This window comes from Colobus angolensis, unplaced genomic scaffold, assembly GCF_000951035.1.
Source record: "Colobus angolensis palliatus isolate OR3802 unplaced genomic scaffold, Cang.pa_1.0 Scaffold405, whole genome shotgun sequence".
Classification (NCBI taxonomy): domain Eukaryota; kingdom Metazoa; phylum Chordata; class Mammalia; order Primates; family Cercopithecidae; genus Colobus; species Colobus angolensis.
Genome location: NW_012117433.1, coordinates 314,623 through 386,711, shown reverse-complemented (window position 1 = coordinate 386,711; position 72,089 = coordinate 314,623). Strand labels below are relative to the sequence as shown.

Genomic DNA, 72,089 nt, shown 5'->3' with positions numbered 1-72,089 from the left:
GAGCTCAGGAAGGGGAAGGGAGGAATTCCTGCTGGCAGGAACCATGCTGGCAGGAACCACATCCCTACCTAACCCTGCAGGAAAGTAGCCACAGTTCAAGGAGGTCTCCCATATAGATCTACAGAGTGCAAAATAGCATCTTTCGTCACAGAGTGACTGAGTTTTAACAAAGCAATAAAGCTAAGCCTCTTTGGCCCATCTGCCAGAATGAGGACATTGCGTTGTTAAGAAATCACTTAAAATAATATTTGTTGAAATCGTACTTTACCTGTAATCAAGAGCGACATTTGACACCTTAGTGCAGCTTCTCAAATGTTACTTATTATGACTCAGAAGGGTAACACTAAACAAAAACAACACAACAAATAAATACAACAAGAAGCGAATCACACGTCCCTTTGGTTTCAGAATCTACAATGACTGCTTGAACATTTGCCTAGTTTAGGAATATGTCTTTGTCTCAGGATTTTAGGGGTGCAGAAAGGAATAAGAGTATATGAAACTAGCTTTTCCAGTAGCCTGGAAACAGAAGGATTTTCTTGCTTGGTGGAGAATATTGAACCCTGCCCTTCTGTGTGTCCAGGCCAATGTCTGTCGAGAGCTTGACTCTCTGTGCTGGAACTAACCTTGTCCATCTTCCCATAGTGCAGTATTGTCTTCCTCGAAATAAAGGAAATTATCTCCAACTTCTTGAAACATGCATAATTTTAAATTGATTTTCTTTATAAAAATGATAATATCAGCGTATTTTCAAAACTGTTTGTTAGAGGTATAGAGTTGTGCAGCTTAGATTCAGCTGTTGTATCAGACCTCTGTGCTCCACTCCTCCCATGGAGTGGACCTGTGACATCAGGACACACAGAGGTGGGGACTGGAGTATCTCAGAGTTTCCCCAGGGGCTCCAAAGGGCTGGAAGTGTGGGTCCCACCTCCTTGCATGAGGGGCAGAAGAAATGTATTGAAAACCAGCGATGGACAGATGATGCATCAGGCTCTGAAGTTTCATTTCTAGATTCCATCATCCACATCAACTTGTCATCTATTACTTTTACTCACTGTAGGCTTTTAATGAGATGTAGAGAAAAATACAAGCTGAAAAGAGTCAACAACATTTTACTTCAAAAGATTAAAGACATAATTACCAGTGGTCGGTAGTACGTCTACGAGGAGCAGCTGAAGGCGTCGCTTATCTCGGGCTTTTGAGACGCGTGCCATTATCAAGCCTAACCATGCAAACCAGAGATGCAGAGCTGACTTAAAAAGCTGCTGTTTTATCCTAAGAAAATCCCTTAATACAGTATCTGTTTTCTATAGTAGTTTGGCTAAGCTTCTGACATTACCACGACTTGCTTGCCCATGTTTCTAAACCATACTGACTCAAGGAAAAGGAGTCTTTGGATAGAGATAACATGCGATTGAAAATCTGATGACATTTTGCATAGTCAGAAAGACTTTTCCTGCTTAGAAAATGTTTTCTGTATAACACAGATGTGTTTTTCAAAGCCTTGGAATTTCCTCTTTAGAAAATATGTTGAGTCAACCGAATTTTTGAAGAAAATAATTATATCCTGAGTTTAGCTCTGCTGAAAGAGCATGCAAGAGTTGCAATCATGTCCTTTGTACATGTGTTTTAAAGTTTTCTCAGAGTTTATCATGTGAGGATGAAATGAAGGAGCTGGGGTCTCAGGGTTAATGTAGACTTTGATTTGCAAAAGAATGAGAAAGTGTATACAGGTAAAAATAAAATACATATGTGCCAACATGTACACTATCACTAATCCTCAGAATTTAAAAACCTCTACTTTTTATATTCAAAATCTTTATTGGTTCTTATTTGGAATATGTTTATCATTAAAAGATTCCTAGTAAAATAAAGATTGGGAGTGGGTAAATGTGGGAATACGGTAGAAAGGTCTCTTTATGGTTCCAGTTTCCAGGGAGGATTATAAACAAAGTCACTTGAAACGTTTTTTTCCAAAGTGACTATAACATTGGCATTTCTACCAGCAATAGAGGAGAGCTCTGTTTGGTCAGCAACTTTGCCAACACTTATGTGGCCAGTGCTTTTTAATTTTGATTATTCTAATAGAGGTGTAGTAGTATCGTATCGTGGTTTAATTTGAATTCCTGTAATAATTAAGAATATTGAGCATCTTTTCACGTTTATTTTCTATTCATATATCTTACTTGGTGAAATGTCTTATCAAACATTTTGCCCAATTTTTATTGCTTTCTTTCTTCACTATTGAATTCTGAAAGTTTGTTATATATTTTGAATGTTACTTATTTATTAAATATATGTTTAAATATATGTTTTCTCATAGTTTGGCTTGTCTTTTCATTTTCTTAACAGGGTCTTTCAAAAGGCAAGGTTTCTTAATTTCGATTAATTATATTTGACCTTTTCTTTCAAGGACAGTGTTTTTATTCTTATATCTAAGAACTCTTTGCTGAACTTATGGTCATCAAGTTGATTTCTAGAAATTTTATATGTCAAAACCACAATGAGATACCATCTCACACCAATCAGAATGAAAATTATTAAAAAGTCAAGAAACAATAGATACTGGCCAGGCTGTGGCGGAACAGGAAGGCTTTTACACTGTTGGTGGGAATGTAAATTAGTTCAACAGTTTTGGAAAACTGTGTGGTGATTCCTCAAGGATCTAGAACCAGAAATACCATTTGACCCAGCAATCCCATTCCTGGGTATATACCCAAAGGAATATAAATCATTCTACTGTAAAGACACATACACATGTATATTTACTGCAGCACCATTCACAATAGCAAAGACTTGGAACCAACCAAAATGCCCATCAATGATAGACTGGATAAAGAAAATGTGTTGCACATACACCATGAAATATGGAATACTATTCAGCCACAAAAAGGAATGAGATTGTGTGCTTTGTAGAGACATGGACAAACCTGGAAGCCACTAACCTGAGCAGATTAACACAAGAACAGAAAACCAAACACTGCACGTTCTCACTCATATGTAGGAGTTGAACAATGAGAACGCATGGACACAGGAAGGGGAACAACACACACCAGGCCTGTTGGGGGATGGGAGGTGAGGGGAGGGAACATAGAGGACAAGTCAATAGGTGCAGCAAACCACCATGGCACACGTGTACCTATGTAACAAACCTGCACATTCTGCACATGTATCCTGGAACTTAAAGCAAAGTAATTTAAAAAATAAACTTTGTATGTCTTAATATTTAAGCCTATAATCTATTTTGAGTTAATTTTTGTATACTGTGCAAGATATGGGTCAAAGTGCAATTTTTATGCATATGAATGTCCCAGCATCAATTACTAGAAAGACTTTTCTTTCTCAATTGAATTGCCTTTGCAAAGCTTTGGAGAAAACCAATTGATAATATTTAGCAGGTCTATTTCTGGACTTCTTTTCAGTTCCATTCATTTAGGTGTCTATCCTGAAAATGCCACACTGACTTGACCATGGCAGTTTTACAGTGAGCCTTGAGCCAGGTGGTGTGAGCCCTCCAATTATGTTCTCCCTTTTTCAGTGTGGTTTGGGTTATTCCTTTGAATTTTTACTAAATTTTAGAAGTATTGTGTCAATTCTTATTTTAAAAATCACATGTGATGTTGATTCAATTTGCATGAATTCTATAAATTAATTTGGGGAGAAAGACAATATCACTTGAGTCTTGCAGATCATGACTGGCGAACATTTTTATGTCTTTTTAGGTGGTCTTTAATCAATGTTTCTTTCATGAGTGTTTTTTTTTTTTTTAATTTTTTGACATACAGGTCATTCATAGAGTTTATCACATTTATACATCATAATTATTTTAGGTTTTTGGTGCTGTTAAAATGGCAATCTTGAAACTTCAGTTTCAAATGGTTCATTGCTAGCATATTAACATGCAACTGATATTTATTTGTATATTTATTTATTTATTTATTTATTAGAGATGGGGGGGTCTCACTCCATCACCAAGGCTGGAGTGTAGTGGCATGGTCATAGCTCACTGCAGCCTCAAACTTGGAGGCTCAAGCAATGCTCCCACCTCATAGCTGGTATCACAGGCACACACCAACATGCCCAGACAATTTTTGTTTTTTTTTGTAGAGACAGGGTCTTGCTATATTGGCTCATCTGGAACTCCTGGCTTCAAGGGATCCTCCTCCCTCTGCCTCCCAAACTGCTGGGGCTACACATATGAGCTACCGCACCCGGCCTGATTTTTAAACATTGTTTTGCTAATATCATGTTTCAGTTCTAGTAGCCTTCTATGGATTCATTTGTACTTTCTTACACAATTACACTATTTGTGAATAGAAACAGATTTTTTTTTTTATTTGCAATCTATGTGCTTTCTTTTTTCTTGCTCCTTATTGAGCTACCTACATTGACCAATAAAAATAGTAACAGGGGACATCCTTGTCTTGTTCCTGATTTTAGAAAGAAAGCATTCAATCTTTCACTAACAAATGACTTCAGTTGTAGGGATTTTGTGTGGTTTTTTGTTGTTGTTGTTGAGGGCATCTTATTATATTGAATGAATAAATATTGAATTATTTCAGGGTTTTATTTGCATCTCTAAAGATGATCATATGCTTTTCCTTCTTTAGTCTGTTAATATGGTTTATTAACATGGATGATTTTTTGAATATTAAACCAGCCTTCCATTTTCAGAATAAACCCCACATGGTCATGACATGATGCCATTTTTACATGCTGCTGGGTTTGCTTTGCAAACATTTTTAGAATAACTCACATCCCTTCTCATCCAGTGCCATTGTCTTCTGCCTGAAATATTTGCAGTGCCACATTAGTCATTTCCTCCAATCTTATCCTCACTTGAATCCACTTGAGTCCCGGCACCATCCATCCAAAGTAGAATATCAATCATGGCTCTTTCTTAGCTTTCTAAAGACCCTTTTCATCTCTAAGTGTATAAATTCCTCAGCATATTAAAAATGGATCTCTAGCAAAAGACTGCGGCTTCATCTCTTCCCTCCTTTTCCTGAAATACTGTGATCCACAAAAGCCACATTTCTTGTATTTCTGTGACTCTACTGTATTGCTCACACTATTTCTTTTCCTGGATATTTTTTGTACCATATTTATTATGAAGACATCCTTTCATCATTTTTTATGTCTCCACTCAGGCAACCTCTCAGTCTCCAAGAAAAGGCTATTTTCCTCTTTTATGTATAACATAATAGGCAGCACAGACACCTATTATATATGCATATATATTCATATGCAAACATGTGAAAGTGAAGTGATCTATCTAAAAGTTGCCTTCCTTATAAGACTAGGCTCCTGGAGAACAATTAGGGTGGTATTACATTTTTTTATTTATTATTATTATTTTTTGAGATGGAGTCTCACTCTGTTGCCCAGGTTGCAATGCAGTGGCGTGATCTTGGCTCACTGCAACCTCCGCTTCCCAGGTTCAAGTGCCTCAGCTTCCCGAGTAGTTGGGATTACAGGCATGCATCACCATGCCTGGCTAATTTTTGTATTTTTAGTAGAGATGGGGTTTTGCCATGTTGGCCAGGCTGGTCTTGAACTCCTAACCTCAAGTGATCCATTTGCCTCTGCTTCACAAAGTGATATTGTATTTATATCCCTTGCTTCTAGCCCAGTGCCTGGCTCCATCACAAGTACCTGATAATGTTTGTTGAACTATTCTGGGCTAAACAGCACTGACATGGGTGGATTCTTGAGAAAGGATGTGACCATGATTTGCGTCTCATTAGCCAGCGTCCCTACAACTTTGCTGGGCACTGGCTGGAGTGAAGAGTGAGCAGAAGTGAGCTAATCCTCTTCTGCAGTTCCACGTTCACGTCTGTAATGCCCTTTGGACTCACAGGCCGCTTCAAACTTACAATGAATGCAGAGAGTTCTTTACTACAAATAAATCTATCTATGCACAGACACAGCAAGTTTTTAATTCCAAAAGGCTCACAGAACTGTTGGTTCCGTTCCTTTCCCAACGCGTGTACAGGTTTTCCATTGTGAGTTGCACAGTGGAATTACAGCAGTGTCTGACAAGACCAGGTGATCCAGGAATGGAAGACAGGATGAGCAGACAGATGAAGGAAACTGAAAGACGGAGGCTTGGGATAGACCCAGGGCATCTTCTTTCCACCTTTGCTGGAGATCCTTGGTTAGGAGACCTTAGGACAAAAACTGCTGGGCTGTTCTCTGTCAGCACTGGGGCTTGGGAGCAACATCACGGGATATTTACTACTCCTCCACAGATACCATTCACAAATGGCCAGAGTCTTAATGGTGTTGTTTGGAGGAGAGAATTAATAGGGGCAAAGCTCTAATTCCCTTGAGGAAGCTACCATTTTCTGCCGAGAAGTGTGTAAGGATTGCCCATGACAACTCTGCAGTGGAAGCAGACAACCCAGTTGTTATTTCCTGAGGACAGAGGCCAGTCCTTCCACCTCTCCTTAAGGAGCCATTTCTCTCTGCTTCTCTACCCACTGATGACATCCAGGCTCTTCTTGGTGCCAAGTTTTCCCTCTCTTAGTGAAGCCTTCCCCTTAGCAAACAAACACAGACCAGTGCCCGTTAACAAACAGGCAACAAAGCAAAACTAAAATAACAAGGCCAAAAGAAATCCAAACCCAAAACCAAAGAAAGTATCATCACTCTGACCCCACCTGGCTTTCATTCAATCTCTCTCCACTCACAGTCAAATTCTGTAGAGAAGAGTGCACGGCCTGCACATCCTGCCTCCTCACTTTTCATTCACTCTCAAATCTTACACGATGAATCTTGCCTTCACGTGGGTCACACTGAAGCTGCTTGTGTGAATGTCACCACTGAACTTGTCACCGCCTCACCTTCCCCTCCTTTAAGCAATTTTTCAGGTGTCTGTGATGCCACCGTATAAAAATCGGAATATTTTTAGCTTTAAGTTTAAAAAAATGGGTTACAATGAAAGACTCTATCAGGAAATTTTATTATCTCAGGTAAACTAACCACACTTGGCAACAAGAGGTCCCAATATCTGGAGTCTCCAAGATTAATTCATCATCAGAGTCTGCATCGTCAAGGCACTATTGCTGCCTTTTTCAATGTGGCCACATTCACGTTATGCTGATTTGGGGGCTTGATCCACTTGAGCTTTCGTGGTGTGTGTGTGTGTGTGTGTTTGAGAGAAGGCATAGGAAGTTGGGAGGTAGAGAAAGAGGGAAGGAGGGAGGAGAGTAATAAGAGAGAAATAGAGACAGAGAGTGCTGTGTGCATGTATGTGACATGTGACTGTGTGAGAGTACCTGTGTTTGGCAAGAGTAAAACCAGACACACCACTGTCCACCAAATGCGAGGCAACTGTTTCTTCCCAGGCTTTGAGAACCTGAAAAAATTTTCTAGGAATCCTTTGGGACAAGGGACCCCTTGTCCCAGCATAAATGATTCACAGCCTTGAAGGAAAAGACTGCCCTTAGCTTAGGAGTTCCTAAGTAGAGAAAGTCCTATTTGGGCTTAGGAGCCATTCCCCCCTCTAAATGATTCAGTCCCGTAGGGAAGAGGACCACAGGACAGGTTTAGGCTCAACAGGACTGTCCTGATTCGCGAGGAAAGGGCTGGACAGGTTCTGCCAGTGTGGATGAAGGAGTAATGCTGGTTGGGTGGATGACCAGTAATGTCTGCCAAACTCCTTCCACTGGGTTCTGTCCTAGTTCCATGGCACAAGTTTCATGGTCTCAGCTTCTGCCCATCCGTCAATGTCCTTCTTAATGGAGGTGTTCAGGACCCGCTCCCATCACTTCTTCCTCCCCACTTTCCACTCACAACTTTGGGCCTGTCCACCGCCTGAATGCACTTGTCCTGGACATCCATTTATCTAGGAGAGCTATCTCACTTGTGTTCAAATTGATATTCTCTCCGATAGATAAGACAGAAAATCTGAACTAATCACACACACTTATACACACACAAATACACTCACACTTAGACACAGACACGCACAGAAATAGACACACACATACACACACACCAATACATGCACACACACACACACAGACACCCTCAGACACACAGAAACACACACAAACACGTACAAACTCATGGACACACACACACAATGACACAGACGCACAGACTCATTCCAAATCTTTCCTCTTGCCTTGCACTTTTAATTAGTGAATCAAATCATAACCCACACCATTACCCAAGCCAGGAGCCAGTGAATATTCCTGCCTGTTACTCCTCTCTTGAGCCCCATAGTTGCTGCAAGGAGTTGTGTCCTGCTGATGGCTCCTCTTCCACATGTCTCACCAGCTTCTCCTCTTCTGCACACTGTGAGACTGTTTAGTGCAGGCCTCTACAATTGCACACAGGTGCTGCCTGTCACCCCAACAGTAGGCTTGTTCTCTCCACCTGCACCCAGAGAGAGCCTTTGCAGCTGGGGGTGCAAATGTGGCAGGATTTCCATCCTTTCCAACATACTCACACTCATTTTATGACCCAGAGTGTGGTCGCTTCTCTCTTGGTGAATGTCCCAAGTACCTGTGAACAGCATGTGTATTTGCTTTGATTGGGTGTGGTCAATAATGTTCTGGGCAGGGTGGAGTTGTCGGGCTCTTCTGTCTTTTCACAGATTGTCTGGGCACTGATTCTAACAGTTACTGTGTTGAAATCTCCAGCTAGAATTGCAGACTATTTCCTCTTTTCAGTTCTATCCACTTTTGATTCCTGTATTTTGAAACTGCAACATGAAACCCACACTCATTTAGGATTCATACAGAAGCCACCCTTTAAATAAGAATTTTATCCTAAAATTAACATCACTCTGTCATCTGAAGAAGACATGAGGCCTGTGAGAGCAGGTACTGTGTATTTTACGTCCGTGTTCTTTCTGTTTCACACTGCAGCCATAATTGATGATGAATAAATAATGTTCCCTCTTGAAGATCTGGTCCCTGTCTCCAGGGCAGTGCTATGGAAAAAAAGAGCAAATTCCTGCTTTCCAAACTCTCCTCCACTCCAACAAACACACTGCGTTGGGAAAACAGCAGTGATGAAGGTGCTGGGCCTGCGGTGGAAAGGTAACACACATTTCCCGTCCTCAGGAGCTTGCAGCACCAGCAGGCCGGCCGTTACACAGACAGCACAGTGTGCTTCTATGCCAGGGTGGACCCGGGAGTCGGTCCTCCCTGTTACTTACAAGACTGGAATCCTGGAAAAGTTACTGAACTTCTCTGTGCGTTGGTTCATCCATCATGAAAGTCAGGTTCAAAAGAATACCCCACCCCTAGGGTGGAAGTGGGACTTGCTTCAATTAATACTTAGAACAGTTGTTGTTGTTGTTTTTAAGTATTTTGCATAGCTGTTATTAAATTAACATCGAAAGAGTTGCCTGGTTATTTTAATATGGTCTTCACATAGGCAGTACAGTCAGCCAGATGTAGCGTTTCATTTATAACTGAGTCTATCTTCCGCCTCCGTGAGACTTCCCAGGAGCCGCTTTGATGCTGCAGGGAGTCACACATCTCCAGACGCATCACTGGTGACTCTGCAAACACCTGACCTGGCCCATTACACATGGGGCTTACGTGCTTAACTCCTACGGGATATGATTCTTCTCTAGCTCTTGGGGGTCGTTCCATTGCTCCTCCTCTACTGGTTGTGTAAAGTTAGCACTGTATGAGTTGCATACATTAGCGCCAGATGTCACTGACTTCTTCTTATTTTTTTTTTTTTTATTTTTTTTTTTTGAGACAGAGTCTTACTCTGTTGCCCAGGCTGGAGTGCAATGTGTCATCTCGGCTCATTGTAACCTCTGCCTCCCGGGTTCAAGCAATCCTCATGCTTCAGTCTCCAGAGTAGCTGGGATTACAGGTGTGAGCCAACGTGCCCAGCTAATTTGTGTGTGTGTGTGTGTGTGTGTGTGTGTGTGTGTTTTTAGTAGAGACAGGGTTTTGCCATGTTGGCCAGGCTGGTCTCAAACTCCTGGTCTCAAGTGATTGACCTGTCTTGGCCTCTCAAAGTGCTGGGATTATAGGCATGAGCCCTTGAGCCCAGCATAGATGTCGCTGAAATTCAAGGGGGAAAATCATTTGGAATGATCACAGCGACTGGTCCAGAGATGACTAACAGCTTAAAATGACCCCACCTGAAACAGCAGCAATCAGTGGAATGTCCAAGTGTGTGTGTGTATATATATAATATTTATATATATATATAAAATATAATACACACATATATATATATATTTAATGAAGCTATTTTGGACCAGAAACCCTAAGAATGTTTAGTCTGTAGTTCCATAATTATAAAAAAGTCTTCTGAAGTTAATAATCGTTTTTATCTGAAACCATACTCTTTAACTCAGTAACTCTTCCTCAGGGTTTACCTTCTCTTGAGCCACAAGCATCCATTTGGCCCCTACCAAAGGGACCAGACTTTCATGATAGATTAAAGGACGCTAGTGCCAGGTAGGTTCTGCTTCTAAATTTTGGTTTAAAAAATGAAAAATCTCCTTTTAGATATTCTAAAATCTCACCTCCCCTAAAGTCATGAAGCCTGGTTTATAAACTTTATAGAAGAACCTAGGTCTTTGAGGCTAACACATATTAGTGTATTAAAAAATATGGTAAACCAGCCGGGCACAGTGGCTCACGCCTGGAATCCCAACACTTTGGGAGGCCAAGGCAGGTGGATCACTGGAGGTCAGGAGTTTGAGACAAGACTGGCCAACATGGTAAAATCCCGTCTCTACTAAAAATACAAAAATTAGCCAGGCTTGGTGGCATGCTCCTATAATCCCACCTACTCGGGAGGCTGAGGCACAAGAAAGGCTTGAACCCGGGAGGCAGAGGTCGCAGCGAGCAGAGATCCCATCACTGCACTCCGGGTTGGGCAACAGAGCAGGACTTTGTCTCAAAAAAAAAAAGGGTAAACGAACATTGCCTTAAACAAAAAATTGTATCTTATAAGATTTTATAAGTTACACATTATCAACTCATTCTAGTTAAATACTTAAAAATTACTTCAAAATTAACCCAATGGATTTTTTTATTTTTTTGTGGAGACGGAGTCTCGCTCTGTCACCCAGGCTAGAGTGCAGTGGCCGGATCTCGGCTCACTGCAAGCTCTGCCTCCCGGTTTCACACCATTCTCCTGCCTCAGCCTCCCAAGTAGCTGGGACTACAGGCGTCGCCACCATGCCTGGCTAATTTTTTTTTTTTTTGTCTTTTAGTAGAGACGGGGTTTCACCTTGTTAGCCAGGATGGTCTCGATCTCCTGACCTCGTGATCCGCCCATCTCAGCCTCCCAAAGTGCTGGAATTACAGGCATGAGCCACCGTGCCCGGCCAACCCTATGGATTTTTAAAGGAAGGAAAGCTTAGACACAAACTCAGGAGCCAGATTGTTTTCCAACCCTTGGGCCTGCCACTTACTAAGTGTACCAGCCTCCCTCAGAGTCACTCTATTCCTCCTGGAATCTGAATAATAAGTGTACATTTGACAGAACATACAGAGTGGTAATGTGGAACAAAAAATAGAATATTTAAAGGACTTACCTAACGGTAGGAAAAAAAAATAAGTACACTTAGAAGTGTTTTTATTTTCTTATTTGCAAAACACCCCTTATGTGGTAAGGTCTAACAATATACATGTAAAAGTTTTACAGAAAATTATTGTAGCTTTGGATAATTTAATATATAAGTCAAATACTTGAGATGGCATAATTCGATTTTAGGTCAGTAATTTCGAGTGAGTAATATCAAGATATCACGATTATGTTGCAAAATTAAAATGAGGAAATTGAGAGGATTTCTCAGGCTTCTGTGAGTCATTGCCTGGGTTGTATTAATAGTTTCATTGTGCTAGGCGCGGTGGCTCACGCCTGTAATCCCAGCACTTCTGGAGGCCGAGGCGGGCAGATCACCTGAGGTCAGAAATTCAAGACCAGCCTGATCAACGTGGTGAAACCCCGTTTCTACTAAAAATACAAAAATTAGCCGGGTATGGTGGCAGGCGCCCGTAATCCCAGCTACTCAGGAGGCTGAGGCAGGAGAATCGCTTGAACCCGGGAGGCGGAGGTTGCAGTGAGCCGAGATTGCGCCATTGTACTCCAGCCTGGGCGACAAGAAGGAAACTTCGTTTCCAAAGCAAAACAAAACAAAACAACAAAAAACGTTTCATTGTTTCACCTCCACATAGCTCTGGCTGCATTTTCAGTAATGGCCACCAGAGGGCAGGAAAAACCAATCTATAAAGTACACAAGGGTTTCACCAACTTTGAAGTACTACCTTAGAAGGAAAGTTGTCCGCTAATATGTAGGAACTATTTTTAATTATACCATTATTTTTCCTCAATTTTATTTATAAATTAATGAATTCATCTTGAATTGATTAAATCAATCGAATTAAATCAACTCACAAAATATTTCCAAAGCTCAAGTACATCCTAATCAACTTGATTTACAATTTGTGAATTTTCTCTGAATCAATCTACATACAATCAACAATAATATAATTATTTAGAAAATGAGGCTGGTAAAAATATGTTGGCTTTACATTTTTTGCCTGTGCAAGTAAATATAAAAATGCCTTTTTTCACATTGCTTCCATTTATAAACTGTTTTTAAAAATCATAAATTAAGACATGTATATTGCAAAAATCTCACAACATCCAGCATTTTAAAAATTGTCTTATGCCTTACTGCTCCCTCCCATAGGTAATCACTGTTACATTTCTCATTTACTGCAAAATTCTCTATGCATATGGAGCACACAGATGGATAGATAGCTGGGGTGTGTATGTGTATATGAATGTGTATATGTCTGTGGGGGGGAGTGTGTCTATGTGGGCGTTTGTATGTGTGTCTATTTGTGTTTATTTATGTCTCTCTGTGTGTGTATGCATATTACATATGTGTATGCATGTGTGTATACAGTATATGTGTATGTGTCTGTATACTTGTGTCTGTGTATTTGTGTGTGAGTACATCTGTGCGTATGTGTATGTGCCTGTGTATTTGTATGGATGTGTGTATTTGCATGTGTATGTTTGTATATGTATGCATATGTGTATGTGTGTATGTACAGTATATTATGTGTTTGAATGCGTGTGTCATATTTACCAAATTCCACGTTGTATTAATCTGTTCTCACACTGCTATAAACAACTACCTGACACCGGGTCATTTATGAAGAAAAGAGGTTTAATTGACTCACAGTCCTGCATGGGTGGGGAGGCCTCAGGAAACTTACAACCTTGGCAGAGGGGGAAGGGGAGTTCGGCCCTTTTTACATGGCGGATCAGGAGAGAGAGAGGGAAGTGGGTACTGCCACACACTTTTAAACCATCAGATCTCATGAGAACTCACTGTCACGAGAACAGCAAGGGGGAATCTGTCTCCATGATGCAATCACCTTCCACCTGGTCCCTCTTCCAACATTGGGAATTACAAGTCAACATGAAATTTGGGTGGGGACATAGAGCCAAACCGTATCACACATCTTGCTTTTACACTGAGTGTGGGACCTTGGACACTTTCCCTATCAGCATGTGTGTCTGTACCACATGGATTTCAGTAGTGGCAGAATATTCCCTTCTATAGATTCTACAACTCATCCAATCAGTCTTCATTCCTTATTTAAGGCAAAACAAATTCCAATATAAAAACTTAAGGGTGGGCATGGTGGCTCAGGCCTGTAATCCCAACTCAGGAGGTTGCGGCAGGAGAATGGTGTGAACCCAGGAGGCAGAGCTTGCAGTGAGCCGAGATCGCGCCACTGCACTCCAGCCTGGGAGACAGAGCAGGACTCTGTCTCAAACAAACAAACAAAAAAACTAAATTCATATTAAAAATCATTGTTGTTTCCTTCCAGTGGACTGAATTCCAACCTTAATTCCAGGTTGGTGAAGAAGCCAGTTGGATCGCCAATCACTGCTGAAGGCGGATGGCCCCTGCTCTTGTCTCCCGGTTATCAGGCTCTGGCTGCTTCTAGGTCAGAGGAACAGGGCATCCTCCTTCAGGCTGTGAGTCGTCCCTCTGGGTCCCTCACACCAAGGGATGAAGCAGCAGCCATTCCGCCAGAGAGTAGTCACTCACCCACCCTTGTGTCCAGGAGAGGAATTGCAGGTTCTACCCTCAGACCCTTCTTTCCAAAGCTCCTTCTCTTCACCCTGTATCCAAGGCACTTGGCCTGAAGACCCTGTGTCTTCCAGAAGCTTCTGCTGCCTTCCCTGCCTAGATCCCTCAGACAAGGAGCTGTAAGGCCCAGCTCCAGCAGGAAATGAAGGAAGAGGGAAGAAGGAGAAGCAGAGAGAGGAGAGATGCATAAATTAATACCTCCAGAAGCAACCTTTACAGACGCATTGTTTGTTTCTATTTTTCTCTGTGTCACACAGTGCTGTAATGCAGAGGAACTGCGGCTTTGAAGGGTACGTGCCTGCACAGTCTGAGATTGACAAGTTGCTGTTCCCTGTGTGTCCCCATCGATGATATGCAAGACCCTTTCCTTTCACATTCTCATGTGTACACAACGGGGCTTTAACATTTACTAATATATATACCACCTTCTTGTCATCTAGAGTTTCAATTCTTTCATTATAAGGAATGTGGTACATTGTTCATTTCTTTACATCTTTACCATTTATATTATTCTCCTAAATTCTTGCCCAAGACATTTGAAGTATCCTAAAACAAGAATGCATAACTGGATAGTTCAAACTAAGATTTTATGAAGAGATGTAAATTGTTTACAGAAAGGACGAATATATTCTAGAAATCTGAGATTGAATTATTGCAAATTTGACTATGAGCTATAAAAGCTGACATATAGTATCAACAATATTATCTAATATCAGATGTCATCCCATAAATGAATGCTTTCATATTATTACAAACAAAAAATTTAGAATGAAAAGCTACAGGAAATTATCTTATAGTTCTAAAATATGGGCTACCTTTCCAACTTAAAAAAAAACAAAAGCACAGTGGTAGTAAAGTAGAGAGGAGAAGGGGAGTTTTCCATACTGAAGAATACCTGCAATGAAGTCCTGGGCACATTTTTTAAAATTACAAAACTAAAACAATAAAGGCATCTAATATATAATTCAGTGTGGGAAAATAAAAACAAATTGCTAGTTTAACTTACCAATACTATGAGCAATTTAAAATTGTTAGATTCCACTAAATAATTGTTAAATGAGATAAGCCAGGTAAATAATGTCCTAGCACAATACCTGAAGTATGGTATTCTCAATAAATTTCAGTTATTGTCATTTTAATAGTTACAATTATTTTCAAAAGTTGTTTAATCTTTTTTTCTTCCAATCCATGTTAATTCTAACTGATTCAGCTTAAAAGGAATCTACTTCAAGATTGAATCTGAACAAGAAATGGGATCCCCTGGTAGTGATGTTTGAGAGAGCTGGGATTACTCTCCTTAAGGCCTCTGTTTAACTAAAATTTTATTGGAAGTGGATAACATGTGGCGGTTGGTCGTAATCAATCACTGATAAACATAAATCTGCAAAGAATTCACTTGAGGGGTAGATGAGTGTCTTCCACCCCATTCAAGGTTGCCATTTTCCACAAAGTTCAGGCACTGGAGTGAAATGACACAATAATACTATATTAAATCAACACATTGGTAATGTGATGGCAACACCTGTAGCCATTTCAGATACAGGCAGATGCTCCCATTTATTAAAGCCACATGGAAAGGATACAGCAGGAAATATGAAGCAAGAGGGAAGAAGGAGAAGCAGAGAGAGGAGAGATGCATAAATTAATACCTCCAGAAGCAACCTTTACAGACGCATTGTTTGTTTCTATTTTTCTCTGTGCCACACAGTGCTGTAATGCAGAGGAACTGCGGCTTTGAAGGGTACGTGCCTGCACAGTCTGAGACTGACAAGTTGCTGTCCCCCATGTGTCCCCACCGATGAGAACCACATTTATGGTATTTGTGGTTGCTTAGACAGTCTTTATTTCCATCGTGAGACAAAGATAAGGCAGACATTTCAGGTGAAAGTCTAACAACAGTTAAGCTGTGGTAGAAGACAGAATAGTTGGCTTTGGTCAACTTCAGTGAAAAAGAGCTCCTTATGATATCATAATCTTGTCCTCAGAAACTTGTGGACTATTATTTGTGGCTGTCTTTTTAGCCTTTACTTTAGCAACTTACCGGTTGCTTTCTGTGTATGTGGGGCCAGTTTATGTGAGATTTGAAGAAGGAATTTTCCTTTATTGGGAATGTCTAATAAGCATTTACAAGCAGAATTTCCTCCTGATTTTTCTTCTCTGCACTCTGAATAGTGGAAAGTGTTTTGAGGGTCTTCTGACAGTACACCACAGTGATTTTTATTTTTCTGTCATAATCCATTTATGACTAAAAAAATGATGCTTTTTTTTTTTTTTTTTGAGATGGAGTCTCACTCTGTCACCCAGGCAGGAGTACAGTGGCCTGATCTCAGCTCACTGCAACCTCCACCTCCCAGGTTCAAGCAATTCTCCTGCCTCAGCCTCCTAAGTAGCTGGGATTACAGGTGTGTGCCCCCATGCCTGGCTAATTTTTGTATTTTTAGTAGATACAAGGTTTCACCATTTTGGTCAGGCTGGTCGCAAACTCCTGACGCTGTGATCCACCCACCTCGGCCTCCCAAAGTGCTGGGATTACAGGCATGAGCCACCGCACCTGGCCACATGACGCTTTTTTTTTGGTTGCTCACATGACAAGCTATTATTTTTGTGTCACTTTAAACAGAACTTAAGATAGAGACTTCATACATTCCTTCTTGAGCTCCCTTCCACTACAGCAGCTGAATTTTGTCCAGATTCTGTAAACTAGTATTGCTGCCTGAGTGGCCATGGGATTTCCTTTGAGCTGAATTTGGCCGTTTTAGCTTCTTATCAGACAAAACAGTATACTTGGAGTCCTGGTGAATAACCAAACAAATGGAATTCCTTGTTCACAAAGATCTAGCACAGTGGTTCGGTGCAGAGGTCCATGCTTCCCCACTTGATCTTGTCGTCACTGGCTCAGCCAAATGCAATTTCTCAAAGGTCATAAATCTCACATACTCTTTGCGGAGTCTTTCCTCTTTTTGTACATTTATAATCGCTGGCCTCTAAGTAGTCTATTCACTTCTAAAGCTGTTGACTTGGCAAGACAACAGCTGTGTCATTCACACAAGCAAATCTGCTCTTGGAGGATAAAAAGAGGTTTATTTTGGCTTAGATGATTCTGATTGGTCATCTTCATTGAAACCTTGGCAGAAGATAGGTCCCTGGGCTATCAGGGAGAGAAGTCAAGTAAACCTCTAGTGCCAGGAATGGTGTTTGTAAAGATCCGGCATGAAGTGACACATTTCATCGTTGGGCTTCTTACTGGCTTCAACCCAAACAGAATCACTTAGTGCTATTCCGTGGGTTAATGATGTTATTAGAATAAATGACTCAAAGCAACAACTGAAAGGCTGAGTGCTTTGTTGTGGGGTGTGCAAAAATTCAATTCTATCAAAACAGGCTTGGCAGAGCTGCCACCAGCGGGATGGGGCTTAGCTTTTGTTAGCTGCTTCTTTCATGCTTCATGGGCAGCTGGCATTTCTGTCACTGGTTCCTACTCTTTCAACCCTAGTGGACCCTACATTTTCTCCCCTGAGTGTGCTTATCTTTCCAGATGCGAAAAACCCAAAAGGTGTGCTATTGTTTCCGCACTTCTCCCTGTCCTCATCTCTAAACATCATATGTGTGCAGACAAATCACACTTGTTGCTCTGTTGTCTCAAAGGGTTTAGCCCTGAGTTTGCTGAGGTGATTATGAAGGTTGTGTGAAGCTGTGTCAAACATTGAGAGACACACACACAGGCTGTAGCAGATGTGTGTTATTCTCTCAATGCATGCACTGATGATGGGGATTTAGAATGAGCCGCTGTGCAAAGGATGCTCCAGAGAGACTATTCCCTGTGTATGATCATTCAGTGTAAGATAGCCAATAAAGCAACTGGATGCAGAAATGCCTATATCTAACCCTAAAATACTCACTCCCTCCCAGAGTTCACTTCCCGCATCCTTGAGAACAGGCCATCCATGGAGCCACCAAAATGCACTTTTTTTTTTTTTTTTCTTGAGACGGAGTCTCGCTCTGCCGCCCAGGCTGGAGTTTAGTGGCTGGATCTCAGCTCACTGCAAGCTCCGCCTCCTGGGTTTACGCCATTCTCCTGCCTCCGCCTCCCCAGTAGCTGGGACTACAGGCGCCCGCCACCTCGCCCGGCTAGTTTTTGTATTTTTAGTAGAGACGGGGTTTCACCGTGTTAGCCAGGATGGTCTCGATCTCCTGACCTCGTGATCCGCCCGTCTCGGCCTCCCAAAGTGCTGGGATTACAGGCTTGAGCCACCGCGCCCGGCCCTTGAGCCACCACGCCCGGCCTGCACTTTTAAAAAGTGTATTCACGCTACACTTCATCTTCATGCTCCTTTTCCCCTTGACAATGTGTTATATGTTGAGAATCTTTAAACAAAACTCCTCAACCACCAAATAATTATTTCTCCCTATTTCTATTCATTAGTACTTCTTATCTTGAAGGCTGATTTCAATGATCATTTATCCCTCACAACTTCATACAATTTCTTCCTTTTAGAATTCCACTGAATATCATTTATATTTATTCCATGCTACTTTTTTATTCTAGTTTATGTTATTACTCGTGAACTTTCCTAATCTCCTCTCCCAAATACACAAACCCTTCAGCTACTTCCATGGGAGGCTCTCTGATCTATTACTCTTCACATCCCCAGCCATGGGATATGCAGGAGACACTAATAGATCTAGTATATCACACAGGAAGTAGATCACTAGGACAACAATTACAAACAGCAAATCCCAGTATCCACTAAAGACAGTGACAAGGGTAAAAAGACAATAGCTGAGAAGGAGGTAATAAGTATTCATGAAGAAGAATTTCTTAAGCCTCAGCATCTTAGCAGCTATAGCAGAATGCCATAACAAAGACAAAAATATTTCGAGTGTGAAGTTACACCATAACATACGAATGCATCTGTCAATGAGGCCATTAGAAATCTTCCAGACCAAAGGTCCCAAACACCCACCATAACTTTCTGATTTAATAGGGCACATGTGGGGAAACTGTACTGTTCAAAAGCACTCCTATCAGGAAAAGGCAAAAAAAGTCCCCTCACCATTCCTTCTCAACACTGCACTGGACATCCTAATATAATAAGACAAAAAAGGAACTAAAAGGTATACAGGCTGGGTGCAGTGGCTCACGCCTGTAATCCCAGCACTTTGGGAAGACGAGGACGGTGGATGACAAGGTCAGGAGTTTGAGACCAGCCTGACCAGCAAGGTGAAACCCCGTCTCTACTAAAAACATAAAAATTAGCCAGGCATGGTGGTGCATGCCTGTAATCCCAGCTACTCAGGAAGCTGAGGCAGGAGAATCGCTTGAACCCAGGAGGCAGAGGTTGCAGTGAGCCGAGATCCCACTACTGCACTCCAGTCTGGGTGACAGAATGAGACTCTGTCTCAAAAAAGAAGAAAAAAAAAGTATACAGTTTGGGAAGAAAAAAAATAAACTGTCTTTGTTTACAGGTGACATTATTGCCTATCTTAATTCCCAAAGAATTGACAAAATGCTTCTGAAACCACTAAACAATTATAGCAAGGTTGCAGAAGACCAGATTAATATACAAAAGTCAATTCAACAAGTGGTATTTGAAACTAGAAAGCACAGTACCATTTACATTAGCAGCCCCCAAAATGAAATACTTATGTATAAATCTAAGAAAATATTTATGAGTCCTATATAGGAAAACTACAAAACTCTGACGAAAGATGTATAAATAATAAATAAATAAATAAAGTGATATTCCATGTTCATGAAAACAAGGACTCAATATTGTCAAGACATCAGCTGTCCCCAAATTGATCTAAACATTCAATGTAATCCCATCAAAATTTTACTAAATTATTTTGTGGATATTTTGTGGACAAACTGAATCTACAGTTCATATGAAGAAGCAAAAGACCCAGAATAGACAACTCAATACTGAAGGAAAAGAACAAAGTCAGAGGACTCACACTACTTGACCTCAAGACTTACAAGAAATCTGCTACAGTAATCAAGACAGTGTGGCATTTATGAAACAGGCAAATGGATCAATGCAACAAAATAGCACAGAAATAGACCACCACAAATACAGTAAGCTGATGTTTGACAAAGGGGCAAAGGCAATACCCTGGAGAACAGGCAGTCTTTTCAACAAATGATGTTGGACATCCACATGCAGAAAAATAAATCCAGACACATATCTCACACTTTTCATTAAAATTAACTCAATGTGCATCAAAGGCCGAAATGTAAAATACAACACTAAAAAACTTATAGGAAATAAGAGAAAATCTAGATGATCTTGGTTTAGTGATCTATTTATTTATTTTTATTTTTTATAGTGATTACTGTGTTTCAGGATATTCTAATTTGCTAATTTTTATTTTATTTTTTTCTGTCTAGTCTCTGATTTTTTAATTTTAATTTTTATTTCAATTGTTTTGGGGCGACAAGCGGTGTTTGGTTGCATGGAAAAGTTATCTAGTGGTGATTTCTGATATTCTGGTGCACCCACCACCAGAGTAGTGCACATTGTACCCAATGTGTAGTCTTTCATCTCTCACTCCCCTCCCATCCTTCCCCGAGTCCCCAAAGTCCATTATATCATTCTTAGCCTTTGCAGTGACTTTTAAAATACAACATCAAAGGGATGAGCCATGAAATAAATAATTGATAAGCTGACTTCATTAAAATAAAAAAGCTTTTCTTCTGCTAAAGACAATGTCAAGGGAATGAAAAGACAAGCTACAGACTGGGAGAAAATATTTACAAAGACACATCTAATAAAGGACTCTTATCCAAAATACACAAAGGACTCTTAAAATCCAACAATAAGAAAATGAACGACCCAAATAAAAAATGGGCAAAAGACCTGAAAACATGCCTTATCAAAGATATACAGATCGCAAACAAGCAGAGTAAAAGATGCTTAACGTCATAGACTTATGGAATTTCTATTAAAACAATGAAATAGCATCACACACGATTGCAGTGCAGTTAAGCTTCCCCCAGGCACACTGTTCCCAGACTTGTGCAGGGCTGGTTCCCTCACTCTTTGCCTTTCTGTTTGCAACATAAATGCCACTTCACTGAGGTGTTGAGGACTCCCTCATTCTGTCCCTTCCGCCTCCCACCACAAGCACCTGCTTTATTTTACTATAGCACCTGCTTTTTTTTTTTTCTCATGCATTTGCTTTTACGCTCTGTCCATCCATTCCTCCAAACGGTGAGCTCCTGAGGGCAGGGCCCATGCAGGTCTTTTCCAGCACTGCACCCTAGTCTAACTTGCCCCTTGCACAGGTGAGTGCTCCAGGCACAGTTGCTGAATGAATAAATGAGAGTATCGAAGAGCCCCCTTCCCACCTGTGAGGAGCTCACATTGTGGGGATGGATGCTACTCACAGGAGATGCAAGTTGGGTGGGAGGCAGGGGGACATCCAGAGTGACCCTGGGAGTTTCTCCGGCTGCAGCTGCCCCACTGAGCAGAATGGGCACCGCCTCCCCTGATGGCCAGCACTGGAACTGCAGACTCAGGCGAGGAACCCAGAAACAAAGCTCTCACCTGGGTGTGGGTGTCCTCAAGGCAGTAAGACTCTCAGGGCTGAGGCGGGTAATGAAGGGGAGCTGCAAACTCCAGGAGCGATGAGAGGGTGTCGGAAGGCTCCCTTGACCCCTCTTTCCCTCCACTGGCCCCGGGGGAGCGCAGTCCACTCGTAAGGGGGGTGTCCAGTCCACCCCATACACTTCCAAACGGGAGCCCGAGGCTGCAAGCAAGGACACCCCCCTCCACATGCAGGGTTCGGCCTCCCCTGCACCACCCAGGACCCCTGCTGTCCTGCAAGCCCAGCTGCTCTGGGCCAGGAAGGACCCCAGGGAGTGGAAGGCCTTTTCCAAGGGCACGGTGGGTCCCTGACGGGGAACGAAAGCCAGGCCCGCTTCTCCCAGGCTGGGGGCCTCAGGGCACCTGAGAATGGCCATCCTTGGTACAAGGGGGTGGGGCCCCACTCCCGCGCGCCCTGTGGCCCAGGGGACGCAGGACTCCGCACCCTGACCCTAGAGCTTGCCCTAGGATGGCCCGGCCATGGAGACGCCCTGGAATGGTGAGGACTCTCTGCCCATCAGCCTAGCACCTCTGCCCTACCCTCAGTCGCGTGTGCACCCTGGGCGAGGGAGAAGGCAACCAGGACGTCACGCCTACGGGGGCGTGAGCGGTAATGCCAGCCAATTGGAAAACCTTCCCCGCTCCTGCGTGGCTCTGCAAGCCAATCGAAAACTCCGTCGTGCATGCCGCCAGCCAATCAGGATGTCCAGAGCGCGACGCTTCCAGCTATTTGAGACTCCCGCTGGCTCTGCGCCTCCAACCAATCAGGATGCCCGTCCTTGATAACACCAGCCAGTCAGAGTGCCCGCCGCGCAACAACAGCAGCCAGTCAGGAAGCCCAGCGTTCACGCTTCCAGCCATTGTCGGACTGTCAACCGTCACCAGGCACTTCCAGCCAATCGCAGCCGCCCGTCGCCAGCGCGGCGGTAACTGGCGCGGCGTCTGTGGGTAGTCGCGTGCGGGGCGGCGGGGCGGCGGCGGCGGCCATGGGAGATATCCCCGCCGTGGGCCTCAGCTGCTGGAAGGTGACGCGGAAGCGGCAGGGAGGCGCGCCGAACCTAGGGGAGCGCGGGACTTGGGGGCGCCCGACGGGGCCCAGGCCGGGGCTGGGGAGAAGTGCGGCGGCCTCCTCTCCGCCTGGCCGGCGCCCGGCCACCGCCCACACGCAGCCCGGCCAGGCCTTTCCTAAAACCGAGTCGGTGTTGCCCGCGGAGGCGCTCTCCGCGAGAAGCGGGGACTTCGGCAGCCACGCCTCAGGCTCGGGGCTGCAGCCGCGGCGTTGGGCGGAGCTGCCCGGTGGAGAGGCCGAGCCCTTGTAGTCACTCAGAACTGGAGCGGGGATGCAGAGCGGAGGCCTTGGCGGCGCCGGACTCAGCCTGAGCAGGGAACCTCGAAGCCTCTTCTCCAGTAATGAGAGAAAGAAAAGTTGGGGCCTGGCGCGGGGTGCGGGCTTGGAATCCCAGCACTTTGGGAGGCCGAGGCGGTAGGATCGCCTGAGCTCAGGAGTTCGAGACCAGCCAGATCAACATGGCGAAACCCTGTATCTACAAAAAAATGAACAAATCAGCTGGGCTTGGGGGGGATGCGCGGCTGTGGTCCCAGCTACTCAGGAGGCTGAGGTGGGAGGATCACTGGAGCCCAGGAAGTGGAGGCTGCAGTGAGCTTTGATGACGCCACTGCACTCCGGCCTGGGGCACAGAGCCAGGCCTTGCTGGAAAAAAAAAAAAAAAAAAAAGGAAAATTGGAATTGCTGATAAGGCTTTAAAGACTTTGGGACCTCATGTTCTTCCCTGTTTAGAAGTAGCCCGCCCTGATGCTTGAGAAAAAGGACATATTATCGCTCTGTGCATTTATGGGTGTTACTGTAATGTTTCGAGACGTGTGTACAGTTGCATTGTGGTTAAATCAAGCTAATTAACATATCCATCACCTCTCTCAGCTATTATTGTTTGTGGTGAGATGTTTGAAATGTCTTGGTATTTTGAAATACACGTGCAGTAAATTATTGTTGGGCGTTGGCATCCTAGTGTGCTGTAAGTCTTAAAAGCTGTCTCTCCTGTGTGTTTGAAACTTTGTACCGTTTGATCAGCAACTCCCCATTCCCTCCTTCCTCACCTCCCCCAGCCCCAGCCTCTTATAACCACCATTCTATTCTATGACCTTTTTCTACTTTGAACTCAACAATTCTTGCCAGTGATTTGAGACAGTACTAAAAAGCATTTAAAATTTCATTTTTTTTTAAGCTAAACTTCATTGTTGATAAAAGCTATAAGAAGTCACATAGGAAGTTAGTTACTGAAGGAGTCAGAATGTTCAAGTCCTGCTCAAGAAAATATTATTTAAATTATTTCTCCTACCTGCTTACCACCAACTCTTAGAGGCTGGGAGTGTCGTTTTGTTCATACTGGTTCTCAGCATCTGGTAAAGGACGTGCATCTGGCGGCCATTCATTCAGGAAGCACTTGATGGATTAAACCGTTGAGTCTCTTGCTTCCCTTTACTTCTGCAACAATTTGGTGCGGGAGTCCAGACTTCTGTGCACACAGGATAAGGAAAAATTCGTGAAAACTGTGCTTAAGCGGTCAAAATATGCAATTTTTTTCTTGGACTGCAGGTGCATCAAATTAGATTAATCATAATCACTCATCGCTGGTCTCTGCAAAGGCTTATTTTACTTGGCTATTTTTAATAGTGAACGAACATCACAGATCTATCAGTTATCTGTTGCCCCAGAAATGCTACATCAGTGGCCAAACACCAGACCTCGGTGGTGTAGAGTAGCGAGTGTGTCCCTCCTGCGTGGGAGGTCAGGAGAGCAGCTCTGTGGACCTTAGCTGGGCTGCTTCACTTGGGAGTTGGCTGGTCTCAGTTGGGATGGTTGGGGCTACTCCACTTGGCTCCACACACCTCCTGTCCTCATGCGGTTAGTTAGGGAGTGTTCTCAAGATGATGACTGAAGCACAAGAGAGCAAGGGGAGCCGTGAGATGTCTGGAGACCTCAGCCTGGGCTCTTCATTATTAGGGGCCACTTGATCCATCTGTGTGCCTGATCGGCGCTGTCTTAATTACTACAGTTCCTTGATAAGCCCTCATACCTAGTAGGGCAGGTCACCTCTCTCTGCTCTTGTGGATTTACAGTGTACAATTTGATGAGTTTTGGCAGATGCGTGTACCTGAGTCCTGGCTTTTTATTTTGGCACCTTACTCTCCACTGTAAGTTTTAGAACTAGCTTATAAGTTTCCATGGAAAACTCTATTAGGGTTTTGATTGGAACTACATTAAATCCGTCGACCAACTTGGAGATAATTGACATCTTTGTAACATTAAATCTAACTTTTCTACAAGCATGATACTCTTCTCTGTTAATAAATTGTCCTAAATATGATTCATTTCTAACATATTTTCATATGGTGGTATAGTTTTTCCTGAAGAGAATATATGTCTTTTGTTGGAATTATTCTTGGGTTCTTGATAGTGTGTTATACTACTGGAAATTATATTTCTTTGAAATTACGTTTTCTACTTGTTTGACGTGCTATATTCATTACACTTCCAGCCACTTTACTAAACTGTGCATTATTTCTGTTAATTTGCCTTACATTTGTTTGAATTTTATACACAAATGATCATATCATCAGCAAATAATGGTAGTTTACTTTCCTTTTTTTTTCCAGTCTTTAAGCTTAAAATTGCTTCTTCTTAGTTGTTTAGGTGCTTCTGGAAGGCACCTCGAGCACAGTGGCCGTTCTTGTTTTGTACCTGATTTTAAAGGATGCAGGATGGGTTTTTTTTAATATTGATACTCTATCAGATTAATTTTTTTCCCCAACTTACTGGGAGTTTAGATTTTGAATCTAAACTGGTATTGAATCTTAACAAATATTGATTGAGATGACTTTTGTTTTTGTATTTTAATCTGTTAATATTGATGAATTACAGATTTTCTAATAACAAACCATCCTTAGATGTCTGAGATACACTCAACGTGGGTATGGTATATTATCTTTTCATAAATATTGTTGCATCCAATTTGCTTTTATTTCACTTAGGAATTTTGCGATGGTATTCACGAATAAGATGAATGTGTAACTTTTAATATTTTTGTCTGATTTTGATTTCAAGGTTATGCTGGTTTTGTAGAATGAGTTAAGTCCGTCTTTTTCTGTTGTTTGCAAGTTTGTGTTAAACTGAGATGATTTCTTGTACATTTTATGAAACTTTGGTGGTTTTCTCTTTTTTTCCGAATTACTTTCTTTCTCTAATAATTATGTAACTATTCAAGCTTTATTCTTGAGTTAAATTTTTCTAGGAATTTTCGCATTTGATATCATTTTTCCAAATTATTGACATATAGTTATTGGTAATATTTTCTTTTAAGTCCATTTTATCTGCATGTTTTACTTCCTATTCATGTCAGTTTTTTGAAAAGTTGGCCTCTTCATCAACCTGACCAGAAGTCTGTTTATTTTACTGAAGTTTTTCAAAGAACTGACTTCTGGTTTTGTTGATCTTCTCTGTTACATCTCTGTTTCCATTTTATTGATGTTATTCTTCATCATATTTTTATCTTTCCATTCAATTCCTTGGGTTCTTTTTCTCACTTAAGATGGATACTTGGTTCATTAGCTTTCAACCACTCTGAATCTGTTGCCGATAAAATGAAGATAATTATGCTGCTTTAACTCCTAGGATTACTGTGAAGCTCCAATGAGAAAGTGCTTTGTGAACTATAAAGCCCTTGTCAGTCTTCAGTTTAATGTGATTGCAAGCCCGCCCACCCCCATAGTCTTCCTTAGTTCTAGTTCCTTCCCTTGCCTGAGCTTCATTTAGAGTGACTCTTCTCTTTTCTGAACTACCTTATGGCTTATAGCATCATACATTCATTTGGGTTTTGTTATATGCTTCTTTTGTATGGATACCTTCGTGTGAGTCTACACCTCAGCCTTTATTATTGGACGCTGTGGTATCTGAGTGTACAGGATGAATCTTAAGCCTCTTTGCATCTCAGTTTTTATTCATTCTACACTTTTTTATTGCTTTGATCATTCAGAAAGCACACCATGTAGCTCAGTTTTCTGCAGATACTAAAAATAACCTGTAGTTTTTTTCCCAAAATATGTAAAGGAATTGGAACTTAGATTATTCATAAATTACTTCATAACTCTGACGTTACCTGTTTTTAGACTGATTATACTAGTACCAAATTAGTGACTTAATTTTGTATGTATTATGTGGTCCACATGCTTGGGTGAAAGGGGAGATTAGTGTTGGATTCCTCTGACTATGGGAAAACACTTTGTTTTGTTGGTTCTACAGGCTTCTCCGGGGAAAGTGACTGAGGCAGTGAAAGTAGCCATTGACGCAGGGTACCGGCACTTCAACTGTGCTTACTTTTACCACAACGAGAAGGAGGTTGGAGCAGGGATCCGTTACAAGATCAAGGAAGGAGCCGTAAGACGGGAGGATCTGTTCATTGCCAGTAAGGTAGGGCTTCTCTGTGCAAGGCTGGCAGAGCTTGGGTAATGCTACATCTCTGGAGGGCTTTCTGCTTTCTTTATGGGAGTTGATGACTTTGTTTCATACTTGAATCAGAATAAACAAGAATATTCACAGCTTCATGAGCATGCTGAATTATATTGTATGCAGGTTTGTGTCATATTATTTACTTGGTCGTTCAGGTAGGAGTACACAGATACCCCCAATTAGCGATACATTATCAAAGTTGATTTAGTAATGGGCACTTTGGCTACAGTGGTGAGTGGGACAAAGTCCTAGCCCTCATGAAGTCTGTTTACACAGCGATTCCTAAATTCAGAATCACTGGGGTGATTGTTAAATGCAGATTCCAAATTCTGCCCCACGTCTGCTGAAGGAGAAACTCTGGGTGTGGAGGGAGCAGCTTGAGCACAGGCATAAGGCAGGAAGCAGCATGGCAGGTGCAGGGCCTTGTAAGAAGCTTGGCGTATTAGTCCATTCTCAGGCTGCTCTAAGAACATACCTGAGACTGGGTAGTTTATAAAGAAAAAGAGGTTTAATGGACTCACAGTTTCACGTGGCTGGGGAGGCCTCACAATCATGACAAAAGGCGAAGGAGGAACAAAGGCACGTCTTACATGGTGGCAGACAAGAACGTGTACAGGGGAACTGCCCTTTATAAAACCATCAGGTCTCGTGAGACTTATTCACTGTCACCAGAACAGCACAGGAAAAACCTGCCCCCATGATTCAGTTACCTTCCAGTGGGTCCCTCCTATGACAGGTAGGGATTATGGGAGCTACAATTCAAGATGAGATTTGGCTGGGGACACAGCCAAACCAAATCACTTGATCTCTCTGGACCACATGATGTCAGGTTGCAGGAGTAACGAGAAGTGAGGCTGAGTGGTGGATGGGCTGGGCCATGGAAGTTCAGCTGTGCCCTGTCAGTAGCTGTGCTTTTTCCTAGAGGCAGGAGCCCTGTTTGGTTTTTAAGTAGGGCAGCTTGTATCATATGTGAGTGCAACTTGTGTTGTGTATAGGATATTTTAGTAGGTGAAAGGAGCTTGCATTTGAGGCAGAGGCAGGAGGCCAGGTAGGAGACATTAACAGCAGTGCAGGTGGAAGATGATGGAGACCTGCACTGGCACAGTGGGTGAAGGAGGTAGAAGAGGAAATGGATGTGGAGGGTAGTTGGGAGGCAGGTCCTGTGGAAGACGCAGAGTGGACTACGATAGTGGAGAATTCAAGAATTCCTTTGCTTTTGATTTGGAAGTGGAATGTTAAGACCATGAGTATTAGGGATTTCATGACTCAGTCTCACAGCTTCATTATTTGTAAAATGAGACTTTGGGTTTGAGAATTTCCTGAGTAACTTCTCGGCTAAAATTTCATGCCTCAGGATTCAATGTTGTTTCTATAGTTGAATTGCCTTCTGTTTTACTTTATGGAAGTTAATGTTCTTCAGTCACCATTGCTATCTGCGCCAGAGCAGAGGGTGGTAAGAGAGCAGCCTTGGTGTGTGTTTGGCCAAGTGGCGAGAATGTCTTCTGAATAGTCCAGGTAGGGAAGTGAGCAACTGGAGATTTCTGAGGCTCGCCCTGCAATATGGAGCAAGTTGCTTCTGTGTGGATCATAGTCAGCAGTGGAAATATGTTCATTATTTTGGAAATTTGGAAAAGTTATAGAAATATAATTAGAAATAAATAAATCACACATATACACACCACATAGAGACAACTGTGATTAACAGTGGAATACATTTACTTCCAGCATTCAATTTTTAATTTTTGTGAAGATACTGTGCTCATTTGTTTCCATTTATTTGATTGCCCTTTCTTTTACTTTCATTTAACTTATCATTTTTGTTTTTCCCTTGCTGTGACGGAGCCTTCAGGTTAGCTTACGTCACAGTCAGGGAGTGTGGAAGGAAATAGCTAAAAGAAGTAAGGCAGTGTGAGTTAACTCACCTATAGGCTAACCCACATGGTTACAGTGCCTTAGGAACAGAGAACCCTTAATACGGAGTCTGTGTAAGTGAGAAACACAAGATAGAGACTTCTAATTTTTCATCGTATCTTTTCTGCCTGCAGGAATTTCACTTTTTGTTTTTGGTCCCAAGGGATCCAAATAACCATCAAATATTTCCTGGATTCCTGAGCTTCCCTTGAGGAGGAGTCAGGCAGGAGGAGTTCAGCTTTGGAGCCTCTCCCTGCAGATGTCCTGGAACTCTTCTGAAGATGATGTCCCTGTCCTCCCATCAGAACCTGCCATGTTGTATTTGTGGTCATCTCAACTCGGCTATTTTGGGCCCAAGACAGTAGCTTTGTGGGGCTACAGAATGGGTGCCATGCTGGCTCTGGGTGGGCATGTGTGACGCTGGTCCCCTTTCCTTTGTAGCTATGGTGCACCTGCCACAAGAAGTCCTTAGTGAAAACAGCATGCAGAAGGAGTCTGAAGGCCTTGAAGCTGAACTATTTGGACCTCTACCTCATACACTGGCCCATGAGTTTCAAGGTACCATTCAGTAGGTAGTTCATTCCGTGGTTTGGAGGACCTTCCTCCCCGTGGCTACACCCTGTCTTGCGGTGGGGAGAGCATGGACCAGCAATCAGGGCCGGGGTTCCCAGGCTGCACCTGCCACATGCTAGCTATGGCATTTGGGCAGTCCTCTTGATATCTCTGGGCCTCAGTTAAGGAGAGGCGTGGCTTGACCTCTGAGCCCCCCACAGATCTGTCTTTTAAGCCAGTCACTTTTTTTCCAAGCCAAGAGAGCAGCAGATTTTCTTCCCTTAGGTTTTTAGGTGAAAGCAGCGATCAGATGAGGAAATACTGCTGCTCAGAGAAAGTTCTCCGTGAATTCCTGGGCTTTGTTTCTGCTTGCAGGATCTGTTCTCTTTGGGGAGTAAATGCTGTTTTGCAATATGAGAGAGAATTGCTTGTTCACCTGCAGCAGGGTCCGGTGGGTTATGATGGTAGTTGACTTTTCCACTTGGTTTTATTCTCTTAATTGCTTCACAGTGTTTCTGGAGCATGCATCTGAGCCATGGCTCTGCCACTAAGCTACCCTAGTCTAGTCATGTGGCTTCCCTACTCTAGGCAGCCTACTTCTGTCTCACACAGGTCCTAGCCAGGATGTCCCTGCACATTTGCCCCGGGCTGTGATGACAGCCTGCCTGGGCAAGGGCCTGGTCACACAGTTGACACCTGTGAAATACAGAAGCCCTTCCAGGGATGTTCTTCCTACAGTGGAATGGGTGCCTGCTGCTCAGGAGTCTTTTACATACCAACCTGTGAGAAGTTCTCTTTATGCTACCACACTGTTGGTTACTGTTTTAGAGTAAAATAACAAAAAACACTTCATTCCTTGCACAGCTTTACTTAACTAAGGCTTTGTATCTAGTTTCCATGAATGATGTGGGCAGCTATCCATTAGTCACACTGACTAAGAGTGGAAGATAGCCAGAGGGCAAAACCAGAGTGATGTCTATGTCTTTGAAATTCACTGCATGCAGAAAATCATAATTAAAACAATGGCTATAGCTATATTACACTCAGTGCCAGCCAGCATTGTTTTAATTATGTACCCAGAAGTATTTTAGGTGCTTTACACATATTAATTCATTTAATTCTCATGACAGTTCTACAAAGTTGACACTATTAACGTCCCTTTTGGAGAGATGATAAAACTAAGAAACAGAACGTTGAAGGTTTAAGTTAGATTATTGGAGCCCAGAAGTATGTGCCCAGGTCAGACATTTGTTACACTTTGCTTGCCCTCATCCTTTAGCAGATTCCTGTCCTTGGATTTCTGGGTGGTAGAAAAGGAAAAGGTCTCAGATCACCCAGCAAATTACAGAGGAGGATAATGCAGCATCGTCAGCATGTCTTCTGGCCAGTAGGAACTGCTAGGCCTTGTGTGATGCTGGACAATTAGATCAGAGTCTGAGTATGAGTCCCGGACTGCAATTTTGTGGAGGCTTGGATAAATGTCAACACGGGATGTGGCTTTAAAGCGAGACTGTTCATTACTTCAGCTCATCATGGAAAATGCCTCTTGCATGTGGACCAGGCTGGAACATGTGACATTCTTCCACTGTTGCTTAGGAGTGTGATTAGGGGTCGTTAAATAATGACATTCACCCTTAACACGCTATGTGGAGTGCATGAGGGAGGTAGCTGGACTGCACATCAGTGCTGCCCTGAAGGGTGACTTCAGGTTCTCGCCCTTTCAAGGTGTCTCTCTCTGCCCCCTACCATCCTGTGCACCTTTGTATTCTCATTCCTCACCTGTCATCATCATGGGGATTCTAAGAAAAGAAGACAAGACCCTAACAGTGGAGGTAGGAGAGGGTTGACTGGGCCCTATAAGACATGAAGAAAATGCATTCCTCACGCATTCTTTACCCAAAATTAGTAAACTGTTTTCTGGAGGTGATGGGAGAGGACAGCCTTGCATCAGTGAGGATACGGGCTCTTCCTTTCCCATCTGTGAGAGATGGACAGTGAACATCAGGCTGGCAGAGGCTTTGCCAGCCATCCAGTCCATCAGCCATTGGTCTTTTCTTAGAAAGGTGAAGACTGGGCCTGGTCACATGGCCAGGCTGGGGTTGCTTAGTGACAGGGCCGTGGCTTGAATGCAGGTCTCCTGACACATGTTTGTTTGTTTGTTTGTTTGTTTGTGTTTTTCACACATCTCAACTGTCCTTCTTCACAGCCTCCTCATCCAGAATGGATCATGAGCTGCAGTGAACTTTCCTTCTGCCTCTCACGTCCTGGAGTGCACGACTTGCCTCTGGACGAGAGTGACATGGTCATCCCTGGTGACACAGACTTCCTGGACACGTGGGAGGTGAGCTGAGCCATACCACCAGGCAGCCTCATCCGGTGTGGGTCTCCACCCAGGATGCAGTGAGCCCTGAGCTACTTGTGTTCAAAGACATCAAGGTTGTCTACCTGAGATGTGGGGTTTGCAGAACAAACAAGGAATCAATACCCGGGGAACTCAGAGACCTCAGTGACTTTCTTGTTACCTTTGGTTTGGTGTAGTGCAGCCAGCCCTCTTGACACATTATTTAAGGGGTAGCTCGTTATAGACCTCACTTTTTTTCTCAAATATTTATTTTTTGATTAAAAAACCATATTTCTTTCAGAAAATGCAGGAGAGTTCTTCCGTATTAAACTAACATCAAAAAATTTATTTTCCCAGCACCCAGCAGTAACCACTGTTAATGTTTTACAGTTTCTTTTTCTCTCAAGCATTTCAGAGTGATGAAGTTAGCAACATGGAAGCTCAGGCTGGGGAGGTGAGACCAGTGTCGGGGAAGGTTACCAAGTGTCAGCCCATTTCCAGAGTTCAGACCAAAAACAGCCCTTTACTGCAGGGGCTTGCAGTAGAGTCTTGAGCAGGAAATTAAGGAGGCGGTGGTTCCTGGAAGTTGACCCACAGGCTGGCATGGGTCTCAGACTTGGGCTCCAGCATGACTGACAGAGCACATGTGGTCTTATGGTCTTGCTAACCAGCATGTGGGATGGGACGTCACATTTGAGGCCCGAGAAGAAAGTAAGCTTAAGCTTAAGCATGCTGAGGTTAGGACAGAGCTTGCTGGGTGAAGCTCTTCAGGGAGGAGGCCAGAGGGAACCCTCGAACAGGGAGGAGTCCCAGGCTAGGTTCCCCCGATCAGTAGAAGACAAAGACTGCTCTAAGGTATCTGTGATGTCAGGACCAGGGCCCAAGGGCCTCAACCCTTTCTGTCACACTGTTTTATGTCCTAAAAGATTTGGGTTAAACTCTAGGGTGCTCATGTAGCACCAGCAAGGTTCCGGTGATTGTTGCAGAATTGAGGCAGTAACTAACTGCTGCGTATTGGCCCATTGGTCACTCAGGACTTGCTGCTGACTACGGACCCTGGCACGAAGCCATGCTCTTCCTGAAGCTCAGGGCAGCCTGGCTTGCTGGTCAGTAACCAGCTCAGAGCTTTAGGTTGTTCTGCCCAAAAGTTCCTTAAAATAGTAAGTGGAGAAGGTGGGATAGGAGAATGATGATGCATCCGTGTGCTTAAGAAGGTCAATGTCTCAGTGGAAAGAAAGGTGAACAAATAAAATCTGCAGCAGACATGCTGGCCAGACATCAGGAGGAATAGGAACAAGAAGGGCTCACATATGTTGAGTGCTGGACGCCAGCCTTAGATGACGCATTCTGTGATTCCACATAACCCCTAAACATCCCCGTGGCACAGGCAGTGTCGCCCTGTCCTGAAGCTGAGAAAATTGGGGCCAAGTGAGGCCATGCAACTTGCCCAGCATCCCCTAGCCAGGAAAGATGGGTCTGGAATCAGACCTTGAGTGCAGAAATGCTTGTGAAGCTTCAAGTAAAATATTATAAAAATACTGGGTGCAACCAGTTTTAGAATACCATACAGAACTGCTGAGGGACATAGGTTGTCAGTGCAGTAGACAGAAGCTTCACACCCAGTGGAGTCATTGTTCTGTTATAGGCCATGGAGGACCTGGTGATCACCGGGCTGGTGAAGAACATCGGGGTGTCAAACTTCAACCATGAGCAACTTGAGAGGCTTTTGAATAAGCCTGGGTTGAGGTTCAAGCCAGTAACCAACCAGGTAAGCCGTTGGAAGCAGCAGAGAGTTTAACCTGTGTGGCTGGTCCCCCAGCTGCCACCTCCATAGGGCTCTTCTGGAAATGGGAGGATGGGTGAAGCACAGAACAGGCCTATTCTCCTCTGGCAGCACTCAGAATGGTGACTAAAGGCAGCAGCTAGCCAAGTGGCTTTCTTGAAGGTACGTCTGGGTAGGTGGTACTGTTGGCAGGCAGGGCCTGAGCTGGCACTTGGCCCTCCATGTGCGGTACAGGCAGGTCACCAGGTATGCTCAGAAGTGGTTAGGGTCCTGGCAGGGGCCTCACCCTCGTTCGGGAGCAGGGACCTCCCCTCCATCTCTTCCCAGCCTGCAGACTGCAGCAAGAAAGAGTGGATGACCAGATGGCTTCACGCCAGGCTCACAGGCTGCGGAAGCTGATGCAGGCACTTCGTTTTTAATGCAGAGGAAAGACTTGTGGGGAAAGAACTACTCTATTTTCTAGAGTAGCTTTGTATGTTCAAAGATCATTTATACGGTACTTAAGCTTTTTATTGAAGAGTAGAAGTGCACATGTGAAAATGGAACTGTATACATTCTCATAAACTGAGCATAGCTCTGGGACCAGCATCCAGCTCAGTAAACAGCACATCCAGTGCCCCTGTAACCCCTGCCAAGCACAGCATCGTTCCCATTCCCAGCAGCTCGGATTCACTTCTGAACTTTACACAGATAAAATAATAATGCGGCATAAACCCCTCTGTGCTCGCCTCTTTCACACAGCGCTGTGTTTCTATGCATGTGATTGTAGATAGCGCTGTCTTATTTCTTGTGGTGTTCTGTTTTGTGAATTAACCACAATTGAGTTATCCATTCTGCTGTTAATGGGTACTTGGACAGTTTCCAGTTTGGGACTATTAAGAATAGAGCATCACGTTCTATTTTTAAAAATACATATGCTTTTTTAAAAAGTTCTATATAGAATAGATGCACAAAAGTGTGTGAATCATAAAAGGCATACATAACTTGATGAATTTTTGCAAGTGAACAAACTCAAGTATTCAGCACCCAGAACAAGAAAAAGGCCCTCAGCCATTCAGTAGCTCCCCTGGGTCCTGTTGTGGCTGCCACCATGAAGAGCAACCTGGCTTCTGACCCAGCTTTTAATGTAGTTTAACTTTGCCTTGTATACAACCCTATGTACATCAGTTTTTATATATGTTTATACGGATAGTGGCTTCCGTTTTGTGTCAGTATTTTTAGTTGTTCAGCACTTTAAATACCTGGGAGTGATTATGGCATAGTCTGAGTAGACAAGGTGGAGTGGAGGGTCTGCTTTCTGATAGGATGGTGGACACCCAGGAACACAGGATTCGGAAGGCTCCAGAAAAGCTGGCCTCTCTTCTGGAGACTTTCCAAAGAGGCTGATCTTGATGAGCGTGGCATGTTCCTGAGAGCAAAAGCACTATTCATAGTTCTCTGTAATTTACACTAAATATTTTAAATATCCCTATAACCTGGAATTATATATGAGAGTTTGGAGAATGTGCAAGAGACAGTGATCCTGCTCTCTAGCTTCTTAAAATGATCATTCAAGTCCCTGGTAGCAGGTATTTGTCACATGTAGTTCCTCAATTTCATTCATCCACTCAGTGGATATATTTTTAGCACTTCCTATGTGTCTACGTTGTTCTTAGTGTTGGCGAGACATCTATGAACAAAACAAATTCAAACAAAAATCTCTGTCTTCATGAGGCTTAGATCTTGGTGACCACAGAAAGGCAATAAGCAAATACGTAAAAGTGATAGTGATAGGTGCTGTAGAGGAAAATAAAGGCCTGGGGAGATGGGAGCTATGCAGTGTTACAGTCTTCACCTGAGTGCTCCTGGAAGGGCCCTCAGAGCAGGTGGTATTGGAACATTCAGATGATGTAGGCGTCCCCAAGTCCATGGACTCAGAGACCATGACAGCCGCTGGCGTCTTGGAGATTGCTCTGTCCAGCCTCCTCACAACAGAAACACTTAGGCCTGGAGCTGGCCCCCATGGCTACTCGGTGACAGCCAAGACTTTGACGTAGGTCTTATCTTGTAGAGCTTTTCTTAAACACCAGTGGTCTGAATTTTATGTAAGCTGTGATTCTGTTATAGATCGAGTGCCACCCATATCTTACTCAGAAGAATCTGATCAGTTTTTGCCAATCCAGAGAAGTGTCTGTGACTGCTTACCGTCCTCTTGGTGGCTCGTGGTAAGGATACATCAGTGGTGTGTTAGTCCGAGTCCGACACGGAAGTAGGTGCCACCTTCTCATTTCCTCGGGATGATTGAGGGAGGATTTAACGGAGATTTTGACAGGGTGTGTAGGGATGGGACCACAGCGGGCTGTCCACACCTCTCAAGCCTGGGGTTGAAGACATGGCTTATTATTGGAAGCCAGGGAGTGGCTGTGAGTGGACTGCCCTGGGAGGGGCAGGACCTCTTCAGGGACATAAACCAGCCTGGAGTGACCCCTTTGCTGAGTTCCCCACCAGGGCGTCAGTCCCCTTCCGACCTCCTGACAAGGATGCTCCCCAGGTCTCTCCGTGGTTGGATGAAGCGCGGCCTGCTGCCATCCTCACCCAGGCCCTGCAGCTGTTCTGTGCTCCCTCGATCAGCTGAGGGACCTCCAGCCATTCAACCACCTTAACCAGAAGCTTGGAAATCATCCCTTCCCACATCCCTAGTCCAATCCAGCACCAAAGTCTGCTGATTATTCTACCAGGAGAAGTTGGACTTTGTCTCATGATTTCATTTCTGCCATCACTGTCACTGCCTTAGTTAAGCAGAATTCCCGAGGTCATTAGAGGAGCCCCTCGGCTCCCTCCCTGGCCCACTCTATTCCAACCCATTGCTCCCAGAGGAAGCTGAAATGAGCTGTCTCTTTCCTTTCCTATGATCGTATCACTTTCCTGGGAAAAATTATTCAAGTCTTGGTGTGGCCTGTGAGATGCAGCCAGCCTGACCTCTGCCTGCCTCTGGCCTCCTTGGTCCCTATCCCTGTGAACATCCTGGACTTCAGCCACATGAAGCTGCTGTGGGGTCCTTGGATAGAACATGTTTTCTCACCTTTGTGCCTTTGCAAATACAGTTCTCTTTACTCACAAATTTTTTTTTTTTTTTAATCCGGCGAACTCCAGTTTCTAATTTAAGGTTCAGTCCAGCATCATCTCCTCCAGGAAGCCCTCCTGACTCCTTATTTATGTTCCTTACACAGCCCCGTCCCATTTTCTTGTGCTTTTCTTCTCAGTCTCTTCCACTAGTCAAAGCAACCAGCGTGCAGGTATCTTATTCTTCTCTTCCCAGCTCCTAGCTCAGCACCTGGGAAACATTGGGAACCCCCAAAAGGCTGAAATTACTTGACTTTTATCACCTGTGTGTTTTCCTTGTGAAGTGGAGCATGTGTGTTTGAACTTGGTACCAGCTGGAAAGTCCCTAGAAGGCTGGGTCCATTCCATAGCTGAGCTTTGGGGTAGAGGATCCTCTGATGGAGTGAGTCAGGGAGCTCTCAGACTGACTGGGGCGGGCCACTGTGCACTCTGGTTCCTTCAGGAGACCTTGAGGACAATAATAGCACAATGCCTGAAACAGGGTGATGGCTCAGTACACACTTGTTGAAAAAATGAATCCTTAGAGTTCTCAGGGCCCACCCGTGCCTGAACAGAGGATGCGTAGAGACTCTATGATCATCTTCAAAATCACTTTTAAAGGTTCCACATGTTCACAGTATTCACTTTTTAGTGGTATTTTGGGTGAACTTTTCTGAAAGTATCATCAGCAACGAATAGGATTTGCAGCGCTGTGCCAGGGCGTACAGTAGAAGCTGAGAAGTCAGAGAGCCCTGAGAGTCAGGGGGAGTCAAAGCTTGAGAGCCCACTGGCTGCGTGCGCTGACATGGCCACCTGGTTCTTGAGGAGAAGCACAAAATACACATGAAAAGTGATGTTATGTAGCCTTGTTCACCAGAGTGTTAGCCGTGGTTATCTCCAGACTAGAAATGTGGGGTGATGTGCTTTTCTGCATTTAAAAATTTCCTATGGTCAGCATGTGTCATGATCAGAAAATAAATCTTTCATTTTGGACGAAGATTTCTTCTTTCTAAAGAAAGGGACATCCATGTTGGATCTCCTGGCTCACCCCCCTGTGCTATGTCTCTCTAGTGAAGGGGTTGACCTGATAGACGACCCTGTGATCCAGAGGATTGCAAAGGAACACAGCAAGTCTCCTGCTCAGGTACTGAGGGAGGGCTGTTCTGAGCCAGGTGGGGTTCTCTGACAGCTTCACATCGTTGTGGAGTCCTGGGGCTTGGCAGGTCCCAGGAAGGGACTGGCTCACCCAGGTGAGTCTATGACTCATTAGACCCTCCCAGCGTTGAGCAGAAGCTGGTCTGCAGCCACATTCCCAGTCACTCAAGCCATGTACTCTTGTCTCCAAGCCTGTCTAGACTCAGAGGATGAGCTTCCAGGCCTCCCTCTGCCCCACCACCTGTATGCATGGTTAGTATGAGATGGAACAGAAAAGTTATTTATTCTAGTCTTCTTTGTTCTAACGTCTAGCGGGGGGGCTGGGCGCATGTTAAGGAATTCTCATTAAGCAGATTCTCTTGACCTCCTCCATGGGCTGATGGCTGTCATTACCAACATATTGACAGAGCTGCTCAGTAAATGCCAGTAACAGTAACTGCTGTCATTGACTCTTGGACTCTCACTGCACAATAAAACTCACAGTGTTAGCAAATAACTTAGACTACATGGGATTTCCCTTTGTGTGATAGTAGACTTTTTGTTTCCTTGCAGATCTTGATCCGATTTCAAATCCAGAGGAATGTGATAGTGATCCCTGGATCTATCACCCCAAGTCACATTAAAGAGAATATCCAGGTAGGTGTTTTCCTTCTTTTATTTAGAGGGTTTCAGATCATGTGTTAGATGGGAAGGGATGACTGCTGTAGCATACAGCCTCAGGATCGCGGGGCTTGATGCAGCAGGAGCCTCTGCCTCTGCACTGCGGGGGTTGGCGTTTGACCTTTCACTCCGCAATCCAAGGACCCAGGCTCCTTCCATCTTGGGGCCCTCTCTCCCCTAGGGTGTTGGTGTCTTCTCCATCCAGCCCAAGATGAAGAAGGAAGGAAGAGCATATGAGGAGGAAATGAGAGGCTCGTATGGAGGCTGATGTTGGGGAGAGGCTGGGGTACTCCAGGTCCTTGCACTGGAATCACTCAGTGCACCCCTCCTCCTACCACAAGACAGCCACTCTGCCAGGCCAGGGTGGGCGCTGATGCTGTAGCCATGGGTCCTATTCCTTAGTGTGCGGGGACAACAAAAAGGGAGGGAGGGGCAGAAAAGAATACTGTTTTCAAGGAAGAAAAATGGATCACTCAGAAAACTTACTCTGTCCTATGGTACTGTTAGAGTTCATAGTCCCAGGGCCAGGTGGGTCCTTAGTTGGCAGGTGTATGGAACAAATGGTTTTGTTGGGGTTTTGAGGGGTAGCAGAGTCAGTGGGAAAAATTCTGCGCCTTTTTTTTTTTTTTTTTTTTTTTGAGATGGAGTCTCGCTCTGTCATCCAGGCTGGAGTATGATCTCGGCTCACCGCAGCCTCCACCTCCTGGGTTCAAGCGGTTCTCCTGCCACAGCCTCCCGAGTAACTGGGACTAGAGACACATGCCACCTCATCCGGCTCGTTTTCCTATTTTTAGTCAAGATGGAGTTTCACCATATTGGCCAGGCTGATCTCCAACTCCTGACCTCGTGATCCGCCCATCTTGGCCTCCAAGTGCTGGAATTGTAGGCGTGAGCCACTGCACCCAGCCGCCATACCTTTTAACTATTACCACATGTCCTTTATTCCACTCAGATGAGTGCAGTATATATTTCCATCTTTCCAAGGCTTCCTAAATGTAGCCAAGGCCAAGCCAACACCAGTCACATGATCAAAATCAAAGGGCATTTAGGGAATCCAGGCTGTGATTCAGGGAAGCTGCAAGTGTCTGATGAAGTGTTAGTTTTACATCTGTGTGTCCCTTGCAGGTCTAGCACAGTGCTATGTAGGTAACGTGCTCCATTAAATGTGAATTAAAGTTAAGTTTTCTACAAACATTGTGTTTTGGTTCCAGGTGTTTGATTTTGAGTTAACACAGCACGATATGGATAACATCCTCAGCCTAGACAGGAATCTCCGACTGGCCACATTCGCCATGTAAATATGACTTCTTCTTTTAAAAATAGAGGGAAGAATATACAGATTGGATGACTGGTGTCTGAATAGGTATTTAGCATATACATTTTAAATTAATTAAACCTTCTCATTGTAATTCTTTTCCTGTTTGAAGATGGGCCACTGAATGAAGCTAATTTCACGCACTGGGGAGTTTAAAAGTGTATAACTATATCATTTAAAATGTTTCTCTTAAAAAATAATCACTTGTTGTTCTATTTTTTATTTGTTTTCGTGTTTTTCAGAACTAAAAATCACAAAGACTATCCTTTCCACATAGAATACTGAGAACAGCTTCCCGTTCCTTGTTTCTGCTCAGCCCAGATGCACCAGCACCATTGGTGATGTTGACCCTCCTCTGGCATCACAGCGCCAGGGCAGCTGTGCCTGGGATGGGAGCCGCACAGTCGGGGGGTGCAAGAGCCTCCTTCTCTGGCAAATCTGGAGAATTGAGTGTGTTCTAAGTGAAGGCAATGGAGTTTCTCCAAGACAGCCTGTGTAGCCTCTACTCTGAAAAAAAGACACTGATGATTGATCAATGAAATTTGCCTTCACATTTTAAGAAAACTTTATCTTATGGAATTATTTAAGCCATCTGCAGAGCTGAGGAAACAGTGTAATGTGTCTCTGCACCATTGCCCATCTCCACCAATCGTGCCCCAGGCCAGCCCGCATCACCTTCACTTCCTTCTCGGCCCTGCCAAGACACCCAGGTTATTCTAAAGCAGAGTCCTTCCCTTCCCCCAGTGGGAAGTGAAATGGGATAAGTCTGGGACACTGTCAGAATTCAATAAAGAGGCTTTTTTCTTCCTTAAAAATCTGAATTTCAGTTTCTTTTTTTTTTTTTTGGAGACAGTCTCACTATGTCGCCCAGGCTGGAGTATAGTCAAGTGATCTCGGCTCACTGCAACCTCCGCCTCCTGGGCTTAAGTGATCCTTCTGCCTCAGCCTCCCAAGTAGCTGGGTAATTCCTAAATACTAGTTTTTAATACGGTCTTCTGATAAGTCAGATGATACCTGGGGAACCCCCATAGCAGAGATGAAATACAGTTCACTTCCTCACATCTGCTCATTCAGCCTATTTAGATTCATGTATCAGAAGGAGGCCCTGCAGAGCATGGTGTTCACGCCCAGGCGTTGGTAGAGGGTATGGTTTAATGGACTTCGTGTGGTCCAGACGCTGTGATCCCTGTCCTTGCTGTCTGCTCAACGAATCTGGCCTAGCTCCTGTACCCTGGGATTCACACGAATCTCCAGGGATATAACTTCTCAACTCACAGGCCCTTGGCTGCTATTCAAAATGAGTTAAGCCAGAAGGAAATTGATGTCTGCTCCATGGTCTCTTCCCACTTCCTGCGTCCCCCACATCAGCCTCCATATGAGCCTCATTTCCTCCTCATATCAGGGAAGATATGGAGGTGTTGCCCAGTGGCTGAAGGGGACTGTTTGGGGACAGAACCCTCCACATCACTTCTCATTTTCACTTTATCACAGGCAGGCCAGCTGAGTCAGAGATGTGGGTTCTGCAGATAAAAGCTGTGCCTTTCTAGCTCTGTGATTCTGAGAGACTGCCTCCCCTCCCAGCCCTCAGTGTCCTTGTCCACTCAATGGAGGAATTGCAGCACCTCCCGGTTGTGGAGACAGTGTCTGGCCCAGGATATGTCCCAGCAAGAATGCACTGTTGCTACGACCAGTATCATTGCCGTTGCCTTGTTCTTCAGTTTCTCATCCACCTCCCTGCCCAGCCTTCCAGATGTGCAGGGGCGTGTAGGAACCTTCTAGCTTGGCCTCGAGAGGACTTTGCTGCAGGCGTCCCAAAATGAAAAGACATGTGACTGGTGCAAGAGCTTCATGGGAGCCTCACTCTCGTGGGAGTAGGATTGAGGGTGGGGTGTCATGGTTTGACCAAATTTACAAGGGGAGTTTAATCAGAAAACTGTTTACAAAGGACGCAGGAAATGGGAGGGTCTTTGGACCTTCCTGTGATCGGGCCCTGCTCCACCACCATGGACCTTTAATTTTTCCATGTTTATGACTCCTTATCATTCATTAGCTGTGTGACTTTGTGCAAATTACTTAACCTCTTAAACCTTTAAACTCTGTCACTGTCTGCCTAGAGGTGTTAGGATTCAGTGGCACAGTGCACATGCAGCAGGTGACAGTCAACTGCATGTAGCACTCCTGTGAACACGTGCGTGTGTAGGTGTGTGACTTGTATTTTATCTCCCACAGAGTCAAAAATCTAATTGCTGTTTTGTGAATTTTCCTTGTCACTTATACCTAAACCATCGTTCATTGACCTTAAAAGTAGAGTAGAATGGTGGTTACCAGAGGGTGGGGAGCGCAGAGGTGGATGGCTGATGAGGAGAGGTTAGTCGGCAAGGACAAAGTTGCAGTTGGGAAGAATGAGTCCCAGGGCTACATTGCACAGTAACACAAGTTGGTTAACAATAATACGTCGTGTGTCTCACAATAGCTGGTCAATGAGGATCCACTACTGTATTTGTATTTCATGGATTTACTTCCAACAGGTGTGAAAACTGAGGGAAGCCGGCCACCAGGTGGCGCTGGGAAGCACTTAATGTTCCAGCGCATCTGCGACTCTGAACAGGAGATGGCAGGCTTTTACCGTCTGATTTTAAGACATCTTCAACTTTGTACAGTCACAGTGAGGAAGGAAGCAATGGATAGTAAAAATAAGCAAACACTGGGCAATTGCAGAGCTTAAAAAGTTTCACAAAGGTTATGCAGCCTCATTCTTGAGCAGTATTTCCCAGTTCCCTTTTCAGATGGTAGTTGATAACTGGGTCCCTCTTGTCTGTTCATTCTGAGTGGAGCTGACAAGCCCTAGCCTTCCTCAGTTCCCTGCTTTTCTCTAGGGAGTGTGACTTCTGTGTAAGTTCTTTCCCAGTCTGGGGCCTGGAGATCAAGGTCCATAGAGGACGTGTAAACGTGTGCCCTTAAGGGACCCTCTGCGTCAAATGATTGCGGGCATCTCTCCTGACTTTAAGACTGGGAGATACTCAGATACTCGTTTCAGTAGCTGCTGCTTCTCATTGGCACTTACTTTATTTGAATGGAAAATCCAAGGATAAGTGGCAATCAAAGGCTTAAAAAGCTGGAAGCAGATTCGGGAGGTGTAGATGGGCATCAAGGAGCAAGAGACCTTAGGGACGATGGCAGGGGCTCACTGACTGATGGCAGGGACTCGCTGACTGATGGCAGTTTATGTTTGATTGTTCTGAGAAACTGCAAACTGTTTCCGAAAGTGCACAGGCTTACAGTCCCATCAGCAACGTGCGAAGTTCCGGTTTCTCCGCACCCTCACCAGCATTAGTTTTGGTCCGCCCCTATTGTTGTTACAGCTATTTTAGTGGGTGTTAAATGGTGTCTCGTTGTGGATTTAATTACAGTTCCTTACTGCCTAATGATCTGAGCATCTTTTCATGTGCTTATTGGCCATTTGTATGTCTTTTGTGAAATCCCCCGTGGCATTCCTATGAGTTCACTGTGGTGCTGCAGGGTGACTTTGTGCACAGTCTTAGAACTGTGCATTTAGACACTATTTATTAGTTCCCAACTTTAATCAATGATACAATTTGCATCTTAGCATATTTTTATTTCTCCATCTTTTCTCTTTCTTCCATTTCTCCTTTTCTTCACACAGACATCTAATATGCACCTTAAACTTTATGTGTCTGAAAACAATGCTTCAAGCACAACCCCAGCTCTCCAACGAGCTTTCTTTATTGTTATTCCTTAGTTATAAAGATGAGGAAGACTGGGTCTTGCCCTTAAACACCCAAGTTGAAATGGGACAGGCAAGCATGTGGAGGCGATCACAGTACAGTGACATGTGACCGGCTCTGGCTGGGTTTGGGCACATTTTCATTTTATATAATGAAATTGATCAAGACCCTGTGTCTTCATTGTGTTTCGTTTTTCTTGTTATGCAGCATATTTTCACAAGACTGGATTCTTTCACGTACCCATACACTGGGGCAAATCAACTATCCAGACCTAGGTTAGCAACATTAGATGATGTAACATCCACCGTGCCGTGGTCATTGTCACTCCTGGTTGGATTCTGCTCCGGGCAGAGAGGGCTAGTGGGTGTGACTCTAGGCCCAGTTTCCATGGCCTGGCAGTCCTCACTAGGAGGCTAGTGCTGGACTGGAAGCCTGTCTTCACCAACTGGTTTCTGGTGCTTTGAACACATGGAGATCAAGGAAAACTACAATTTTTAGTGTGCATTTGTGTCACGTATGGCCTCTGTCACTTAGAATTATATCCATGCTCCAACACCAATCCCTCCCTAACATTAGCTAGTACTAACTCGATGCTTTCTATGTGCCAGATACTATTCTATAAGTATGTTACGCATTTTCACTCAATCTTCACAGAAAGGTAGGATTTACCATGATTTCCATTTTATAGCTGAAATAACCAAGGAATAGAGAAGTTAAGTAAATTATCCACAAATAATCAGATAGTAAAGTGATGTAAGTAGAACTTGACCCGGGAAATCCGGCTTCAGAGGCTGGGCTCTTAGTTACATACCATGTGGGAAACGCTTAACTATGCACTCTTTATGTTGAAATTAATCTTTTTAAACTATGTAAATAAGAGGGTGATTCTTGGTGTTGATCTCCTGAGAAGATAGGACATATTCCACCCCCCAGGACTGGCATGTGGCCCAGTGGCAGTGCCAGAACCTTTGAACACACAGCTCTATTGCGTGTGACACCAGTGGAAAACCAAACATTTCTTGGCAGTGTTGATGAGTATTTGGATGAAAAAAACAGAAGAGCTCATTAAACCTGCAAAACTCTATTCCAGAGGTTACCAGCATTACTTCACCTGGGAAATCACTGAAAAACAATTACCCTGAGACACAGATTGGTGAGTCACATAAATTCAAGCCATTCTATGCTTAATTAACTTCCAGCCCTGATTTTAAACAGAGGAAATATATTTAAATCCAGAAGGAGATATGGAAACAGCAGTTTCTTGGCTAGAAAAATCAGCATCTCTAGGGGGAAGTGGAAAAGTCTCAAAGAGCTGAAGAGCATGAAAAAGGCTCCTTCTCTTGTCAAGATAGATCACAGCCCTCGTTAGTGAAGAAGATTCTACAGGCAGAAAGGGCCCTGAACAAATGCTCGGCAACAACAGAAACTGTGGTGCAATTAATTCTTGTAAAAAGTAAGATAGAAATAGCTCCATCAATGGAAGGAGAATACAGTTAGCTAGAGACTACCTAAAACAAGAGAATCTCTGAAATTAAGTTAGATTAAGTTGGATGGAGTAGTGACAGCTGCAGGGACAGACCTTCACCACTGTGCCACCCCACCGGGTGTCTAATGAATTTATGCTGAAGCAGGTCAGGAAAATTGGCAAGCAGAAAATACAACAGAGATGGACGGGCAAGGTCTGCTGGAATTGCTACTGCTTTTTTATTTTCATTTTATTGTTGTTCTAAAAATATTTTATTTTATTTTATTGGCTTACACGGCGGAAATTTATTTTCTCACAGTTTTGGAGGCTAGAAGTCTAGGGTCAAGGTGTTAACAGATTTGATTTCTTCTAAGGCCTCTCTCCAGGACTTTTCCTTCTGTGTCCTCACATGGTCTTCCTTCTGTGTGAGTCTTGAGGGCTATTTTAAAGCCGAAGAGATAAAAGAGGTTGTGGGGCTGTGTCTTAAGACAAAAGAACATTTAGGAAACCTCAGGAAATGATCAGAGGGGGATAGATGTTACTAGAAAAAACAAATAAATTGGATTCAATTAGGAGTTGGAATCATTTACAAAGCAATGGGGAAAGTAAGCCAGTAAGCCCCTAAAAACTATTGTAGCATATAATAACCACAGCCAAACTCTCATAATATATTCCCTAAGACAAAAGATAAATATTTACAAGGTTGGCATTGTTTTATATGTTTGCAAACTTCTTTAATGTCTGGCTTAGTAGATCTCATATCTGAGTCTGCATTCAATCAAAATGTCTTGGCTAAACTTCATGAACAAAAACCCCAGCCTCATAAATTAGTAGTTGGAAAAAGGAGGCATATTTAGACCTTTTGCAGATAATTGTATTTCTTTGATACAATAGACTGGACAAACAGTAGTTTGTTTAAGGTTAATTGCAATGCGGAACTTGTTGCCAAAAAAAAAAAAAAAAAAGCCAAACTCTGTAAAATATCTGAAGAGATTTATTCTAAGCCAAATGTGAGAACCATGACCCATGACACAGCCTCAGGAGATCCTGAGTACATGTGCCCATTGTGGTTTGGTTACAGCTTAGTTTCATATGTTTTAGGGAGACATAAGACACCAGTCAGTATATGTGAGGTGTACTTTGGTTTGGTCTGGAAACATGGAACAACTGAAAGTGGGGACAATTTAAAGGAGGCATTTGATTCTAGATAAGGCCTGGGGACATGTGGAGAGCCATGCCCCCTGGCTGTGCTGGAAACAGCTCTTATCTGAACTTCTGTCTGCTGTCCTATCCTGCACACCTAGTACAAAATTAAAATCCCACACTTACCAAGATTTTTCACCAAAAGTAAAAGTTGCTAAGAGTTAACAGTATAACATATATTTGAGACTGCTGGAGAAACAATTCTACACTCAAGGCATGTGAGGAAAGTAGAATGTGTTTTTGGTAAAAGATTATAAGAAGTCATGGGAATGTGGATTTTTCTGCGAAAGGGTTAATTAATTGTCTTAAGTTAGAGTAAAGCTGAAGGTTTAAGCAAGTTGTGGAAGGTTTGTGAAAAATAAATCCTGTAAAAGAAATTCTGTTTTTGAACATATTGGCTACATTTAAAGGGATATTATTCAGTTTTTTGTAGACTGAATATTGGAATAAAAGCACAACAGGTTTTTCTTAGAGCAAAAACTTGCTTATGACCTCTTTAACAAAAATTATAACAGGTTATAGAAGGTTTATAAGAATCTTACCTTATGGTCAAAGAGAATACAATTGGATACACTAATCTATAAGGTTTTATTAAGAATTAGGTCTGACATCAATAATGCACTAATGCAACACTGACAGTTGGCTTATTTAGTATAAAAGTCATACAGGAAGCATTGTCAAATATGAAATGGTGTTTGATTTTCTTTCAGGTGTATTTGTATAAATGTGTTATTGGTATATGTTCCAAAATTATGGGAAACTGCTATAATTCTGATATGACTTAGTGTATGTTATTAATAATTTTACTTGTTACATAAAATCATTCTATGGCACAGAGGTAACCAAATTTCTTTGTCAATTACGTTTTTGACTGTACGTGTCCTGAGACTTTTGTCATCCATGGACAATTTTTGCCTTGTTTTCGTCCCCTTTAGAAGATGGTTTATAATCAACTGTAGAACTCTAACCGGTGTTCTTAAATGCAGGCCTCTGATAAGCTTGAAGATTATGGCATTAGAATAGAGAAAAACCTTCCAGGGCTCTTATGGAGAGCTGAAATGTTCATGAATATCAACCAGAACAGGAGTTAATTAAATTGACTGAACCAATAAAAAAAGAAATAATCTTTTTTAACTTTTTTTTTTTTTTTTTGCTTAAAACGTTGCTAATCATTTGCTTTGTTTTTTTTCAGAGTTAAGAAAACTTTTAAACTATTTATAACTTTTAACAATAGAGTCAAGTATATTTCTGTGAACAAAATTTGGAGCATATTCGTTTCTCTCTACCTGATATCTCCAGAATTTGGAAACTATTTGTGAGTATTCTTCACTTATGGCAATATAGTTATTTGTTTGCATAAGTGCAGTCAGAATCTGTTTTCTTTTGTAACAGGACCCAGTTGGAAAACCTGGTTATTTTACCAAGGCTTTGACTGGAATGATATGCTTTCCTTTAAGGAATCAAATTTGACTTGTAGAGCCAATAAAAGCTCCTTAGCAGGAAGGGTTGGAGATGAACCTTATGTAGTTCTCCCCTACCCAGTCTGACTCCAGAGCCCTGGAGGAGGTCTCCCATGCTTCACCCTGAGACCAGCTTCTTGCTCTTGGCATTGGTGTATGCAAACCAGTTCCTCTGCCCCACACATCACAGAAAGCAACAGGAGACACACACAGACAAGTACTTACAATGGAGGGTCAAGATAGTGAACATTTCTGTTGAGGCCATCAGTGGCTTTCACATCATCTGGGGTCAACTCAAAATTGAACACCTGTGAGAAATAAAATTATCACAGCCCCTTTCTTTTAAGCCATTGCTTTTACTTATTAGAGCATGGCTTATCAAACTTTGATACAGAAATGGACCTAACAGCAGAGGAAAGTCAATAGTTATCTCAGGGGAATCTGTAGCTGTGGTAGCCTGTTGGTAATTTCCAATATGACTCTGAAGTCTTGGATTTGACTTGGAAAATTAGTGCAAAATATATCCAAAAGTTTTTATTGTGGCAAAATATACATAAAATATACCATTTTAACCATTTGTAGGTTTGCTGTTTGGTGGTATTCAGTATATTCACATTGTTGTGCAACCATCACCATCATCCACTTCCAGAGTATTTTCATCTTTCCCAGCTGAAACTCTCTACCTATTAAACAATAACTCCCCATTTCCTCCTCCTCCAACCCCTGGCAACCACCAGTCTACTTTCTTGATTTGACTCCTCTAGGGACCTCATATAGGTAGAATCACACAATATTTAACTTTTTATGCCTGGCTTATTTCACTTCCCATATTGTTTTCAAGATTCATCCATAATTAATTAGTTCACATTGCATGCCTGTATCAAAATGTCTTATATGCCCTGATATGATTTGGATCTTTTTCCCCACCCAAATCTCATGTTCAAATGTAATCCCCAGTGTTGGAGGTAAAACCTGGTGGGAGGTGATTGGATCATGGAATTGGAGTTTTAATGAATGGTTTAGCACCATTCCCCACTTGGTACTGTATAGTGAATGAGTTCTCATAAGATCTAATTATCTAAAAGTGTGTAGTACCCGCCCCACCACACACACCTTCTCTCTGTTCCTCGTGCTCCAACGATCTGAAGTGCCAGTTCCGCCTTTGCCTTCTGCCATGATTGTAAGTTTCCTGAAGCTTCCCCAGAAGCTGAGCAGATGCCAGCATCATGCTTTCTATACAGCCTGTGGAACTGTGAGCCAGTTAAACCTCTTTTCTTTGTAAATTACCCAGTCTCAGGCATTTCTTTATAGCAATGCAAGAACAGACAATACACACCCCATAAATATATATACCTACTATATACCCACAGAAATTAAAAATAAAAATAAAAATTAAAAAAAAATTCATCCATGATTCAGTATTGGTAGGTTATGTATTTCTATGGATTTGTTCATTTTGTCTAGGTTATCTAACTTGCTGACATACAACTTTTTACACTACTCTCTCATACTGTTTTTTATTTAAATAAGTTTTTATATTTCTGATTTCAGTTGAGTCTTATTTTTTAACTTTCTTAGTAAATCTAGCTAAATGTATTTCAATTTTGTTGACCTTTTTTGAAGAACCAACTCATTGTTTCATTGTTGTTTATTTCTACCTTTGTAAATATTTTCTATTTTATATATCTCTTCTCTTGTCTTTATTATTTCCTTCCTTCTGTTAGATTTGGTTTGTTCTTTTTCTAGTTCCTTAGGATGTAAAGTTAGTTTGTTGATTTTACCATGTTTGTTTTAATATAACTATTATCTATATGGTCAATTTCTTTCATTGACAATTCAGGAAAACGAGTCATAGTTATTCTTTGACTTTTGTCTGGCATAGCTCATAGTGTTAACTACTCCAGGGAAACAAACTTGAGAAGATCAATTTTAGGCCATTTGAAAATTGGAGTCCGTAAGCATATGAGTAGATCTGACATATATGAAGAAAAAAAGGAAAATTGGGTACTGTTTTTATATAGACCCACTCATTTATTTCTTCATTCATTCATTGAGCCTACAGCAGGCTGAACTCTATATTCACCATTAAAAATGAAAAGACGAATTGTCTTTGGTCTTTACCACAACATTAAATGGTAGAAATGGTCGTGTAAGCAAATAATTATTTCAATGCAATTGATGCTTCAATTGAGGTAACACAAGTTAGCACAGAACTACAGAGAGAAAGTGTGTGGAAGATCAGGCCAGGGTGGTGGAGACGTTTTAGATGAGTGCCTACGGTTCAGTAAAAAGACTGTCCAAGACAGGAATATTTCAGGCAGCTTCTACAAAGTTCTGTATGGTGTTTCAAGGTGGAAAGAAGGCATGCACTAGGGGAGTAGCAGTTCATTGGCACAACCAGAGACTAGAATGCATGGAGATGAGTGGTGGAAGATGAGGCTGAAAAGGTGGGTAGAAATCAGATCACTTTAAACACATACTAAGGAATTTGGATATATATATATATTTTTTGAGATGGAGTCTCAGTCTGTCACCCAGGCTGGAGTACAGTGACGTGATCTCAGCCCACTGCAACCTCTGCCTCCTGGGTTCAAGCGATTCTCCTGCCTCAGCCTCCTGAGTAGCTGGGATTACAGGCACCCATCACCAAGACCAGCTAATTTTTTGTATTTTTAGTAGAGACAAGGTTTCACCATGTTGGCCAGGCTGGTCTCTAACTCCTGACCTCAGGTGACATCTATTCAGCCTCCCAAATTGCTGGTATTACAGATGTGAGCCACTGCACCCAGCCAGGAATTTGGATTTTATCAACGAGATCATGTATGGTCTTTGAAGTTTTGTCACAATTTATTCATTTATTTCACCCACATAAATTGAATCCCAGTGTGTTAGTCAATGTATTGGGTTTAGGATACAAATATGAATGAAGCATCATTTCTATTCTCAACTCTCTCAGTTGAAACAACAAATATCAGACACAACAAATGAAAAATGAAATGTTGAGTGTGATACGTGCTCTGACTACATTCTGTACCAGAGGCCAAGAGGCAGGGAGGAGGACATGGCACAGGATATACTGGATATAAGATAAGACATTGAGTAATTATTTGATATGTGAGAGAAAGAGAAACAGTCAGAAATGCAAACAAAATCATGAGGCCTGGAAGAACACTATGGTCTTAAAAAGCAAGTTTTTCCCCTCTGGCTAGAATTAGCATAGGAGCAGGAGAGGTGAGGCTAAAGATCTAAGTGTGGGGATACATTTCTGCCCACACTTCTCATATTTCTGCCAATTCTGGGTTTTCTGAGCAAAGGCATTTACAGCCATTGTATGAGGTGAAATTCCAGGAAAATGAAGAATAGGGTCAGATGTCTCTTTAGATATCTTAAGGTAAAAAGACGAAGACTGTGCTTCCTTTCTCTGAAAAAGAATGGCTTACAGTACATGAGTGATCTCTCTCTGGAAAGCAGAATAGACAGGTCAGCAGTGGCTCTGCGTAAGATCAGAATTTCCTAATTTTGTGGTGTCTCCCTTAGAATGCACTCCATGCATGTGCAGGTGCCATTTGGCCCTCATGGAGTTGACCTGTAGAAATTGAGGATTGAGGTACCAGATGGGGCTCTGGCTACTGCTTTTGAAGAGTAGTGAGCCATCTTAGCTCCTGAGGCATGGGCCTTGTGTCTTCTGCCAGTTTCTGTCTATTGTCAGCAAGTAGATACGACTGTCAGGAGCTATTATATTTCTACTGGGGCAAAAACCTCAGATCCTTTCCAGTTCCTGACTTTAACAGTTGGCAAGGCCTACACTATCCCCCCATGTTCCAGGCCAGTGAATTTAAACTTTTAACTGACAGGAAATCTTTACAGAGATAAGTCATGATATTGGATTTGTGTTTTTAAAACAATGAGTTAAAGGCTGGGGGTAGAAGATGAGTCCACAGGGCAGTAGACACCTTTGAGGTCAAGAATATGTTCTGTCTTCACGGTGCCATTTTCAACCTTCCGACAAATAGCCCATCCAACTGCTTCTTCGTTTTTATAGACAGAAGCTGAATCTGTGTGGCAAGAGCCAGTTTTGATATCTGTTGTGATGGACTCTTCATACTCTCTTTGAGGAACCTTTATGACCAAGGACAGCATTGTTGTCCTGTCTGATTCACACAAGGGTAACCTCACAGTGGCTGCCAACTTTTTTGATTGCACCTCTATCAGTAAAGCTTTTTGAACTTGCATAGAAATATATCCATATTTAGTGATGTATTACTGTATGAATGTACTGCTTTACTAATATGATGTATACATTATAAAATACAGCATCTGAAGATTAAACTTAAAAATTGAAAAATAAGAGCTTTATTAATAACCCAAACTCTGTGCGCTCTCTAATATATTGTGATTAATACCAAATTCTTTTCAAAGCAATGGTATGAATATGCTTTATTGGCTTTTTTTGTTGGTCTTTCTTGATTTAATGCTTTTTGACCTAGAAATGTGAACTTTGGGATTCTACATTCCGTTTAATTTGAAATATGGTTTTCATGGCAGTCGGCTGCAGCTAAGGGTGCCTCATAGAGATGCTTTAGTGCACATAGGGGAAGTCTATCTTTGAGTGCTCTTCATAAATCATGGTATGGTTTTCTCAGTCCCCTTTACCAATTGTATAATTTTTGAAATTTGACCAGTACATTATAATCTCCTCTGATATGCTCTTGATATGTAATTGTAATTAATCAGGCCTAAAACTTGCAAAACATTTTATTTGGAAGATTTTCAAATGATTAAAACACTCTATCCAAAACTTTTAAAGTGTTCAGGAAATTTTTGTAGGTGTCACACTCCTGTCATTTTAACAACAAAATCTCACAGTGACAGAAATATTTCTGGACATCTATTTCAACCTTAAGAAAGATTTAGTGTGTTATTTAATTAAAAATATCTAAAAACTAATCATCATCCCAGAGCGCATTGGCAAATATAGAACATTTTTGGGGGAGGAGAATAAAAATGTGCAATATGTCTTCTTCTTTTTTTTTTCTTGAGATGGAGTCTCGCTCCATCACCCAGGATGGAGTGCAGTGGCACAATCTTGGCTCACTGCAACCTCTGCCTCCTGAGTTCAAGCGATTCTTGTGCCTCAGCCTATCAAGCAGCTGGGATTACAGGTGCACCACCACGCCCTGCTAATTTTTGTCTTTTTATTAGTGATGGGGTTTCACCGTGTTGGCCAGGCTGGTCTCAAACTCCTGACCTCAAGTGATCCTCTTGCCTCAGTCTCCCAAAGTGCTAAGATTACAGGCATGAGCCACCGCGCCTGGCCAATATGTCTTTATAGTCAAAAGTTATTTGACTATATAATTTACCATAGAAATTATATTTGAAATAATTTACCATAGAAAAGTGAACTTTTTGTGTGTGGCCTGAAAGATTTTCATAGTTACCCCTCGTCTCATTAAAAAGTGGCAAATATTCCACTGTATTTTAATGATCTTGTTTTAATAAAATTAACACACTCAAGACATTATCCATCCAGGATTAATGGAGTTTATGATACATTTTTAGATGTTCTTATAAAATATGAAAAATTAATGCTGTATTGTGTGTTACTTTTTAATTAAATGCCTCTTTTAAAAATCTTTATAGACATGGGCAGAGGGAAGAGGGAAGAGAAAGGGAAGAGAGAAAAGGATGATGAAGTCTATTCAGTAAGTATAGCTTCCAAACTCTTCTAGAAGCTGTTCACTTTAAATAAAATAGACTTCAAACTGTAAATTAGATTCTTAAAGTAAGACATTACCAAGGGTAACCATGATATAAACTATATGACTCATATGATTTCTGTAAAACAAGGATATGAATGAAAGGATTATTAATAAGATCCCATTAACTAAAGTTGGGGAAAGAATAGGTGAATACTCTCAAACTAATTAAAGCTAGGTTAAGTAATTTAAAAAGTAAGACTTAAAATCCCTAATTGTTGGCACAGAAGTGGAACACTTATATTTGCAGAGAAAAAATATTAAAATCTTTGACATTCTACAAATGAGATTACAAAGAAAATTAAAAATTTGTGTGAATATATGGGCATTAACAATGTATTTATAAAGAAAACAAACTAAAAGAGGAAAAAGATAGCAAGTGTTTAATAGCCATACTGCAAAAAAAATTATATTTAAGTTTAAAGGAAAAACTTTAGGACCTCAATGGATAAATGAGAAAATGATATAAATAACAATAATTGAAAATGAAATAGCTAATCAACAAATAAATGAAAAGTATATATTGTTACTCCTAATCCAAGAATTAAAAATGAAAACTATGGTGTAGGTATTTATAATACTTATTTGTAGAGAAAAGTGGGTAACATATATATATATATTTTTTTTTTTTTTGTTTTTTTTGATACAGAGTCTCACTCTGTCGCCCAGGCTGGAGTGCAGTGGCCGGATCCCAGCTCACTGCAAGCTCCGCCTCCCGGGTTTATGCCATTCTCCTGCCTCAGCCTCCCGGTAGCTGGGACTACAGGCGCCCACCACCTCACCCAGCTAGTTTTTTGTATGTTTTTTAGTAGAGACGGGGTTTCACCGCGTTAGCTAGGATGGTCTCGATCTCCTGACCTTGTGATCTGCCTGTCTCAGCCTCCCAAAGTGCTGGGATTACAGACTTGAGCCACCGCACTCGGCCAAAACTCATCATCTTTTACTTTTCCTGCGAAGCAGAGGTTTTTTTTTCTTTATTAGGATAAATCTGTAGAGAAAAGAAAATACACTGACTATTTTTATAACAAGTCGGAGTCTCACCCTGTCGCGTGACCTCTATATTGATCTTGTATCTTGTATCTATATTGATCTTGTATCCCACAACTTGACTGAACTTGTTTATCACCTCAAATAGTATTCTAGTAGATTACTTAGGATTTTCTTTTTTCTTTTTTCTTAGAATAGAAATGGGGCCTCACTATATTGACAAGGCTGGTCTCAAACACTTGGTTTCAAGCAGTCTTCCTACCTCAGCCTCCCAAAATGTTGAGATCACAGATGTGAGCCACTGCGCCTAGCCCGTAAGATTTTCTACAAGCATGATGATGTAATCTGCAGGTAGAAATAGTTTTACTTCTTTTTTATAATGGCTTGACTGGTGTCCCTCTAAAATTCATGTTTACCCAGAACTTCAGAATATGACCTTTTATGGAAATTAAGTTTTTACAGATATAATTAGTTAATATGAGGTCATACTGGATTAAGGTGGGTTCTAAAGTCAATGACCAAAGTCTTCAGAATAAGAAGAGAGAATACAAATACACATAGAAAGGAAGGCCACATAACTATGAAGGCAGAGACTGAAGTGATTCAGCTATAAGCCCAGGCGTGCCACCCACTACTGGGAGCCACTAAAAGCTAGTCATAGGCAAGGGAAGCGTCTTCCTGAGAGCTTTCAGGGGGAGCGTGGCCCTGTAAACAACTGGATGTTTGACTCAAGTCTCCAGAGCTGGAAGAGAATACTATCCTCTTTTATTGTTCTAAACCATCCAATTTGTGAATAATAGGTTATGGCAGCTCATCCTAAAACATTTTCCAATCTAGATGTTTTTCTTCCCTTGCCTAATTTTCCTAGCTAGAACCTCCAGTACAATGTTTAATAGCAGTGGCAAGAGTAGATATTCTTATGTTGTTCCTGATCTTAGCAGGAAAGCATTCAGTCTTTTACCAATAAGTATGAAGTTTGGGTTTTTTTTTTTTTTTTTTTTAACAGTTGCTCTTAATAAACTAAAACCTCTTTTATTCCTAGTTTTTTGAGTTTTTTTTTTTTTTTTTGAATCATGAAAGGATGTTGGAGTTTTTAAAATGCTTTTTCTGAATTTGTTGAGATGATCATGTAGTTTTTTTCTTCATTCTATTAATACAATGTATTATATTGATTGATTTTTGGATGTTCAAACAATATTGCATTCATGGAAGAAGCTTCACGTGGTCATGGTATGTAATGCTTTTATATGCTACTGGGTTCAATTTGCTAGCATTTTATTTCTATTTTTATAGCTGTATTCATAAGAGATTTTGTTCTGTAATTTTTTTTTCTTGTGATGTCTGTCTGGCTTTGGTATCTGGTAATACTGGTCTCTAAAAGTGAGTCCTTAAAGGTGTTCTTTCCTCCTCTGTTTTTGGAAGAGTTTGAGAAAGGTTAGCGTTAATTTTTAAATGTTTGGTAGAACTCTGTGATGCCAACTGCATCTGGGCTTTTCTTTGTGAATTTATAAAAATATATATTAGTATTTAAATCGCTTTACTTGTTATAGGACTATTTATATTATCATTTTTTTCAGTTTTAGTATTTTATATTTTTCTAAGAATTTGTCATTTCATCTGAGTTATCTTTAAAAGGGATTGCAGTGTCTCCTCTTTCATTTTTGATTTTAATAATTTGTATCTTTTCTATTTTTTGCTTGATCAGTCTAACTAAAGGCTTATTGTACCAGACAAATCTCTAAGTGGCCTTGAATTGGCAGTAATACAAATAGTAAGTTTTATCTCAACACCAGTCGCTTAATAACAGCAGATACAAAGCAGGCAGGAAAGGAAATAAGGGATAAATAGTTATAGAAGACTCTCATTAACTCTGTAGTTGCAGGTTAGCCATTTAAGCTCTGAATTTTTATTTTCAATTTGCCCATCAGTCTTAAAATATGCACAGGAATAGACCATAATATGTAATCAGCTGGATTCCTAGCAAACCTAGCATACCTCTGAACTTCTGCAGGTGTTCCTACCTTTTCTCCTTTTCCTGCTCTAACAATTCCTCAGTAGCCAGCCTTTCTACAGAAACAGCACATTTGCTCTTCTTATCATACTTTTAATATATCAGCTTCTTGCAATATGTGCTCAGGCCTTGTCTATGTTTTCCGAGCATCCTGGTACTCACGCGATGGCCCACAAAGCTTGAGCAGTTGGGCAGCTCCACCCCACATACATGTTGCCGGCCACCACCCCAGTATTCCCCCTGCAGACGCCCCTCCCTCACGCATCATTTGGTATCTAGGATCCTGTTCATGGCTCCAATTGTGATGAGAAAAACTCAAAATTGTATAGAACAACCTTCCCCCAAACTGGGAGGGAGCTGAGAGGCCAAAGAGTGACTATAACGAGTCCAGCTTGGTGAGTAGATGAGTTTATTAAGACTTTACATGGGGCACTCCTGGACAGTGGCAGAACAGCTCCAGAGATCTGCACCTCCTCCTGTCTCTAAGCTGCTTTTAAGCTAATTTTCTGGCACTTTGCCTGCTGTGTGCCTATGATGGGGCTGTTTCTCTTGGTAGGTTCTCAGATCCTTTTGGGGATGTTTGAGTTCTCAGCGACACCTGTTCTTCAGCTGGACACCATGGCCTTGGCTCACCACCTGGCCTTCAAGGTTGAAGCAGCAGACATTCACCCTTAAGTAACTGGTGGGAGACCCATCTCTCACACACACACACACACACACACACACACACGCAAACGCATGCATTTGGTTTGCTGGAAGAACTGGGCCAGCTGTCTTGGAGAGGATATTCTAATATTGTGCACTCTGGATTTGTCTGATTGGTTATTTTGTGGTGTTAGTTGGTTTCTGTATCTCTTTCTGTAAATAGATACTGGATTTAAAGACTTGATTCGATTCCACTTTTTAATTTTTTTAAAATTTCTGTGGGTACATAGTAGATATATATATTTATGTTGTACATGAGATGTTTTGATACAGGCATGCAATGTGTAATAATCACATCATGGAGAATGGGGTATCCATTCCCTCAAGCATTTATCATTTGTGTTACAAACAATCCAATTATGCTCTTTTAATTATTTAAAAATGTACAATGAAGTTATTATTGACTATAGTCACCCTGTTGTACTATCAAATATTTAGGTGTTACTTATTCTTTCTACTTTTTTGTACCTATTAACCATCTCCACTTCCCTACCCCCACAACCCATCTCCCCAGCGACACTTCCCAGTCTCTGGTAACCATCCTTCCATTCTCTATGTCCATGAGTTCAATTCTTTAGATTTTTAGATTCCAAAAATAAGTGAGAATATGTGATGTTTGTCTTTATGCCCCTGGCTTATTTCACTTAACATAATGATCTCCAGTTCCATCCATCTTCTTGCAAATGACAGGATCTCACTCTTTTTTATGGTTGAATAATACTCCATTGTGTATATGTACCATATTTTCTTTATCAGTTCATCTGTTGATGGACACTTAGGTTGCTTCCAAATCTTAGCTATTGTCAACGGTGCTGCAACAAACATGGGAGTGCAGATATTTCTTCTAGAAACTGATTTCCTTTCTTTTGGGTACATACCCAGCAGTGGGGTTGATGAAGCATATGGTAGCTCTCTTTTTAGTTTTTTGATGAACCTCCAAACAGTTCTCCCTAATGGTTATACTAATTTACATTTTCGCCAACAGTGTATGAGGCTTCCCTTTTTCTCCACATCGTCTCCAGCATTTGCTATTTCTTGTCTTTTGGATATAAGCCATGTTAACTAGGTTGTGATAGCATCTCACTGTAGTTTTGATTTGCATTTCTCTGATGATCAGTGATGCTGAGCACCTTTTCATATATCTGTTTGTCATGGGTATGTCTTGTTTTAAGAAATATCTACTCAAATCTTTTGACCATTTTATAAATTGGATTATTACATTTTTTTCCTATAAAGTTGTTTGAGCTCCTGAAGCAGCTTGGTTATTAACCCTTTGTCAGATGGAGAGTTTGCAAATATTGTCTCCCATTCTGTGGTATCTCTTCACTTTGTTCATTGTTTCCTTTGCTGTGCAGAGCTTTGTAACTTATGATTCCATTTGTCCATTTTTGCTTTGGTTGCCTAGGCTTATAGGGTATCAGTCAAGAAATTTTTGCCCAGACCAATATCCTGAAGATTTCTCCAGTGTTTTCTTGTAATAGTTTTATAGTTTGAGATCTTAGATTTAAGCCTTTAACTCATTTTGATTTGATTTTTTTGCATATGGCAAGAGATAGGGTATAGTTTCATTCTTCTGCATATAGATATCCAGTTTTCCCAGCATCATTTATCGAAGAGATTGTCTTTTCCCCAGTGTATGTTCTTGGCACCTTATTGAAAACAAGTGCACTGTAGGTGTGTGGATTTGTTTCTGGGTTCTCTGTTCGTTCCACTGATCTATGTGTCTGTTTTTAGGAAAATGTCCTGCTGTTTTCATTACTATAGCTCTGTAGTAAAATTTGATGTCAGCTTCAAGGCTACATAACCAAAACAGCATGGTACTGGTACCAAAACAGAGATATAGACCAATGGAACAGAACAGAGGCCTCAGAATTAACACCACACATCTACAACTATCTGATCTTTGACAAACTTGACAAAAACAAGAAATGGGAAAAGGATTCTCTATTTAATAAATGGTGCTGGGAAAACTGGCTAGCCATATGTAGAAAGCTGAAACTAGATCCATTCCTTATACAAAAATCAATTCAAAATGGATTAAAGACTTAAATGTTAGACCTAAAACCATAAAAACTCTAGGAGAAAACCTAGGCAATACCATTCAGGACATAGGCATGGGCAAGGGCTTCATGATCAAAACACAATGGCAACAAAAACAAAAAGCAATGGCAACAAAAACCAAAAGAGACAAATGGGATCTAATTAAACTAAAGAGCTTTTGCATGGCCAAAGAAACTACCATCAGAGTGAACAGGCAACCTACAGAATGGGAGAAAATTTTTGCAATCTACCCATCTGACAAAGGGCTAATATCCAGAATCTACAAAGAACTCAAACAAATTTACAAGAAAAAACAACCCCATCAAAAAGTGGACAAAGGATATGAACAGACACTTCTCAAAAGAAGACATCTATGCAGCGAATAGACACAAGAAAATATGCTCATCATTACTGGTCATTAGAGAAATGCAAATCAAAACCACAATGAAATACCATCTCACACCAGTTAGAATGGTGATCATTAAAAAGTCAGGAAACAACAGATGCTGGAGAGGATGTGGAGAAATAGGAAGTTTTTTACACTTTTGGTGGGATTGTAAACTAGTTCAACCATTGTGGAAGACAGTGTGGCAATTCCTCAAGGATCTAGAACTAGAATTACCATTTGACCCAGCAATCCCATTACTGGGTATATACCCAAAGGATTATAAATCATGCTACTATAAAGACACATGCACTCGTGTGTTTATTGCGGCACTATTCACAATAGCAAAGACTTGGAACCAACCCAAACATCCATCATTGATAGACTGGGTTAAGAAAACGTGGCACATATACACCATGGAATACTATGCAGCGATGAAAAAGGATGAGTTCATGTCCTTTGCAGTAACATAGATGAAACTGGAAACCATCATTCTCAGCAAACTATCACCAGGACAGAAAAACCAAACACCGCATGTTCTCACTCATAGGTGGGAACTGAACAATGAGATCACTTGGACACAGGGTGAGGAACATCACACACCTGGGCCTGTCGGTGGGTGGGGGCTGGTGGAAGGATAGCATTAGGAGAAATACCTAATGTAAATGATGAGTTGATGGGTGCAGCAAACCAACTTGGCACATGTATACCTATGTATAAAACCTGAAAGTATAATTTAAAAAAAAACCCAGGTAAACTGATTCCTCCAGTTTTGTATTTTTTGCTTAGGATAGCTTGGGTTATTCTGGTTATTTTAAGCTGATAACAACAGTATTTGTATAAACAAATAAACTGGCAAAAATAAAACTAATAAAAACTTTACACCTTCAGTTCAGTTCGTACTCATACCCCAGCTTTTTAACTTTTTGTTGTTTCTATTTATATCATATTGTACTGTGTATGTCTTGAAAAGTTGTTATTATTTTGATTGGTTCATCATTTAGTTTATCTACTTAGGATTAGAGTAGTTTAGACACCACAGTTACAGTCTTATATCTGTGTTTTCCTGTGTACTTACTATTACCAGTGAGTTCTGTAAGTTCAGATTTCTTATTTCTCATTAATGTCCTTTTCTTTCTGATTGAAGTACTCCCTTTAGCATTTCTTGTAGGACAGGCCTGGCATTGATGAAATCCCTCAGCTTTTGTTTATCTGGGAAAGTCTTTATTTCTCCTTCATGTTTGAAGGATATTTTTACTGAATATACTATTCCAGGGTAAAAGATATTTTTCTTCAGCACTTTAACTATGTCATGCCACTGTCTCCTGGCCTGTAGGGTTTCTGTTGAAAAGTCTGCTGCCAGATGTATTGGAGCTCCATTGTATGTGTTTTTTTTTTTTTTTTTCTCTTTCTCTCTTTTGCTGCTTTTAGGATCCTTTCTTTATCTTTGATCTTTGAAAGGTTGATTATTAAGTGGCCTGAAGTACTCTTATTTGGATTAAATCTCCTTGGTGTTCCATAACCTTCTTGTATTTGGATATTGATATTTCTCTGGGTTTGAGAAGTTCTCTGCCATCCCTTTGAGTAAACTTTCTATCTCTCTTTCTTTCTTTACCTCATCTTTAAGCCCAGTAACTCTTAGATTTGCCCTTTTGAGGCTATCTTCTAGATCCTGTATTGTGTTTTATTTTTTTCTTTTGTCTCTTCTGATTGTGTATTTTCTAATCACTGTCTTCAAGCTCACTAATTCTTCTGCTTGTTCAACTCCATTATTAAAAGACTCTGATGCATTCTTCTATATGCCAATTGCATGTGTCCACTCCAGAATTTCTGCTTCATTCTTTTTAATTGTTTCAGTCTTTTCTGTTGTTGTTGTTTTGTTTTGTCTTTGTTGTTGTTGTTGTTGTTGTTTTGAGACTGAGCCTCACTCTGTCGCCCAGGCTAGAATGCAGTGGTGTGATCTCGGCTGACTGCAACCTCCGCCTCCTGGGTTCAAGCAATTCTCTGCCTCAGCCTCTGGAGTAGCTGTGATTACAGGCACCTGCCACCACACCCGGCTAATATTTTGTATTTTCAGTAGAGACGGAGTTTCACCATCTTGGCCAGGCTGGTCTTGAACTCCTGACCTCATGATCCACCCACCTCGGCCTCCCAAAGTGCTGGGATTACAGGCCTGAGCCACCGCGCCCGGCCTCAATCTCTTCGTTAACTTTATGGAATAGAATTCTAAATTCCTTCTCTGTGTTATCTTGATTTCTTTCAGTTTCCTCCACACAGCTCGTTTGAGTTCTCTGTCTGAAAGGTCACATATCTCTTTCTCCAGGATAGGTCCATGCTGCCTTATTTAGTTCCTTTCGTGAGGTCACGTTTTCCTGGATTCTCTTGACACTTGCAGATGTCCATCCGTGTCTGGACATGGAACAGTTACTTTGGTCGACACTGTCTGGGCTTGTTTGTCCCCTTTCGTGAGGTCACGTTTTCCTGGGTTCTCTTGACACTTGCAGATGTCCGTCCGTGTCTGGACATGCAACAGTTACTTTGGTCGACACTGTCTGGGCTTGTTTGTCCCCTTTCGTGAGGTCACGTTTTCCTGGGTTCTCTTGACACTTGCAGATGTCCGTCCGTGTCTGGACATGCAACAGTTACTTTGGTCGACACTGTCTGGGCTTGTTTGTCCCCTTTCGTGAGGTCACGTTTTCCTGGGTTCTCTTGACACTTGCAGATGTCCATCCGTGTCTGGACATTGAACAGTTACTTTGGTCGACACTGTCTGGGCTTGTTTGTCCCCTTTCGTGAGGTCACGTTTTCCTGGGTTCTCTTGACACTTGCAGATGTCCATCCGTGTCTGGACATGGAACAGTTACTTTGGTCGACACTGTCTGGGCTTGTTTGTCCCCTTTCGTGAGGTCACGTTTTCCTGGGTTCTCTTGACACTTGCAGGTGTCCGTCCGTGTCTGGACATTGAACAGTTACTTTAGTCGACACTGTCTGGGCTTGTTTGTCCCCATCCTTCTTGGAAGGCTTTTCAGATATTCAGAAGGACTCGAGTGCTGTGATCTGTGCTGTGTCGGTTTCAGGGAGCACCCCAAGCCCAGTAGTGCCGTGGTTCTCGCAGACTCATAGAGGTACCACCTTGATGGTCTTTGACAAGATACAAAAGAATTCTCTGGATTACCAGGCACAGACTCTTGTTCTCTTCCCTTACTTTCTCCCAAACAAATAGTGTCTCTCTCTGTTCTAAGTCACCTGAAGCTGGGGGTGGATTCACCCAAGCACCCCTGTGGCCACCAGCCCTTAGGACTGTGCTGGGTGAGACCTGAAGCCAGCCCAGCACTGGGTATCACCCAAGGCCTGCTGTAACCACGCTCTGACTTCTGCCGATGTTTGCTTAAGGGTCTGGGACTCTACAATAAGAAGGTGGCAAAGCCAGCCAGGCCTAAGTCCTCCCCTTCATGACAGTAAGCTTCCCCAAGCCTCAGATGGGTCCGGTGGTACCACCTGAAAGTCAGGGACTAGAATTAAAAACTTTAAAAGTCTACCTGGTGTTCTATTTTACTGAAGAAGTCTCACCCCATAGCCACCACAGCTGAGAATGTGCTGGGTCTTACATGAAGCCAGCAAGTCTCAGTCTCACCCAAGGCCCTCGATGTAGTACCTGGGTATTGCTGCTGGCCTCAATCTCTTCGTTAACTTTATGGAATAGAATTCTAAATTCCTTCTCTGTGTTATCTTGATTTCTTTCAGTTTCCTCAACGCAGCTCTTTTGAGTTCTCTGTCTGAAAGGTCACATATCTGTTTCTCCAGGATAGGTCCATGCTGCCTTATTTAGTTCCTTTGCTGAGGTCACGTTTTCAGGACCCAAGGGCTCTTCAGTGAGCAGGTGGTGAATCCTGTCAGGACTGAGTCCTTCACTTCAAGGAGGCAGGTTCCCTTCTGGTCCAGCACGCATCTAGAAGCAACATTCAGGAGCTAGGTCCTGGAAAGAATGCCTTCCAACTATGACTGGTGCCCTGTTCTGCTGTGGCTGAGCTGGTATCCAAGATGTAAGACAGAGTCCTCCTTGCTCTTCCCTCTTTTCTCTTCAAGAGGAAGGAAGGGGTCTCTTTTGGGGTCAGGGGAGGGGCGATGCTAGCACCTTTTAGCCACTGCGGCTGGTGTCTCAGCAGGCCGCTTGCCTACCGGTCTACTGGCTCTGAACCCAGTTCAGCCCTAGGACTCACCTAAGATTTGCAAGCCTTGTGACAGACTGCCTTTCAAGTTTACTTACAGCCTCAGGGCACTTTGATGGTGAGGTGGACAGGCGAGTTTTGTGGGAACTCAAGTTGCAACTACTGGGGTCAGTGATTTCCCTCTGGCTAGGGCAGGTTAAATCCTCCCTCTGCAGGTGAGCATCAGCTGAGGTTGGTCCGGGTTTTCCTTTTTTCTCTAACAGGACAGCACTGAGTTTCAGTGCCTCACCATTGCTATAGTCTCCCTCCCCCAGTGACCAGAGAGGCTCTTGGCACTGGACTGCCACTGCTGGGGGTGAGGGAGGTATGGCATCAGCAATTCAAGACTGTTTATTCTGGCTCTTCAGTGCCTCTTTCAGTGATATGAAACTAGAACCAGGTATTACGAGCGCTCCTCTGAGTTTCGGTTGTTTTTTTTGTTTGTTTGTTTGTTTGTTTTTCTGAGACAGAGTTTCACTCTTGTTGCCCAGGCTGGAGTGCAGTGGCGTGATCAGGATCCACTGCAACTTCTGCCTCTCAGCGATTCTCGTGCCTCAGCTTCCAGAGTAGCTGGGATTACAGGCACGTGCCACAACACCTGGCTAATTTTTTTGCATTTTTAGTAGAGACGGGGTTTCGCCATGTTGGCCAGGCTGGTCTCGAACTCCTCACCTCAGGTGATCCGCCCACCTTGGCTTCCCAAAGTGCTGAGATTACAGGTGTGAGCCACCACACCCGGCCTGGGTTCTTATGAAGCCTGGCTTTTTGTTTTACGGTAGCTGCTACATTAGTAACCTTTGGGGGGAATGATCAGTGGTACCTTCTATCCTGCCATCTTGCACCACTCGCTCCCTAGATTCCACTTTATTTATTCATTTTAATAGGGGGATTGTTTACTTTGTACTGAATCACCTCCCTTGGCAAATAATGCTGGCTTTCTATTACTGCTTTAATATATTCAAATTTTAGTAGAGACAGGGTTTCGCCATGTTGGCCAGGCTGGCTTTCTATTACTGCTTCAATATATTCAAATTTTAGTAGAGATGGGGTTTCGCCATGTCAGTGGGCCTAGAGTTAGAGCTTTATTAAATAGTTTAAAGATAAAAATGAAAGTTTTATCTTTAAAAACCTGTCAATATCTGTTTTGATAAGAAAATATTAGCCATCATAGGATTATGTGAGGATGAAACAGATTTACTGGGATTGTCAGCTTTCTTTTCTATCATATATTAGGCATAACAACTATAGCAGATTCAATTCAATAAAAAGACTGAATAATGTTAGGTTGTTAATTTCTGGATTGTAACTTTATTTTAGGAGTACAAGTGCCTTCTTCCTCATACCTAATTTGATACTTTAAAACATCTTCTCCCTGCCACACAAAAAGACACTACAAATTGCTAATAAGTATATTCAGCCTCATTTACACATATTAAATATACATTAGAAAATGAAATGCCATTTTCATCAGTCTGGTTAGAACTTTTTAAATGAGGCTATTCCAAAACTGTCACACAGGCAAGGAGACAGAAATTTGCATGTTCTACTGATTAGCACATAAATGCTGACAGGGCATAGGCTTTCAAGAAATTGATTTGAAAATATCAGTTAAGAGCTTCAAAATATGTTATATCTTTGATACAAAAATTCAATTTGTAGAATTCTATTTTTAAATAAGTGATCTAACTTTTAAAAAAAGATGTAGGCAAAGATGTTATTGCAGCATTAATAATAATAGAAAAAAGCTGGAATGTACTTAAAAATGACCACTGACTTAAAAATTTCAATTTATGTACATCAATTATAGTGCATTACTAACATGTTTAATATAATAACAAAGTAATATACAAACAGTAAAAGTAATGTATACAAATGATGTTTATGCAGATTTTGCAATAATATGGGAAATGATTAAATTGTTATGTGAAGTGAAAACACTGAGATGGTATATGAGGTAAGATTTAACTGTGTAACCTGTGCAGAAGTAGAATATGAACCTCCAAACTATTGACAATTGCTATGACTTTTTATTATTTTTGTATCGTATTACAAGTATTATTTTGTTATCTATAATAGTCAAGTTTTAAACTTTCTAAATGAAAAACATTAAAATGTATTTCAAAATGTTCTGCATTTGCAGATTCTATTGCAGAACTGGCTGAAAGAAACTTTTTTTTTTTTTTTTTTTTGAGACGGAGTCTCGCTCTGTCGCCCAGGCTGGAGTGCAGTGGCCGGATCTCAGCTCACTGCAAGCTCCGCCTCCCGGGTTTATGCCATTCTCCTGCCTCAGCCTCCCGAGTAGCTGGGACTACAGGCGCCCACCACCTCGCCCGGCTAGTTTTTTGTATTTTTTTTAGTAGAGACGGGGTTTCACCGAGTTAGCCAGGATGGTCTCGATCTCTGGATCTCATGATCCGCCCATCTGGGCCTCCCAAAGTGCTGGGATTACAGGCTTGAGCCACCGCGCCCGGCCGAAAGAAACATTTTGACTCATGCTCAGCCTTGCTATATTTAAGTTAATAAAATGCACATTTTTTTTTTAAACCTGCTTGCTCCTGACCTCCTCTGTTTATAGTTTTCATTATTTCACTTGGACGTCTGATCTTGGCACCGTCTCCTAGAGCTGCTTCCATCTCTGTCTCCCTGAGTTTAGAAATTTTTCTGCAAGCCGTTCAGTTTAAACAGACTGAGCTCAGTTGCCAGCACTTTCTGCTTGCTCCCCAGTTCAAACCAGGGGTTGTAGAATTATGAAATTTGTATTAGAACGTTGTGGCCTTCTGTGCAGATTGCTCTGATTCATTCAGTCGTCTGCAATTCCCCGCTCAGCACTTGTTCTTAGCACTCTTCAAACATGAGTATCTATTTGCCTGCTGATTCCTTCCATTGATTTTACTTTTCTTCAGACAACTGTCTTAATTGAGTAACTATCAACGTAGTAGAAAGTATTAGTGGTTCATAACACCTCACACTCTAAAACACAGCATATGTTAAATTTGAAAAATGATGTGAACTCATATCTTTAAAATAACATCTTCCAGGCTGGGTGCGGTGGCTCAAGCCTGTAATCCCAGCGCTTTGGCAGGCCAACAGAGGTGGATCACTTGAGGTCAAGAGTTCAAGACCAGCCTGGCCAATAACTTGAAACCTCATCTCTACTAAAAATAGAAATTAGCGAAGTGTGGTGGCATGTGCCTGTAACCCCAGCTACTTGGGAGGCTGAGGCAGCGAGAATCGCTTTAACCCAGGAGGCAGAGGTTACACTGAGTCGAGATCTTGCCACTGCACTCCAGCCTGGGTGACAGAGGGAGACTATAAAAAAAAAAAAAAGTCTTCCAGCCCAGTGGTACTTTTATACCACCAGTTCTTTTCTTGTTTTGTTTTGTTTTTGGGATGGAGTCTTTCTCTGTTGCCCAGGCTAGAGTGCAGTGGCATGATCTTGGCTCACTGCAACCTCTGCCTCCCAGGTTCAAGCGATTCTCCTGCCTCAGCCTCCAGAGTAGCTTGGCTTACAGGTGCATGCCACCAGGCCCAGCTAATTTTTGTGTTTTTAGTAGAGACAGGGTTTCACCATCTTGGCCAGGCTGGTCTCGAACTCCTGACCTCATGATCGACCCGCCTCAGCCTCCCAAAGTGCTGGGATTACAGGCGTGAGCCGCTGCACCTGCCCCCCACCAGTTATTTTCATGTGCAACACTAATGACCAAAATTTGTTTGATCTGTTTCCCTCTAAAAGAATTCTGACTACTTGTAGTATAACTGTTTTTTGTCTTACAACAGACAAAATAAGGACAAATCAGAATCTTGTGTTATTTCCAGAAAGCAAAGTTGGTTTTGAAGGCTACTAGCAACGATTCTGAAAGGGCAAAGCTGCTCACTGAAGGAATCCTGTTAGACTCACTGTGACCTTTAGAAATGAAAATAATGTTAACATTGTTATTTGGAAGAGTGGAGTCTATAAAAAGCCAGGAATTAATACTTATGCTGAAAAAGGGAAATGCATATAAAGTTTGGAGAAGGTAGCTGGAATATAAAAAAGGTGAACAGAATGTTTACTTTCTTACTGATTTTAATACGTTAGGGAAGATTATATGCATGAGCACTTTTTTTTCTTTTGTATGAGTTTCAGATTATAGAATGAACAACATGTACTTCTTTCTGGTTTTGGAAACAGAAAATTGAGAGCAAGCCAAGCAGTTTTGAAAGTGTGACAAGTACAAGAATAATCAGTTCAGTCAGTCGTCATACAGAATAAAGGTTAAGCACTCCAGTAGAAAGTATGGGTTTTCAAACACCGATAAATGGAAACTCTAAAATGCATATCAAATCAGGACACACAAGATTGAGAAACTACTAAAGCTTATGAGAAAGGCAAAAGGCACAGACATTTTTTCAAGTGCGTAGAAAGAAGTACTTTTGTGTGAAAGCGAGCTCACTTGGCCTGATGATTGTGACCTTGGGTTTGACTCATCCTGGGAGACGGACTCATGTCTAGGACTGAAAGGGGCCAGCCCCTCCACACCTGTGGGTATTTCTCATCAGGTGGGACGAGAGACTGAGAAAAGAAGTAAGACACAGAGGCAAAGTATAGAGAAAGAACAGTGGGCCCAGGGGACCGGTGCTCAGCATACGGAGGACCCACACCGGCACCGGCCTCTGAGTTCCCTCAGTATTTATTGATCATTATTTTTACTATCTTAGCGAGGGGAGTGTAGCAGGGCAACCGGTGGGGAGAAGGTCAGCAGGGAAACATGTGAGCAAAGGAATCTGTATCATGAATAAGTTCAAGGAAAGGTACTGTGCCTAGATGTGCACATAGGCTAGATTTTTGTTTCTCTTTACCCAAACATCTCAGTGTAGCAAAGAGTAAAGGAAAGAAAAGAGACTTGGCCCTGATGGTCCTCAGTCATGGGGAGACCAATCTTAGGCCAGGCACTATTCCTTCATTGCCATTGTCAGGGCCATGTTTGCTACTTCTAGGACTGGGTTTTATTACTTTCCTTCACCTTTTCTTTCCTTCTTCCCTTCCCTTCGCCCCCACTGCACACAGCCGGACACAGGACACAGTTTGCTAAGAGCATCTGACTAGGGAGGGTAACTGGGAAACTGTACATGAGGATATGCATGAGTGAGTGTGAATATGTTAAGAATTTTCTTCCCTCTCCCTTCTGAAGTTTTGATAATTAGAGTATATAAAACAAACTGACAAGAGAAAAGTTAATATAAATAGGCATGCAAATTTGTATACATGTACATGGACATCAGATTCCTGCAAATAAGAGACTCCAGGGCGGTCCTGATGACAGAGGGTTTCATCACATCCTGAGGCTACGGAGAGAACAGGGGCTTGGGGTCTCTGGAGGAGGTGGAGTCTCAGGTAATGGGGGAGTGGAAGAGGCGTACGTGGTGAGCTAAGGCTGTCCCCACACAGATGTGAGCCTCTCAGGGGCTCCCCAAGCTGCCCTCAGGAAGGTAGGCGGCGGGCTGTGGAGAAGTTTCTCAGTCAGACCTTTAAGGTGTCAGGATCTTAGTCTGTTTTTCCTGGAAGTTAATCTTTCCTTGATCCAATAAGGCATATAAGGAAGTCCTCAGAGAAAGGCTTTTATCCTTTGTTCACCTCACTAATGTACATTTCCTCAGCACTTACAAATCTCTGTGAGAGAAGAAAGCTTTTCAGGTCTCTTTGTGTGTTGGCAGCCTCTCTGAATTGTGACTCCTCTGAATAGCCATATAAAAATATGCCAAAAAAGTACATTTTGAGTGTCACATTTTGCTTTCCTTCACCCTGTATAACACATCTTTAAAACAAAGAGTGTACCATGAGATCCTCAGCCCGTGGCCCCACTCCTGCTCCTGAACAAAAGCTTCAACAAAAGGGATAATTTAAAAATGAGCAGTTCTATTTCATGGGCCAGTTTCCAACCACCTGGCACCAAAGGAAAAGACCAGTGCGACTCAGAACAGGTAGAATGACCCAGACTTGTGCCTGGCAGGTCTAGAATGCCATCGAAGTCCCCTAGTCACTGTGAGTCAGCAATATTTTCCAGAGAAGGAGGTTAGAGATAACACTATTGAAACACTTTTAGATAAGCACGCCTGGTGAATGTGAGTGCCTTAATGAGGGGTGGGGTAGAGCAGATATGTCTGACATGTGAAAGCAAATCGGCCTGCTCCACCCTTCACTGCAAATGGGCTGCCTCAAGCTGCTCTTCTCTTATTTAATCATGAGGCAGTCACTTGCTTCAATAGAAAACATTTTCAACTTACTACACTATGCCTTAAAGCAAAGGTATACGGTTGAAACCACCTGTGCTTTTAACATTTCTGGACCCCTCCTATATAACTATGAATAAATTTAAATGACTTGCTTATTCCAAAATGAAATTCCTATGTTATTGAGAAAACATGTTGAGGAAAATACTGGACTGGAGAGAAAAACAACTCACAAGGAGTCCTGTACTCTTCCGGTGACCTACTTCGCATTTAGAAGTTTGTTTAGTTTTTATGCCAATCAAAACATCCTGCCATGTAACTATGGAGCATGTTCAGTAAAATCAAATCTTTTACCCACACAGACAATAAAAATGAACTGTAATGTTTTTGCCTGGGTCTTCAAAAATGCACCCAAAGGAGAAACACTGCATTTCCCACACAGGACAAACTGATTTGTTGCCAGTCTCTTAAGAATGAAGAATGAAGTGTTTAGCTAGTTTGAGAGTCCAGAAAAACTGAGAAATGCAGAACTCAAGTTTCACACTAGAAAATCATTGTAACAACTAACAGAAGGAAAGAAAAACCCATGGTCTTGGCATGACCCATCATTTTTTAGGGAATTTTCCATACGTTCTCAGTTCATTGATCTTTCAACCTTGGATGCCAGGAAGGTATAAAATCCCACATCCAGGCATCAATACAGACCCTCTTCTCTCAATGAGAGAAAAATACCTAGGACTTGTGGGGATACAAGTAACCCTTCGGCCAAGTGATTAGTATTTGGTCCTTAACACTCAGCCCAGTACATTTTGGCTTAGGAGAAGGGAGGTGGAAAAATGGGGAATATTAACCTCATCACTAAACTAACACTAATGTTCCTTAGGTGAACAAAGGTTATCCTGTTGAACCAGCAAATTGGCTAGAGGTTTCTACAAACATTGTAGTTCATCCAAAAATTTTAATTAATTTTAATACTCTTAGTGAGGTGCTGAAAGAGGGACCCTGATGGAATGTGAGACTCCCAAACACAAAGAGATTCTAGATTTATGAAAAGCAAAGTCTGTGACTTCACAAACTAGATTTTTTATTAAGGTCACGATGTAGCCAGGTAATTCTAGGCATGACTATTTAAAACAGGAATGTGAAACCAGAGCAAAGGCAGCTCTCCTTTGGCTGCATGATGGCATAACAGACCAGGAACTTTCCCCACATAGTGCTCTGTACAGGACAGGGGTGAGTCAGCTCAGCTATACCATATGCCTTAGAGACTCTGAACATGAGACATATGGAAAAGGACCCTAAAAAATAGTTACAGGCAGAAAGTAGGAAAAACAGCCAGATGGCCAGGCGTGGTGGCTCATACCAGTAATTCCAGCACTTTGGCAGGCTGAGCCAGGAAGATCTCTTCAGCTCCAATCTGGAAAACACCTCGAGAACTCGCCTCTGTTAAAAGGAAAAATTGACAAAATTAGCTGGGTGTAGTGGCAGCTGTCTGTAGTCTCAGCTACTTGGGAAGCTGAAGCAGAAGGATTGCTTGAACCTGGGAGGTCGAGGCTGCAGGGCACTGGGATTGCACCATTGCACTTAAATCTTTGCAAAATTGCTTACAGTGGAACACAGGTTATGGGATGGAGAGAAGAACAAACCTGGCTAGCAAAGGAGGTCTTGTTATTTAGATGAAATCTCCCGGGAAGCAGCCCTCAGAGAGAACAGCTGGGAAATGTTTTCCTTTAGACCTTTAAAGGTATCAGATTCTCAGTTAATCTTTCACTATCCAAGGGAGATTCTCAGAGAAAGCCCAGCTATGTCAATGCAAATTTTCTCTACACATGCAAGTCTTTCCCACTGCAGACAGCTTCTTGGCCCTTCTCATATTTCCTGCTTTTCAGAAT

At 42.2% G+C, this 72,089-nt stretch overlaps 1 protein-coding gene across 4 annotated transcripts; it reads left to right on the top strand.

The window, feature by feature from the left end:
- Positions 1–22,538: 22,538 nt before the first annotated feature.
- Positions 22,539–40,836, top strand: AKR1E2 (aldo-keto reductase family 1, member E2). 4 transcript variants are annotated; one of them, XR_001003305.1, is made up of 10 exons: positions 22,539–22,724; positions 27,017–27,184; positions 29,576–29,692; positions 31,893–32,027; positions 33,673–33,795; positions 35,917–36,014; positions 37,963–38,035; positions 38,599–38,682; positions 39,918–40,069; positions 40,264–40,836. XR_001003305.1 is itself a non-coding variant. In XM_011955992.1 (10 exons), exons 1-10 carry the CDS (start codon positions 22,686–22,688, stop codon positions 40,304–40,306), a joined length of 963 nt encoding a protein of 320 aa, XP_011811382.1. In that variant the 5' UTR covers positions 22,539–22,685; the 3' UTR covers positions 40,307–40,836. The 4 variants fall into 4 exon arrangements, 3 of the variants coding, with proteins under 3 accessions (XP_011811382.1, XP_011811383.1, XP_011811384.1); XM_011955992.1 differs by having other exon boundaries at positions 39,918–40,000; XM_011955993.1 differs by lacking the exons at positions 35,917–36,014; positions 37,963–38,035 and having other exon boundaries at positions 39,918–40,000.
- Positions 40,837–72,089: the final 31,253 nt, after the last annotated feature.

Coding starts and splice junctions, on each gene's coding strand:
- AKR1E2 (XM_011955992.1), top strand. CDS start 22,686: ATGGGAGATATCCCCGCCGTGGGCCTCAGCTGCTGGAAG. Junction 22,725..27,016: donor TGGGCCTCAGCTGCTGGAAG/GTGACGCGGAAG, acceptor TTGGTTCTACAG/GCTTCTCCGGGGAAAGTGAC. Junction 29,693..31,892: donor ACTGGCCCATGAGTTTCAAG/GTACCATTCAGT, acceptor CCTTCTTCACAG/CCTCCTCATCCAGAATGGAT.